The 70,219-nt window shown below is 47.9% G+C and overlaps 1 protein-coding gene across 3 annotated transcripts; it reads left to right on the forward strand.

Annotated features, from left to right (window-relative positions):
• The first annotated feature begins 2,560 nt into the window (after nucleotides 1–2,560).
• On the forward strand, nucleotides 2,561–57,089 carry DPYSL2 (dihydropyrimidinase like 2). Of its 3 annotated transcripts, XM_033081042.1 has the most exons (15): nucleotides 2,561–2,650; nucleotides 2,997–3,360; nucleotides 17,230–17,318; nucleotides 18,547–18,731; nucleotides 36,980–37,144; nucleotides 37,956–38,017; nucleotides 38,938–39,018; nucleotides 39,777–39,845; nucleotides 44,068–44,188; nucleotides 47,292–47,448; nucleotides 47,558–47,699; nucleotides 47,865–48,035; nucleotides 50,870–51,049; nucleotides 54,772–54,937; nucleotides 56,608–57,089. In XM_033081042.1, exons 2-15 carry the CDS (start codon nucleotides 3,010–3,012, stop codon nucleotides 56,697–56,699), a joined length of 2,031 nt encoding a protein of 676 aa, XP_032936933.1. In that variant the 5' UTR covers nucleotides 2,561–2,650; nucleotides 2,997–3,009; the 3' UTR covers nucleotides 56,700–57,089. The 3 variants fall into 3 exon arrangements, with proteins under 3 accessions (XP_032936933.1, XP_032936932.1, XP_032936934.1); XM_033081041.1 differs by lacking the exon at nucleotides 2,561–2,650 and having other exon boundaries at nucleotides 2,733–3,360; XM_033081043.1 differs by lacking the exons at nucleotides 2,561–2,650; nucleotides 2,997–3,360 and adding an exon at nucleotides 13,312–13,740.
• The last annotated feature ends 13,130 nt before the right edge of the window (nucleotides 57,090–70,219 follow it).

Consider the following 70,219-nt stretch of genomic DNA (forward strand, 5'->3'; position numbering starts at 1 on the left):
AGATCTGCACACACAGGTGAGATCTTGGACAGGCTTCCCATGAGCCTGGCTGGAAACACAAACCCAAAAAATTGAAACACTGCTGAGGGTGTCCTTGAGTGCTTTGGATGGATGTTCAGTGTGAGGTTGTCTGTATTTTGTGGGGTTATTTTAAAAGAGTCACATCTGTACAGCAGGAAAACTCAGCCTTTGGCAGTGACCTTTGCCAGCTCAGACGTTTGGAGGGTCAGTCCTGTCTGGATCCAGCTTTCCTGGCACATCCTCCCCAGCCCTGCACAGAGCCTGTGGCCATCTGAGCATCTCCAGGGCTGTGCCAAGGGATATAGGCTGGATTCTGGATTGCAGGCTGTCCCTGAAAGCCACTGCCTCCATCCCATCCCATCCCATTCAGCAAACTGCAGAACGTGTCACCACAACCACTCCGAGGCTTTCCTCGTGCTGGAGCCTCCCCAGCTCTCGTCACAGCTCCTGATCAGCATTGCTGTGACAATTAATATTTATAAACCATCCATAAAGCAGCACTTGTGTGTACCTGAGAGGCCAGCTGGGGCTCCATGCCCAGCCATGCACCTGAGATCAGCCTGGAGCCCGCTGGGGGTGATCCCAGGAGGGGAAGGAGCTGGGGCTGTTTCCCTGGAGAGCCCCAGCTTTGGATCCCTCCCTCCTTCATTAGCTACCAGAGCACATCATCCTCATCCTTCAGGGCCAAGCTGCAGGCTTATTTTTTTTTTCTCCTTTTAGTCTGGAGTCTTTTATCACTGCGCTGTGCATTTATTACCGGGCTTTGCTCAGTTGTGACCTTGGCTTTGGTGGTTTTTCCACCTTATGGATACAAATTTGGGTGTGGCTTGCAGGGAGAGATGGGTTTATTATTTTTTAAATACACCTCAATTTATTTCTTTTATTGCTTTTGGGGTTTTTTTTGTTTTTTGTTTTTTGGTGTTTTTCTTTTTTTTTGAATCCTGAAAAGGTGCTCGGTAGCCATGTGGCCACAGATGCTTCTCAATTAACAATTAATGTATGCATGTGCAAAGATGCCTGTCAATGAATAATGCATGGCAGTAAGTAGCCTGGCCATTGGGTTTGACCAACACAAATATTACATATGGATTATCCTGAGGCCCCCAAATCGCACATGAAAAACTTAATATCAGGTGGAGCCAGCCGAGTTCGACCTATTGTTACCTTTGTGACCAGACTGGCTCTGCTCCCACGTCCCCAGGGTCTCCAGGCTCACAGGGTCTGGTGGACTCTGCCCGGACCATCCCTTTGGGAATGACCCCACCTGGCCGGGCCTGGAGCGGCTCCTTTAGCTACAAACCGCGGGGAATAAATCCCAGGGGATGCCAGGCACGGGTAGAGGAGCTGGGCTGGAGCCCAGCAGCGAAAGGGCAGCGAGAGAGAGGCCGGGAGAGAGTGGTGCTGAAGGGACAGCGCCGGGGCTGAGCCGGGACCGGCTGAGCCGGGACCAGCTGAGCCGGGACCAGCTGAGCCGGGACCAGCTGAGCAGGGACTAGCTGAGCCTGGACCACCCGAGTCCCCCGAGCCGGGACCAGCCGAGTCTGGACTAACAGAGTCTGGACCAGCCGAGACCCCCGAGCCGGGACTAGCTGAGCCTGGACCGGCCGAGCCGGGACCAGCCGAGGCCCCCATCCCTCCCTTGACCTCATCCCCTCTCCCTTGTCCCCATCTTCCCTCTTCCCCATCTCTCCTCGCCCTCCATCTCCGCTCTGCTCCCCACCCTCGCTCTGTCCCCATCTCCTCTCCATCCCCCATTTCCCCTTTGCCCCCAGCTCTCCTTCACCCCCATCTCCCCTTTGCTTTCCATCTCCCCTCTGCCCATCTTCCCATGCCCCGATCTTCTGTCTACCCCATCTCTCCTTTCCTCTTCATCTCCCCTCTGCCCCCATCCACCCTCTGCCCCGTGTCCCCCTCCCTGTCCCCATCTCAGGGTCACTGTCCCCACGGGCAGGAGCGCTCCGTGGTGGGGCTGTTGTGTCTCCTCCTCTCAGGGCTGCCCTCAGCCGTAGCCGCCTTCGGCTGCTCCCCCGATCTCCCGCAGGGAGGCACCGGGGTCTCCTGGCACTGCAGAGCTTCACTGCCTGCAAGGTCACTGATTTCTGCTCCTGGAGGTAAGTCCCTGCCACCAGCCCGTTTTCCTCTTACACCCCTGTGCCTCTCATCCCCATCCTCTCTCCAGCGCCATCCCTCAGCCCCGTTCCCCCCAGCAGGGTCTGCAGCAGCGGAGGAGCTGAGTCAGCGTTCTGCTCTCCATCCCCTCTGCTCTCCATCCCCACTGACCCAGCGCGATCCCAGCTGCTCCGCCCCGGCCCCGCGGCGCTGGCAGTCAGGAACAATGGGATTCCCGGAGCACTGCACCATTGCCGGGCTCGGGGAGGCAGGGGGCAGCCCGGGGGGAGGGAGAGGGGCACGGAGGTTCAGCAGAGCCCCTTTCTACCCTGGGAGCAGCCGGAGGGGAGGAGGAGCCGGGTCCCCATCAGCTCCTGGAGCTGCCAGATCCGCACGCCTGGAAGGGGAGGGGGAGAGGGAGGGTGGGTGTGATGGGGGCTGCTGCTCCAACCTGATCGAGTCCATTTGCCAGTTCACCACTCGCATCACTTCCGGAGCAGTCCTCAGTTTCTGCTGCAGAGTGAGCTTTTTTTTTTTTTTTTTTTCCCTCTCTATCTCTCCTTTTCCCTCCCTCCCCATCTGGCTGCTGGGAACTTGAAGCCTCCTCCCTTTATTGCAGCAGGATCTGCCCCATCCTCGCCTCAACTTTGCGCTGCATCAAAGGCAGAGAGCGAGCCACAGGCTGGTGCCGATGGGGCCGGGGGAGCTGCCGGGCACAGCCCTTTGCTGCTGATGTTGCCGGATCTCTAGGACCCAGATCCGTCTCTTTTCCATCTTTCCTCTCCCCCACCTCTTGTATCCGTGTGTGTAGTGTGTGTGTGTGCAGGATCCTCCTGGTTACCGCTGTTGTTATTCCCCCCGAGCAGGCAGACCCCAACCATGGCTGAGAGGAAGCAGAACGGGCGGCAGGGCGAGGAAGAAGAAGTGCCAGCCTTCTTCAAAAACCTGGGCTCGGGCAGTCCCAAGCCCCGGCAGAAATTCTGTGGCATGTTCTGCCCTGTGGAAGGATCCCTGGAGAACAAGACCATCGACTTCGACTCGCTGTCGGTGGGCCGCGGGTGTAACAAAGTGGTGGCCAAGCAGAAGGATGTTGCCCACCTGGGTCCGGATGCTCCCAACGTCTATTCCAAGCAGAGCGGGAAGGGAGGGGAACCATCTGTTGAATTCGGGAGAAAGGTGGAGATCAGGAGTGCCACGGGCAAGGAGGCGCTGCAGAACCTGAATGACAAGGTGGGTGCATGTATAGAGATGTATTTATATATATATTTATATATATTGTGCGCGGTGAGCTGGAGCACGCGATCCTCTCCACCTGCAGCCTCTGCCTTTTATGTGCCTGCATTCCCCGAGCCTTGCTGGGCTCAGCATCCCCGGCACATCCCCCTCGTTGTCCCTGTGCTCCCTCCAGCCCTGCGAGAGGGGGGCACAAGGAGAAAGAAGAGCCCCCACACCCACAAACACCCCGCCCTGCCCTCCAGCCTGGGCAGAACCAGCGACTTTTTTGTTTGTTGGGCGATTCCCCCGGCTGGGAGGTAGGGAAATGCCCCACCCAGGCAGGGAATGCAGCTCACGGAGCACAAACGTGATGCTGAGCAGAGGAGCAGCAATGAGCCTCCACCTAGGGATCGAATCCCGGCGGGTTCTGCCCCGGGAGATGCATTTCACTGCCCACCTTCAGGGGCAATTTTGGACTCGGGACTTTCACAGGAACGTGGCATCCTCGTAGCAGCCCAGAACTCCTCCCAGGATTTTCAGACTGCTGCAGATACTTCTCATTCTCGGGATTTGTCAGGGTGTGATAAAGCCCATCCCCTTCCAGAGGCAAAACCCACTGCACCCATAGATCTGCCTGACCGTGCCCATCCAATTTCCTCAATAAATCGATTTAAAGCAGCTTTACTCAGCTGTGAGGCAGGAAACAGTGGGTGCACACTCCTGACAATGCTGGCAGAGCAGAAATGAATGAATGGAGCACCCAGCAGCAGCCTGCTGAACTCCTGGCATAGGGCAGGAGTTTCTCTGAGTTAATCTCTGGGTGCAGAGCAGCCCTTTCCTCTGGGAGTTGTTGCTAGGATGTGCTTTCTGGTTTTTAATTCTGATATGGATTGTGTGTGCTGGGCCTGGAATTCAGAATGTGGCCTTGTCCACCACTTTCTTCTGCTTTCAGGAACATGAAGTATAATAGAAAAATAGAAATTAATAAAATGTATTAGATATAAGATATAAACCAGAGACTCATCCACCCCAAGGGCTCCATCCAGCCACCTTTCCACATGAACACTGCTGCTACAAAGGGCTCACAAAGGCAGGCACAGATTTTCAGAATTCCCACACACCAGCCCTAGTGAGGAGGAGCATGTGCTCCACGCTGCTGCAAACCTGGTTTTCCAAACCCAAACAAAAACCTGCCACTACAGCTGCCTGAAGTTTGCCCTGGAGGCTCTGTTAATGGAGTAACTTCCCATGATTAATTAGTCTTGTTGGATGAATCAAGGTGCATTTCGAGAATAAAGGGTTTTTTCATTTTGGGCAGTCAAAGGTTCTGCAATTCATGACATTTTAAGAGCTAATTTTGATGTCCTCTGGGACATAAATATAAGCAGGATATACATTGACTCTGAAAAGATCAATTTTTTTCTGATTAAATGGTACCAGTGTAATAAAAATTTCAGTATGACATTGTGGAAAATCAGAATCCACTGAGAATATTAATAATTTTTAAGTGTGTTTTTTGATTCTATTTTTAAAGATTCTTGATGAAATAATGGGATGGTACAAAACATTTGAGTTGTTTCTCATTAGCTTTGCTTAACACTGATGTCCATGGATGGTGCTGTGGGGGTTGGTGAGCACTGGGTGAGTGCAGTCTCTTGGGATAAATGTCATGCTATGGATTGGGAATTTATTGCAGGAATGTTTTAGCTTTGGAATGGTTAAATGCTCAGCAAGTAAAATTGGCTTTATGGGTTTAAAACTCACTCATCCTTTCTGTCACTTATAGAAAGATCTTGTCTTAATCCCTCTTGAAACAGTTAACAAAACAACATGGACAAGCCATTTTTTATATTTTTCTCTGAGGTCTCAGCTGTCAAGAGGATAAAAAAGGGGATGTAATTATTCCACATTAAATGACAATATATTGTTCTGTGGGGCAAGATAAGGGCAATCCAATCCCCATGTGCCTGTCCTGCCTGGGACATTCTGCAGCCATTTATTATGGATTGCCCTGGGCTGTGCTGCCTCATCATTCAGGGTTAGGATCATCTAGAGGCACCAGGAAGGCTCAGCCTCAGCTCCAGCAGCGTTTGCAGCTCCATCTCTGGTGGCCAAATCAACAGGTCTGCAGCTGAGCTCGGAGCCAAGCTCTGCTGCTGGCAGCTGCCAGCCCTGGGAGAGCTGGCTGTGCTTCTGTTCTCTGTCTGAACTTCCTCATCTCCCCTGTTGGGCTGTTCCTGTTTCTGGAGCTGCTGAACCCCAAGAACATCATCTCCAGATGTGGGGTTCCTTAAATGAGCCCAATCCCCCACCTTGGTCCTTGCTGTGCACCTGCAAGATCATTTTCTGCAGTGGGATTTACCCCCCTGGGCACTTCCAATCCCTGAGCCCCCTTTCCATGGGGAAATTCCTGCTGCTGTCCCCCCTGAGCTCCCCTGGCCCAGCCTGAGGCCGTTCCCTCTGCTCCTGTCCCTGTTCCTGGAGCAGAGCCCGACCTGGGGCTGTCCCCTCCTGGCAGGGACTTGTGCAGAGCCACAAGGTCCCTCCTGAGCCTCCTTTTCTCCAGGCTGAGCCCCTTCCCAGCTCCCTCAGGAATTCTCCAGCCCCTTCCCAGCTCCCTCAGGAATTCTCCAGCCCCTTCCCAGCTCTCCCAGCCCCTCCTGGTTCTCCAGCCCCTTCCCAGCTCTGCTTTCCAGTCAGTGCAGAAGCTGGAAGGTTCTGCAGAATGGCATCCCAGGGCAATATTCCCCTTTTCCTTACATGAGCAGTCTTGAGTGAGGGGCATTAATTTGGGGTTTGAAAAACTTTGGCCGTTGATTGCTTGAGCTGGGTCATTTCTCTCTCTCATTGCTCTTCCTTTTGTCTTTCTCACCTGTTGATAGTTTTGGGACAGAGACTGTTGTGGGGAACATCTACAGAGAAAAGCAAGGTTTAATTGCAAGAGAGATCACAAGGGTTTAATCTGGTTTGCAAGGAGAGCCTGAGCAGCTGCTCAGAGCCTTCAACACCAGGTCAGGAGCTGGGATCCCAGATTTCTCTCCATTTATGATCTTGTTGTTACTCCAGTGGTTCAGGTGTGTCCCCTGTGCATCTCTACATTCCTTTTTTGCCTCCCTCAAAACAGTTCCTGGCCCTTTGGGAAGCACAGAGCACTGTGTGTAAACTGCTGCTCTAAACCAACAAATAACAAATAACAGCAATGAATAAACAGGCAGGAGGAAAATGTTTTTATTTTAGAATTGATAGGAGAGAAGTTGCTTGCAAAACACTGTCATGAAGCTTACAACATGACTGGACTTCTTCCTAAAACCTCAAAGCTCTCAGGATCGTGGTTGTTCATTCCTGGAGAGAAATAATGAATAACAGGATGTTGTTGAGAGCTCAAATAATCACAGACTCTGGAACATTAATGGAACTGTTGTCCAAAACAAAGGAGCTGTTCCAGACAGCTGGAAATGCAGTCCTGAGTTCAATTTGTTGCAATGCCTGCAGTTCTGCTAGCCTTGTTTTGACAATCATTGCTTGCAAAAATAATCATGAGGGAGGATGACTTGCATGTCCTTCCAGTGGGTCAGGATGGTTTGGGGGGAAAAAAACTAATATTTTAAAATTAAAAATGCCAAAGTTCTCTTAACTTCTTTTGAAAGCCATAATTCTGCACCACTGCTGTTCCAAACCTCCTGTGGGTGTCTTGTTGAGTGGTTTGATATGCAGAATTTATAGAACACCACACTTCCATGCAGGAATGAGCAGGAAGTTTTGATGCATTATTTGGGTTAAGATTTGATGGGAAAACTGAAACACTTGGAGCCAGATCTGCCTGCTCAGCTTGGAGCTGATCCAGCTTTTATCCCTGGGGATAAATGCAATTTGTGGCACATGGGAGTGGCAGTTGGGGTGTGCCACCCTCGTGCCACCAGCCTGGGCATCACTGAACAGACCCCATCTGCTTTGAGCAGGTGCTGAGCTGAGGTTTTTTACCTGAGGTTTATTACCTGAAGTTTTTTACCTGAGATTTATAACCTGAGCTTTTTTATCTGTTTTTTTTTTTTTTTTTTTTTTTTTTTTTTTACCTGTCTTGTGGCACATCAAATCTGGGTGTTGTTTTAAAGCTGGGAAATGATGTTGTCAGCCAAGTTCAGGTGAGGTTGGGGGTGTGTGTTCTCATGAACTCTCTGAGCTGATAAAACAGCAGCATCTGGGAGCAGAAACCACCAAACCCCAAATTCCTCTGCCCATCAATGTCCTGTCCTGTCCTCCCCTCCCAGGGAGCAGCAGTGAGTCTCAGGGTGGGAGAACAGAGGACAAAATTCCATTTTTCCCCTGAGTCATGATCACCCTGCAGCTCAGAGGGAGGCAAAGCAGAACAGGCACAGCAGTGGCTCTGCCCTGTAGGATTTTGGGGAAGGAGAAAGAATTTTAATGGTAAAAAAAATGTTCAATCATTAAAACCAACCCCTGCTCGTGGCTCCCATGGGCCTGGAGGTGCCAGAAGGTGACAGGGAGAGGCAGTGACAGCAAGGCCTGAATGTCCCATGCTTCTATTCCAGAAATTCTGCATTTAGCTGTAGTGCAGCTCAGGCAGGATGTGGCTGTGGGAGGTTTGGAGTGAATAGCACTTTTTTTTTTTTTTTCTGACAGAACAATCCCTGTCTAGAACCCTGAAGAGAGCCTGGCTTGTTCCTGGGTGTGTGATGGGGAATTAACTCTGCTGGGATTGTTTAAGGACAATTCACATCATGGTGCTCAGGACATTTCCTCTAAGAAATATGCTCCAACACTAACAGCCTTCTTAAGATGCTATTTTGAAGGGTTCTCTGGATATTAAAAGAAAGAAAATCAATTGGAAGGTTAATTTTAATTTGCAGATCGAATGTACATTTTGATTGATCAGTTTGTGTGGCTAGAAAGTGAATCTTACTCTTATAAAATAGGATAATCTGTATACAAAAAAAAAAAACAAAAAACAAAAAAATTCAGGCTGTTTCTCTGAGAAATTTTATGATCTTTATCTCCTCATAGTAACATGTTTGACCTCCATGGTCATTTCTAACCCATGCATTTTAATCTTAATTTTAGTTTTCTCCTGGAAGATAATAAAACAAGAGATGCCCACTGTCAAGTACAACTTCCCTCAGTAATTTAATTTATAACCATTAATAATGGGCAGTTCTTTCACCATCTTTTGGGAAGGACAGATGTAAGTCCTGCATGTATCAGCCTGGATTTAATCCTCCCTGCACTTCCTAAGTGGTTCCTGGATCTTGGGAGCAGAAACTCCTCCAGAGAGGAAAAATCCTTTAAAATCAATGAGAGTTGGAGCTGATGCAACAATTGGCACTGGCAGGATCATGACAGAATATTAGGGCCTGATGGGTGAACTCCTGAAAGCTCTTTTGGCCCAGCTTATTTAAACCCATCTCTGATCCCTCTTTTCATTCAAGCTTTAAAATGGATATTTCCATTTGCAGGTTTTTAATTTCATGGCAGAATGCCATTGTGGACACACCTTTAAGTGTTCAGTAGGAGTAGAAGCAATTTGGGTGTTGCTGGAATTCTGTGGGCTTTGTTGCCATTACACTAAAATTCCACTAAAATTTTAACACATCTTTTCCCAGCCATCCACTGATCCACAGTGGGAGTAAAATTCTTTTCCAAGCCCTTTATGGTATTTCACAGAATCTGTGAGTTAAGATTCAGAGTTGATGTAAATTGATTTCCACTGTGCTGATTTATTCCAGCATAGATTTATTTTGATGATTTTAACATAGATTATCACTGCACAGAGATTCTCATATTCCCGTGCCATTTTCCCTCTAGATCTTTGCAGGATATAAATTTAAATATAAATTTAGGCATATATATGTTCCTTTAGCATGAATTAAATTTTTGCTGCCAAGAGCCTCACAAGAAGTGTGCAACAGCTGGGCAGGAAGGGCAAGGATGAGCCAATATTGCCCCAAATATCTGAAATGTGAGGATTTGCCAGGGACAATCCTGTCCTTCTTTTCATTAGCATTGATTAGGCAGTGCTCAAGAATGTGACACCTTGAATTTGAGCCCCCTGTGTGCATTAATAGACAAAGTGCATCAGCATTATCCAGAAATGCCAGCACTTCCCACAATGTCTGAGCCCTGCTGGAGCAGCCCTGGCAGGATTTAAGGAGGAAATTCAATTGTTTTAACAAAGGACCCAACTCCTGTCCCTGATGTTTCACAGAGTTACTTTTCTATATTTAACTTGTGAGGGAATTGATGCAGAAACCAGAGATTCACCAGAGGGATTCCTCAGAGAATCATGGAATGGTTTCGGGTTGGAAAAACTTTAAAGCTCACCCATGGGCAGGGACATTTTCCACTGGAGATTGCTCCAAGCTCTACCAGAACCAACCACAAAGAATTCCAGCCTGTTCCCCACTTGTCCTCACCCCAACATTGCCAATTAGCTTTTCTCCTCCCCTCCTATCACCTCCCCTCATGTCAGATCAAGACTAAATAAGTCAGTTTGCCAACTACAGCAATTTTTAAATTACATCTTTTTGACAACCTTTCAGCTCATTACTAAAAGCAAAGAAAATTGGGGCGTACGGGTGTGGTGTAATGGAGCTAAGGGACATGCCTGGGAGATTAATTCTGGTCAAATCACGGAAGTTTTTAAAATTTGGTGCTGCATAGGTGTTGCATCTTCAACAGCTGTGGTTTTCCAGCCCTTTAACCTCTGAATTTATTTCATTCTGTACTACTTAGAAGTAACAAGGTGGTGAGAAAGACAAGCTAAGTGTCACCTGGAGATTGGTTTTGCTTTCTGACCCCAGTCACTGCTGGATCCAACTTATGGAATACATCACTATGGAATACTCAACATTCAAGAACTCCTGCTCTGAATTAAGCCCATGTGCAGTAGGAAGCCTTTTATAAATAATAAAAAAATTGAAATAGGTGTGTTTGGGCAGCTGGGATGGGCTCTAGGTGTGTTGGTGGGTACCAGCTCCCAACCTTGGGCAGTGTGTGATTCCTCTCTGGTACTCTCCTACCTGCAAAAAAAAGGCATGGAACCATTCAGATATGAAACTGAGGAGGGAAACAAGCATCAAAGAGAAAAAAAAAAAAAAAGGGAACAGTTGCACTGTCTAAATTTAGAGAGCTGATGTAGATTCTTGCTGCCATGTTGTGAGCAAAAATATGCTAAGGTTTCAAAACTTCTTCAAGCACATATCAGAGGCTCAGGAGAACCCATTTAGGGTTGTCTATTCTAATCATTAAATCAAAATAAACCCTACAAAGGCAGACAAATTATTATTTTTGTCACTGTCATAATGAACCACTTTTTCATTTATCGCTAATTGGATATTAACTGGTTCATATATCAGCTATTTAAGTGTTATTTTCGATATTAACTGGTTGATATATCAGCTAGGTGTTGTGTTATTTTGGATATCAACTGGTTGATATATCAGCTAAGTGTTGTGTTATTTTGGATATTAACTGGTTGATATATCAGCTAGGTGTTGTGTTATTTTGGATATTAACTGACATATCAGCTCTCTAAGTGTTGTGTTATTTTGGATATTAACTGATTGATCTATCAGTTCTAAGTCTTGTGTTATATTGGATATTAATTGATTTATCAGCTCTCTAAATGTTGTGTTATTTTGAATATTAACTGATTGATATATCAGCTCTCTAAATGTTGTGTTATTTTGGATATTAATTGATATATCAGCTCTCTAGGTGTTGTGTTATTTTACATATTAACTGATTGACATATCAGCTCTCTAGGTTTTGTGTGATATCCCACCTGTAGCCAGGAGAAACTTCACTTTTTTAGAGCTCCCTGTGAAGAAATGAACACAAAAGGTCCTGATATGAGTATATTTGAATAGATGTTGTCTTTATAATGATTTATTGCTCTCCTAGACCAAAGGTTTCATTTCTTGCTGGCTGTGCACGGTGTGTTGGGGTATGTAGAGATCACAATTCAGTGGCAGGCAAAGATGCAGCTTGTGTGGTGTGCAATTCATCATGGGTGAGGGAAGAAGGTAAGTCTTTGCTCATTAATTATCAATTATAACCTTCAAGCAGGAGTGAATTTGTGGCACTGAGTTCTCAAAAAAGTGTATTGTACCTTAAATCCCAGCACAGCTGTCAGAGGGAGCTGCCTGACCATGGATCCCACCTCCCTTCCCTGCCCTGTAAACAATGAGATATTTATGCCATTTAATGCATTTCTTTCCTTGAAGTACCAGCTTTTGGAGTGCAGGGAGTGAGAAATTTGACTCCAAGTGAAACATGGAGCACGGAGTTGGCAGCACTGCTGCAGTAAGGAGTGGCCCGAGGCAGCGGAGAGGATCCCCACGCCCGGGTGCGTAGCTCTGAGCCCACATTTCCCTGCCACTAAAGCCTCAGGTTAGTGACACAGGTGGCTGCGGGGGTTGGGTCCGGGCTGCGATTTCTGGACGAGGTGTGGGACAAGGCAGACTGGGAAAACAAAGGGTCAGGAGCGGTTTCAAATAATTTCCATCCCTAAATTTGCTAATTGGGAGCGTCGGGAAGGGTGGGGTAGGACAAAGAAGATGGAAAGCAGCGAGTTCCACACCGAGAACCCTCCACCCTTGAGGAGGGGGTGTTGGCAGCCCCAGGAGTGAGTGGGGAGGGTCGTTCCTGCTGCTCCAGCGATGGGGTGGGAATGCATGGGGGTGTCTGCACATCTGGGCACATCTGGTGTAGCAGAGATGCATGGGGGTGTCTGCACATCTGGGCACAACAGGGAATGCATGGGGTGTGCACATCTGGACACAGCAGGGAATGTATGGGGGTGTCTGCACATCTGGGTGTAGCAGAGATGCATGGGGGTGCTGCACATCTGGGTATAGAAGGGAATGCATGGGGGTGTCTGCACATCTGGATATAGAAGGGAATGCATGGGGGTGTCTGCACATCTGGGTGTAGAAAGGAGTGCATGGAGATGTCTATACGCCCACACATAGCAGGGAATGCGTGGGGGTGTCTGCACATCTGGGCACAGCAGGGAATGCATGGGGGTGTCCTCACATCTGGGTATAGAAGGGAATGCATGGGGGTGTCCGCACATCTGGGTATAGAAGGGAATGCATGGGAGTGTCTGCACATCTGGCGCAACAGGGAATGCATGGGGGTGTCTGCACATCTGGGCACAGCAGGGAATGCATGGGGGTGTCCTCACATCTGGGTATAGAAGGGAATGCATGGGGGTGTCTGCACATCTGGCGCAACAGGGAATGCATGGGGGTGTCTGCACATCTGGGTGTAGCAGAGATGCATGGGGGCGTCTGCACATCTGGGTATAGCAGTGAATGTATGGGGGTGTCCTCACATCTGGGTATAGAAGGGAATGCATGGGGGTGTCCTCACATCTGAGCACAGCAGGAGATGCATGGGGGTGTCCGCACCCCCAGGGACGGAGGGATCATTCCCTCATCTCCCGGGGATCTCAGGCAGGGAATAAAGCGAGGTGTTGGCATCTCCCGAAGGAATCATTTCGCAGAGCCCCGCCCAGCGCTGCAGCTTCACTAACGCGGGGCTCCCGGGAAGCGTTTCGGTGGGAGCGGGGAGGCCGGGCGGGCGGTGCCTGCAGTGTCCCGATGGATTGCGTTCCGTGTATCCCGATATATCCCGATATATCGCGACATATCCCGGTCTATCCCGATACACCCCGGTCCGCTCCCGCGCCCCTCCCACCGCTCATTTGCATAGCGGCGCGTTCCCCGCTCTTCTATTGGCTGAGCCCACCACTGATTTGCATAGCGGCGCGTTCCCCGCTCTCCCATTGGCTGGAGCTCGCCGCTCATTTGCATCCCGGCGGGCGCTCAGCCAATGGCGCGGCGCGCAGGGAGGGCGGGGCCCGCATGCGCCGCTCCCGCCCCGCCGCCCCCGAGCGCTGGGCCGGGCTTGGCTGGGCTGGGCTGGGCCGGGCTTTGCGGGGCTGGGCCGGGCTTTGCCGGGGCTGGGCCGGGCTGGGCCGGGCTCCGGGCACAGGGAAGAAAGGGAGACGCGCAGAGCTGGGCGCCTCTCCCGTTCCTGCCATTGCGGAGAGCAGCGATCGCCTCCCGCGCCCCCCTCCCCTGCTCCCCTTCCCTGGGATCGCAGTGATTTGGCCTCGGGGGATTTATTATTGTTCTGTTTGTAATTTTTTTTTTAAAGTGGGTTTTAAATATTTTTTTTATCTACACGCTGGTGAAGGGGAGGTTGCGGAGCAGTTGCTGCGCGGGAGACAATAGCGGTGCAGCAGCCGCCGCGCTTCTCTTTAAAAAAAAAATTATATATATATATATATATATAACATTATCGAATAAATACATCGGGGGTTGATTTCCCAAGATGTCTTATCAGGGGAAGAAAAACATTCCGCGGATCACGGTGAGTGGAGCGCAGGGGAATAGCGGGGAGGGGGAGGGGTGCGCGGGGATGGAGCCCTTTGTGTGCCGGAGCGCTGCGGGCTGGGGCAGGATAATGGGATCGGGGATAATGCGGCGCTTCCTGTGCTGCAGCGCCGGGGGGGCCGGGGTCGGGGAGCCCACGGAGCCGGGGGGGCCGGGGTCGGGAGCCCACGGAGCCGGAGGGGCCGGGGTCGGCAGAGCCCACAGAGCCCAGCGGGGCCGAGGGCGGATCGGGCGGCATCGCCCCTGCGCTGGCCCCGGGAGAGCGGCGGGAGCTCCGCCAGGGGGGCTCGGCATCCTCGGGGTGCGCCCGGGGAGGGGTCCCTGTCCCTCGGGTGTGCCTGGGGAGGGGCTCTCCCTGCCCTAGGGGTGCCCTCGGAGGGGGTCCCTCCCCTCCCTGCCCCTCGGAGGGGGCTCTCCCTGCCCTCGGGATGTGCCCCTCGGGGTTCTCCGTGCCCCTCACGGGGTTCTCTCCCCTCGCTGCCCCTCACGGGGCTCTCTCCCTTCCCTGCCCCTCACGGGGTTCTCTCCCTTCCCTGCCCCTCACGGGGTTCTCTCCCTGCCCCTCACGGGGTTCTCTCCCCTCCCTGCCCCTCACCGGGGTCTCTCCCCTCCCTGCCCCTCACGGGATTCTCTCCCCTCCCTGCCCCTCACGGGGGTCTCTCCCTGCCCCTCACGGGGTTCTCTCCCTGCCCTCGGGGGTCTCTCCTGTGCTGGGAGGGGTCGGTGCCTGCCCTCGGGGGCTCCATCCCCGCTCGCCCCATCCCGGCCAAGGGCGGCTCCGGGCGGGGGGGATCCGCTCCAAACCCCGATCCCCCCGCCGGGCTGGCTCTGGAGATTTTCCAGGATCGCCTGATTTATTATATTTTTTCGGTCAGGAAGGTTCTGGCAAGGCGCAGGTTTGGGTGCGACCCTGGGGGAGCAGGGAAGGCGCCGTTATATAAAGCCCTGCCTCGGTCTCCTTGCTGTGGGAGCCGATTTAGGGCAGGTATTGCAGATCCGAGGGTACCAACTTGGGGTTACGTAAGAGATCTTCGGCTAACGGGCTCTTGGAGCCGCTGGTGTTTTTGGACACGGGAGTTTTTAATCCTTGGCAGCGGTTCTTCACCTTCCCCATGGACACACCCTTCCCCGTCCTCCTTCCTCATCCTCGGGGGCAGGAAAAGGAGCTCAGGAGCGGGGCTTTGGCGTGTCTGGATTGTACAATCCCAATGCTTAAGGAAGGCAGGGATTGTGCAAAACGGTTATGGATAAATGGAGCATCCTTTTTTTTCTTTTTTAATTATTTTTTTCTCTGCGGAGGGGAACCAGTTTCCCTCCGAGAGGAATGGTAGAAGAGTTGAAAAAGCTGTGCCTGTGTTTGAAGGGCGCTGGAGGTTCCTGCTGAATCCCTGTCACGGGCCAGCAGCAGCATGACGCATTTTTCTTCTGGCTGAACGCTCTGATTTATGCTCTGTGCACCCAGTCCTCCTGCAAAGGGCTAGGAAAAAATCACATTCTGCTCCTGTTTTGTGCAAACCTGGGATTATCCAGGCTGGGAAAAGGAGGATAATGGATGTGTGTCTGCCCTGATTTTGCTGCTGAGCAGACACAGATCTGGTGGCAGGCCTGGCAGGGATGCGAGCTGCCTGTGCTTTTGTCTCCAGGGTGGTTGAGATGAGCAGGAGGATTCATCCAGATCTCAGAGCCCTCTCAAGAGCCCAGCAGCAGCCCTGGTTACTGCCAGAAGCATCATTAAAACGCTCCAGGCTTTATTTCACATATATTTCTTCCCTTCTTGCCTAATTGATACCCAGTGTGTGAGACTTGAGCTGCTGGTGACATCCGTGGCCAGGCTTTTCCATTTTAATGGCACAAGGAGCCTGCACTGGAGGTGGCCATCAACACTGCAGTGCTTCTAGAAAAGCTAAACAGTTTGTTGGAGAGGCTGGTATTGAAAGACAAGTGGGTTTTTCACACCCCACATTAATTCACTCAGGCTTTTTGGCATTTGCAGCAGCTCCTAAATTTAAATTTTGGGGGTTTCTTTGTATTTGAAGTTGGTGGCGTTATCCAGGGGAACTCTCCATTGCAGCAGGAGGAGGAAAAAATGAGGGAGATGGATTTTACATCTCCTAGCTGTTAAGCAGTGATATAAAAGATGGATATAAGGGTATAAATCAGTATCTGATGTAATTCATGGAGCCCTTTTGGTGTTACAAGAGCCGTGTCACTTGAGAACTGGGTGCTCCAACCCTTCATCTTTATTATGAGGAATTTAGGAAAATGCCTGATTTATCCTTCTGTTCCACCAGTGGAGTTGGAACCTCAGAATCAGGACCTGAGCACCCCTGTCAATGCTTTATATGTATTTTTCTATTATTCCTGAATATGTTTTTCTGTAAGTCCATGGCACCTCTGAGTTAATAGTCCAGCTTTTGATTTCCCCAGCCTTTGGCTGTTCTGGTATTGCTTTGTTCTCTTCCAAAGGTGTTTTTGTGAGGAGGAGAGAAAAGAATCAGAGTAAGTACAAGCCCAGTTCTGAGGCCAAAGGTGTGGTTTAAACCAAAGACTCACAACATGGATGTGCTTTGGTTAAATATTCATCTGCTGCAAAAATGCATCTGGGATGTGGGGAATGAAGGGACCACGTCTATCTGTGCTATCCAGGAGCTCTGCAGTGGATTTCACTCTTGTGAAATAATAAAAAAAGAATCCAATAACCAACATTTGTTTTTGACCTAAAATCCTGCAGAAGCAAGCTGTAACCTGGGCTGGGATAAAATCACACTGCCTGATAACTGCCTTTTTATAATTACCTTCCTGTTCCTGCCAAACTGACTTCTAATTTGAGGAGCCTTTAATAACCATTTTGTGTCTCCTTGCCTTAATTTGCTGCACACATGCACGTTTCCATCTGCTTCTGCAGTGCTGCTCTCGATCCACTGCATCGAAACACCCCTGAATTGGACCAGAGGAGTTTGTTTGTGTTGTGTAACCCCTGGCAACAGACTTTTGGGCCATTTCCCTGACAGCAGTTGACTCACTTTGAGCCAAGCAGTGACTCCATTGTGTGGGTGCATATAGGAAATTTTGTGTACAACCACGGCAGAAAAAAATAAAAAAAAATCGAGAGATGTGGTTCTAACACATCCCTCCAAGTGTTACTTGGTGCTGCTGCTGCAGGTGATGGTGGCAGCTTCAGGTAGGAGTGAAGCTCCAGAGCAGACAACCACTGGATCACACCTCTTTCCTCATCCTGATTTTTTTTTTTTTTTTTGATCATCAATGATGAAAGGCCTCGCGGATGCAATAAAGAATTTTATCTTTGCAGTTGAAAGTGCAGCAGTTGACTGGTGTTTTGATGTGTGCTGGTGAATAATGCAGAGGTTGTTGCTTTTCCCTCCTCTTTCATCTCTGGAGTGACACTGCAGACTGTCAGCTCTCCCACTGAATAATTGTGTCTTGTGTTGTGCTTCTTTTGTTGTAGAGCGATCGTCTTTTGATCAAAGGTGGTAAAATAGTTAATGACGACCAGTCCTTCTATGCAGACATTTACATGGAGGATGGGTTGATAAAGTAAGTGAAGCCTCATGGTGGGATTGGGGATGTACAGAAATGCACTGCACATTGCCTGGAATAGCTTAATCTCACACAGCTCTATTAAATTGCAGTGAAAAAATGAATATTTCCACGTCTGTCCTGGTGTTCAGTGAAGGAGCTTTAAAAGTTGGGTGTTGAATAAATAAACAACTGGGCCCAAACCCTGCTGGCTCCAAGGAGGTACTTACATGTGCTTAATTTTAGCCATGTGAGCAGCCCCATGCTGAGATGACACATGTGTTTGAAGTTATCTGTGCTGTAAAAGTTTCACTGAGTTATGACTTCAGATATTTTGAATCCAGGGTTCAGCGTCCTAACACAGTTAATTCTCTTTTAGGCTTGGAGGCTGGACTTAGGTGACCTCTGGAAATCTCTTGCAGTGCTGACTTCTCTTGGTCTGTGATGCAAGGATCACTCCAGCCCCCCTTCAAGGAAAAAAAAAAGGAGTCTGTAGTGGAAGAGGTTCTGACCTCTTTCTGTGTTTTCAGGCCTGAAACATGTGTTCCTGGCACATTAAATGTGTTACAGATTTCTTTGGAAAATTACTCCTAGGAAAAAATGGACAAGCCAGAGGTTACAAACAAGGAATTTTCCAGTTCTGGCTAAACAGCCAGCACATGTGCTTTTTTAATCAAGGTTAAAAGTTAAAGGAGCCAGCCAGAGACAGCTAATTAATTGCATCCACTACTGCACTGCTCAAAAATAGATCTGTGAAGAGCTGGACTGGAGAGACCTCTGAGGGTCTCACCAGGAATTTGGTAACCAATATCTGCTTGAATTTATGTTTGTGTAGGGACTCTAATACTTACACAAGAGAGGAAGATTTAAAATATAGAAGCAAAAATTTTTCCAGTGCTCCCAAACCAATGGTAACATCGAAATTGCTGTTGGAGAGCTGGAATCAAGTGTTGAGCTGCTGCTTAAAAAACTCCAGCCCCAGTAAAGCTGGGCTTGGTGCAGTGATCATCCATGAGCTGCACAGCCTCTACCAGAGGCTCTTAATTCCTTTAATGTTGCCCCAAAGTCCTGAAGGAATTGCACACTTATTATGGACTGCTTCCATGGGAAGAATAAAACACCCTCCTGATCCTGTGCCCTGCTTTCTATGGAAAAAGCAGCAGCCAGCCTAAGTAGCACAGGGTGTTTGTTTACAGGCTGCTCACCTGGCTGGGCCTGACCTGCTCCTCCAAACCTCTTTCCCCAGGCAAATAGGGGAGAACCTGATCGTGCCAGGGGGAGTGAAAACCATCGAGGCCCACGGCAGGATGGTGATTCCCGGAGGGATTGATGTCCACACCCGCTTCCAGATGCCAGAGCAGGGAATGACATCTGCTGATGATTTCTTCCAAGGGACCAAGGCTGCCTTGGCTGGGGGCACCACCATGATCAGTAAGTGCCTGCTTTCCTCTTTCAGCAAAGCTGGGCTTTTCTCCTCCCCAGATAAGCTGTGGGGGTCACCTTGTTGTGGAGCAGTGAGTGATGTCTGGCCAGGTTGGCAGGGAAAGCTTTTGGGAATAGAGGTGGGAAAGCAGGACCCCAGGATTTGTCACTCATTTCATTTGTCTTCCCTTGCTGCTGGTGTGACTTCAGCAGGTTTTTGGGTTTGCTCCTGTCACTGTGACCTCCACATTCCTGTGCCTTGGTCCCTTGTCTGTGGAGAGATATTTGTTGTATTCCTCACACCCAGGAGTCTCTGAAAACTGGGCCACTTCCTTCAGGATCTGCTGTAGCCACCAGGATTTCTGTTAACATAACTCTGCTTGTGCTCATCTCCTCCTTTGGAGAAAAAGGGGAATTGCAAAGCGAAAATACCTCAAAATAAAACAGACAGACAGACTGACTGCTGTGCTGGCAGCAGGATTAGACACTCTTGGTGTTCCCTTCTGCCTCTGAAATGCCTCAGGAATGAATTGCAGCCTCTCTGTCCCTGCTTATGTTGGCAGGGATCTCAAAACTCCACAAGCAAGTCACAACCTTGTAACCTTGTTTGAGCCAGAGGGAAAAAACCAAAACCAAACCCCTCTGTTGCAGGGCAGCTGATCAGGTATAAAAATGAGGGATAAAGGTGTGAGGTGATGAAAAATCTGAGCATCTCCAGCCTTTGATGTACTCTGAGGTGCTGCCATTGCACAGCAGGAGAGTTCAGGTACAGAGGAATAAAAGAAGCTGGTTCAGAGCAGCTTTGGTGTCTGTTGTCCAGTCCATGAGTAGAAAGAGATCTTAGGCACAGCCAGGAACCAGCTGAACTCTCCTCAGATCAAACCAAGCTCTGCATGGGCTGGAACATCCTCATCTGCCAGAGCTTGGTTGGGAGCAGCCCTTGATCCCTGGCCTGGTGGGTGGACAAGAATTGATTGGCAGGAGGCTGGAAGTAGGTCTTGGTGTGATGCTTCAAAGAAATAATCTTAAAATAAACCAGGAAATTATTTTTCATGACTTTTATCACTTCAGAATGTGAGGTTTGTGTCTGTAGATAACCTCACCCAGCCAGGGGATGTGGATTTGTGCACACTCATACCCAGTTCTCCTTCAAATCTTTGCTGTCAGTTTAAATCAACAGCACTGAAGTGATCTTTTATTTTCAGCCTCAGTTCATTGACTTTGGTTGGTTGGTTGTGCCTTTTTTAGGAGTACACCTGGTTCACACTTGAATTATTGTTTTGTTCTTCCTTGTTAAGTTGAATTAAATCAAAATAACATTCTCTGTGATGTGACCTTTCAGCAGCACTGTTGCCCTCAGTGGCACTTTTTGAAAGTAGAAATTGGTTTGGCAAATTATTTTTGGAGTGGCCCTTCACTTGGGTTGTCTAATTTTACCTCTGCAGAGTCCCCTAAAATCCTTTATGTGTGTAAATCTTTATTACCTTTATGGCTGTAATACCTGAATATCTCACTGATGGTGAAATAACATTTTAGTGAGTTAGGGAGGTGGGAGGAGAATACCCCATTTTACAATTTCTCCTTTCACAGCTGTGAAAATGAACATAATTTGGATTTATGACCAGGGAAAAACCATTTGGATTCAACTTGACCATCCTGAGTATCTCAGATGAAGACACCAAAATACAAAATCATCTCTGAACAACCACAAAAAAATCTGCCTAAGGCTGCAGTGAGGACTAATGGGATTAAATGGGATGATGGAGAGACATTTCTGATGGGTGGCATCAGCAGTGGAAAGCAGGATGAATGATCCAGAGCAGACTTGAAACCTTTTTCTGAGCAAAATTTCAGCATTTGCAAAAGTTTTCTCCTCAGTGAAGCCCTGGTGGGTGGCCCTTGGGCTTCCCCAGAGTTGTCGTGGATCACAGCATTTTTTTTGTGATAGACAGGGCAAATGGCATTTTTATCTCATTGCATGTTCTAAATGCTGGGATTTTGCAAAGGGAATCTGCTCCTTCCATGGACTTGTACCCAGCTCTTTGTTCTTCAGTCTTTTTTAGGAAAAAACACCTCTTTTTGGGTGTGAGATTATGGAAAAAACACCCAGTTTCCTCAGTGCTTTAAGCAAATTCTTTATGATTAGTTTGTGTCTCTGCTTTATGCATAACCCTCACTTTGAGCACACAGCTTCCTCATCTCCATGTCTCAATTTATTTCACATTTTTGTGCAGAAGGGCACTTTAAAGCTGTTTCCTTTACAATGATTTAAGGAAATATTAATTTTGCATGCAGTTTTCAGTGACATTGAACCAAGAACCTTGCCTAGGTTCCCACTGATGGTTGGATTATAAAAATTGTGGGTAAAATTCTGACTTTGAGTTTTGGCAGTGCCAGGAACTCACCTGGAGGATCTGCTTTGGTGAACCTCATGTTCAGCTCAGATCAAATTTGATGTTGCCTCTGTAATTCTGGTGGCAGACACATCCAGGGGAAGCACAAAATGTTGTTTCCAAGCCTTGTCCTCATTTCCTTGTTCCCCTCTAAATTCATCCCTGCAGCCTCAGGGAGGGGGAATCAGATGGGTCCTGGTGGGTATTTTTTGTGGCACCTGATAAATCCAGCTCCAATCCAAGGCTTTGCCCATCTGGGAAAAGGGGCTGGGGGTGAGGATTCAAACCTCCCCTTTTGTCTCTCTGTGCTTTGCTTTCCTGAGCCCTCCCTGGCTTGCTCCACTGAGGAGTTTGGGCTGATTTCTTTTTGTGCTGGCTCCCCTGAGGCCATCTGAGCAGGAATTCCAGCTATGATCCTTCTGTCTCTCCCTTCTGCAGTGCCAGAGGCAAGGCTCCAGCTGACTTTGCTAAGGAAGGAACAAACAGAGTTGCTTTTGCCTGAAATGACGTGTTGTGATGTCTTTGTTTTTCTGCAGTGACAATTTGCACAGTCCTTTTCTCAGTCCCCACCTTAAAATAATATTGGTGTGGGTATGTCAGCTGAGCTGCCCTCCCTGGGGCTTTTAGGATAACACTGCTCCAGGAAAAAAAAACTTGGATTCTCGCCCTTTTGAAATGTCAGAACGCAGTGTTTGGGCATTGAGTGGAAAGGAGAATTCCAGAAGGCTCCACAGAGAATTTTGAAGCAGAGAGGAGTATCAGATATGCTCCAACCTGTTCTGCTTGCTTCCCTAAACTCCCCTGTGTTCCATGGGAACAGAGCAATCCTCCCAGGCTCTGTCTGAAGCTGTCCTTTACAAGAAGCTGAAATTTTGGTGAGCTGAAAATGGGAGGGACCCCCAGGCATGGTCAAAGCCCAGCCCTGGCTCTGCACAAGACACAGCCCCTGTTTTCCTGAGCTGGGTGAGTTCCCCAGGGTAAAACCCAGTGAAGGAAGAATCCCTGCCAGGAGCAGGGTGGCCTCTCAGAGTTTGTGCATGCTTTGGTTGCTGATTAGCTGTGATGGGTGAAATCCCCACCAAAATCAGTGGAAAAACCCCCCTGGTTTGAGCAGGGGCAGGGTTGCCTCTCTGCTGCCAGCCCTGCAGAAGGGATGCAGAAGTTAAGCTCTGTGTATTTACTGGCTCTGTGATCCTGAGCCTGTTTAATGTCCCACTGAGAGCTCCATCCCACACACATTTGAACCCCTCCTCCCAAACTCTGCTCCTTCTCTGCTGTCCTTGGGTGAAATCTCCTGCTGACATTGCCTCTCCTGACTCAGTCAACCACTGTTATAATCATGGAGGGAAATTACAGTGAGAGAAATGATAGCTTTTTCTGGCCTGGTGGCTTGGAAGGCAGCAGCCTTTTGAACTTGAGCAGCAGTTACCCTAATGACACGGGGAGGGAAGGCTGGGGAGGGGAGCCTGTGTATCTTGGGGAGTTCAGGAGATGAAGGGGAGCCTCACATGAGCTGCTGTTGGCTCCCTAATTCCTGCCCCTGGTATTAAAGAGCTCCCAAGGGCAGCAGAGCTGGGTTTGAGCTGCCAGCCAAGCTCCAGGTGAGGTGACACCAGGTCATCCTGCAGATCACCACCTTGCACTCAGGAGTGATTCCTCACCTCTGGGGTTTTGATCTGAGTGTGACACAGAATGGAGCTGCCCCAAAGGAGATCAGACTCTGTGATAGTCTCAGCTTAAAGTGGGGTTTAGGCAGGGTGAGGGTGTGGGGTGGTGTTTAAACCCAGAGTGGAGATTAGATCCTATTCTACCTGACTATGTGCATTTATTTTATATTACCAGGGTTAGTCCTGTGCTGGTCTGGAGTCTGAACAGTGAGAGGAGGAGGAGGGAGGCAGAGACAGAAGGAGGTGACAGCAGTGGTCAGGCAGGGACTTGTGGCTGGGCTGGAATTATAAAACCAAGTGTTCTGCATCCAAGAGCAGCAACCACAGAGCTGCAGTGTCTGCCCAGGTCCTGGCTGTGTGTACACAGCCCTGCATTGTTCCACAGGCACCAGCCCCAGTTTTGTTTCTCTTTGCACCCAGAGATAAAAGAGGAACTGTGCCCTGGGAGCAGCCCTGCCCTGACTCTGCAGCTCCTTTCTCTTTCTGGCAGTGGCTCTTCTGCCCCAAAGAAATGATGAATTCTTTAGAGATGTAGTGAAAATGTTCACACATTATTGGGGATTTCTGGGAGTGGGAATCTTTGCTCTCTGATGAATGATGACATCAGGGGTGCAGAGTCCCTCCTACCCTGTCCCTCCTCTGTCCAGGTCCTTTTTACACCCCCAAAACCACTCTTGGCCCTGATTTACCCTAAATCTCTTTGCTCTTTGTGATGGAGTAATGGTATTGCCACATGGGGGTGCAGAATCTCTCCTGCCCTGTCCCTCCTCTGTCCAGGTCCTTTTTTTACACCCCCAAAATCACTCTTGCCCCTGATTCACCCTAAATCTCCCAGCTTCCTGCTGCTGTGTTTGTGCCTTTCATTCAGGGCAGGTTTAAAATCCTTCCTGAGAAAGTGGGGCTGTGAGCAGAGCTGGGCAGTTCCCTGGTGTAAGCTCCTCCTCCCAAGCTTTTAAACCCCTCTAAGTCCATTAGGCTCAGCCTGCAGCCTCTGTGCTGGGGCTTGCTCTGCTCCCAGCATCCCAGCAGTGCTGGATGGGATCCCTCATTGTTCTGGGGGGATTCCATGGGGATCTGCCAAGCCCTTGATGTCCCTTGCCAGAGAGCTCAGGAGGAAGCACCTGTGCAGGGCTCAGATGTGCTGTGTGTTTTTGTGTGTGCTGGGGGGGTTTAACCCTTTGGGCTGCAGCTGTTTGTCACCTCTCTGTGCTGGGAACAGGCTCTGTGAGGAGCACACAAGGGTGGGAGCTGTGTCTGGGGAGCTGTGGTGTTGGGGGGTGTTCAATGCTGGCTGAGTGCTGAAAGGTGGAATCACTGGCCCTGGTGTTGGGCTGGAGTCCTGTGAAACCTCTGTAGTCCAGCCTGGTTTGTATTTGAGTCAGGAGATTTTTTTCCCTATTTTCCCATATTTTCTTTCCCCAGAGCTGCTGGGGATCCTGTGCCATGTCCCCTGTACCATTCCCTGCGCCTCCTCCTCTCCCATCTTTCCTCCTCCTTCCCCATCCTTTTCCTCCTGGCAGCACTGATTTTTTTCAGGAGCAGGTCAGGGGTCCCTTTGTCTGTTTTTGCCCCTTTCTGCTGCAGCCCCTGTGCAGGAAGGAGGGGATGGAAATGATTCCACACGTGCTGGAGCTTGGCTTAGCTCTGAGTGCTGGAGTGGCAGCAGCTCTGACAGTGCAGATGTGACTGACCTAGATTTCTCCATGCATCCAAAAAGGGATTTCAGGAGAAAATAACCCATTTTAATGCCTCTTATTCCATTTAATGCTGGGGATCAGCAGTGCTGCTTTCCCACTGCGTGGGGAAGAGTTCTTTTGTTCAAGGAGCTGCTTTGAAGTGATTTTCTTACAGAATCACAGAATGGTTTGGGTTGGAAGGGACCTTAAAGATCATCTGGCAGGGCAGGGCACCTTCCTCTATCCCAGGTTGTTCCAAGCCCTGTCCTTAAACACTTCCAGGGATGGAGAACCTGAGCCAGGGCCTCACCACCCTTATAATAAAGAATTTAATCCTAATACCTCCTTTAAACCTGCCCTCCTTCAGCTTTAGGCCACCCCTGTTGTCTTATAACTACATGCCCTTGTTAAAAATCCCCAAAATCCTCAAATTGTTGCTTTCTGTGTCCAGTGCTCTCATCCCCAAGTTCCAGGCCTTAGAGGTGACACAGGAATGAATCTCTGATGTGCTGTGTCTCACCCAGCCACTTCCACCAATGGAAAATGTACATGATGTTTTTCTGGGGGCAGGTGTAAAAGTTGTCTCCTCCAGGTCTGCTGTGGATGAAAAAAAAAAAATCTTAAAAAATAAAATGAAATTATCCACCTCGCTTCATATAACACCATTAGGTGCCTGTGCTGGGTTTTCAGGGCATGTGTGTTAAACCTGCCCAAATAAAGTGTCTTCATCTCCTTCAAGCCTTGACAAAATCTTCAAAGAAGCAGAGGAAGGCCTGTTTTTCTGTCAGGGAGTTTTTGCCTCCCCACCAGTGTCACCCTGTGCCTTGCTGTGAGTTTGACTCAGCAGAAAATGAGGGTGAGCTGTGCAGGTTGGAAATGAGCTCTGGGTGCCGTGGGAGCAAACAGGGGGAGCCTGGAAGAAGCAAAAGCTGTAACCAACTGCAGGACTCCCCACCTGGGCTGGGTTTGGAGTGGGGTTTGATCTCTTTGACCAGCAGAGCCTTTTTTCCCTCTTTCCTTCAGCCCCAGTGCCTGCAGAGTTCATAGATCCCATCTGTTTCTTAGAAACCGGATTTTTTTTTGTTTTAAATCTTTCTGGTGAGAGGGAGAAATGTTTGAGGAATACAAATGAGCCCCTCCTGTCTGGCACACTTTAATCCCACTCAGGAGCTGCCAGTTGTTAGCAGCTTGGGGCTGTGCCTGCAATCTTTTCACAGCCCCATTTAGGAGTTATGGCTTTTGGGAGAACTCTTTTCTTCCCCTGCTGCACTGCAGTTGGTGCTGGGACCCCTCTGTGACAATGGCAGTGTCATTCCATTTCTCCATGCTGGCTATCTGGAATGGGAGGTGGCTTTGTTGTGGCTTTAATTCAAATTGATTAAGCTCACCTAGAGCTTTATCTCATAATAAAAAGGGATTATTTTTGTGAAGAGCTACCTGAGAAGCTGGTGTGGGCAGCCCTGGAAGCAGGGAGATAATCCCTGTCCCTCCCACTTGGCAGCTGCAGATCCAGAGGAAAGTGCTTTTGGCTTCCTGTTTTCAGCAAAAGAAGGAACTTGAGGATTTCACATGCAAATATTAACTGGGGAAATGCCTTGGTTGGTTTTCAGAGCCCACCAAAAAGGGCTCAGCTTTTGGAAGCTTCTCTTTTGGCCACTTGTCTGGGTGTGTTCCCACCACATTGCTTTTGCTCCTAGAAGCAGCTACATATGTGCAGCTGGGTATTTTTGGAATCTGGGGGACTGGTGGTGGTGTTTTACATATGCATGAGATTCCCTGGAAGCCTGCAGGCAGCAGGGAAGGAGTTCCTGGAGAATCCTCCCAAATTATTGCAGCTCAGTTGGTGACAGGAAGTGGGGGAAGCTCCCAAACTACCACACACTGAGGGGTTTGTGCCTCCAAACTGGGGTTCTTCATGGGCCTGGCAGGATTCCAGACTCCTTGAAAAGCCAGGCAGGGCCAGTCCAGCAGCCAGGGGCTGTGCCACAGTGTTCTCTGTCCAAATATTCCAATATTGCTTCCAAAAAAATCTCATTGCAGGGAGGGTGTCAGTTAATGATGCTTCCCAGCAGGCTTTTCTTCACTTCAGATGAGATTTCTCAGCATTAGTGTCCCAAGGGAAGAGTTTGGCTACTGATGGGCTACAAAGGACTTGTCAGCCTGATGGACAGAGTCTCTTTTTCCACTGTGAATGGAAGAAGTTTTGGAAAAGTCTCTTTTGCAGCACAGCTGAGAAAAATGCAGATACAGGGTGTTCTTAGAAGCAGAATTAGGCCATGGAAGGAGGACTGTGGACCAGTCAGTGCAAACACTCTGTAATAAAGCTGGATGGAGCCATCCTGCCCAGATCCAGGGGCAACTCTGGTTATTAATGGAAGCGCAGATGGTTTGGGTTGGAAAATCCATCCAATCCCACTCCCTGCCATGGGGAGAGACAATTCCCACTGTCCCAGGGTGCTCCAAGCCCTGTCCAGCCTGGCCTTGGACAGGGATGGGGCAGCCACAGCTTTTCTGGGCCACCTGTGCCAGCACCTCCCTGCCCTTCTAGTGAAGAATTTCCTTCTAAGACAGGTGTCTGCTAAGAAATGCAGGAACCTTTCTTTGAAATGGAGAATGGAAACCCCCTCCCTCCAAATTATTATCATTTTGAAATCAAGGGGCTTTCAGGCAAAGATATGGGAATAGGACTAACAGTTCTTTCCTAGGGAAATTAAAATAGAAATACAGAATTCCAAAGAACAACCCCAAGCCCTGCCAGAGTCAGAATCCAAGCTGACAGCCGTCAGTCAGGCAGGGTGTTGGCAGCAGTCCCATCCCATGGTGGCTGCATCCTCCTGCAGTGACAGATGTGGCTCAGCTGGAGCAGTGCTCCTGGACAAGGTGCAGTTTCCCTCTGGAGCTCCAGGGATGATGTGGAAGGGTCTGGTTTTCCTCTGGGATCCAGTGGGAAAGGCTGCTCTGATGTTCCAAATCTCAGATTTGATCAGGGTAGGAAATGCTTGGCTCCTCCCCTGGCTGGAGCATCTCCCCATGGGATGATGGAATTTTATCAGTCCCACAGTGGGATTCAATGGCCATGAGCAGAAAATGACTGGCTGGAGGAAGGATGGGTTGTGAAAAGATAAAGAACACTGCCCCAGCTGGTTTATAAACCATGGCCATGAACAGGAGATATCCCATGAGATAAAGAACACTGCCCCAGCTGGTTTATAAACCATGGCCATGAACAGGAGATATCCCATGAGATAAAGAACACTGCCCCAGCTGGTTTCAATGGATGCCCATTAGCAGAATATCTCCCACAGAGATCAGGATCACTGCCCCACCCTCAGCAGATGGTGACAGAACAGAAACCTTTGATCACATCCTGTATTGGAACACAAGACAACAGGAAATGAGGCTGAGGTGTAGAAAGCAGCAGTTGCCCCTGAAGATTTGGTGCATGGAAAAAACCAGAAGTTAGATCTGGTGTGTGGGAGTTCCCCAGAGCAGTTTGCTACAAGCTGACTGTCACTGTGTTTGCATGGTGTTTTGTGCCCCAAACCTTGGGTTCTCCACAGATGCAGGAGGACAGCAGGCAGCTTGTGAGGCCAGGCTGGAGGAGGAGGTTCAGCAGCCACAGGAGGCTCTGGTTAATAATGATCTGGTTAGGGCCAGGTTAATGATTTCAGCAAGCACAGGAGCTGATCTGCAGGAAATGTCAGTGCCCAGAGTGGGAGAAGAGCGGCACAGGGCAGCTGTGCTTAGGACATGGCTGTGAGGAGCAGATGTGCTGCTTGGTCCTGCCCTTGGTCCAGCTGCACATCCCACCGTGTTCCAGGTGAAAATTTGGGTGTGGCTGAGCCCTTCCCTGCAGTTGTGTGTGTGAGCTGTGAGGGATTTGAGTGGGAGCAGGATGGGGACTCCCAGTGCTGGAGCAGAAGTGGTTTGGTGGTGATGGATGGCAGCTTCCTCCTTGGAGCATGATGTCACCTTGTCACAGTCACAGAGGAAGTGTCTGGTCCTCATCCAGCCAGGGGAGATGTTTATTTGGCAAACACAGGGGTTTTCTTTTCCCCATTTCTCTCACAAGCTGCGTTAATAAAAACTGCTTGTACAGCATCAGAGCTCTTCACATTTAGTTTATTTTTGGGGGGGTAAAAAACAACTTTACCCTGCAGTTCCTCTTTATCTCCACCACCCCTGAGACAGCCCTGGGCCATGAAATGAAAGTGAGAATCCAAAACTTGGTGATAACAATGCAAATCCAGAGCTGCTCCAGCTCCCCAGCAGTGGAAAAAGCCTGAGGGGCAGGACACATCTCCAGTGACCTGAGAGGGACACAGCTGCCTCCCCACACGTGATCTTTTGTCCTGTCTCTGATCAGCTCTTGCCCCTTGGATGTGTTGTTAATTCTTGTGTTTTGTCTTGACTTGAAAGCCATGGCAGCAAACTGAGGGTTTTTCTCCATCCCAGTCCCTCAAGGTTTCCAGACCAATTCATATGGAAGCTTTGAAGTCCTGTGTGCTCTTTTCATGGCCTTCAAGTGTGGAGTAATGCCTAAAAGAAAGAATAAATCTTGGAACCACTTAAATGTCTCTTTTGAACTTGGTTCCCTCCCTCTCTGCCATGGTGACCTCCTGAGATACAATAAATGCACAATAAACCTGTACTGGGAAGGGATGGAGCCTTTTTTTTTATCTGACCTTAATCTGCTGCCATTCCAGCTGCTGGGGAGGGTTATTAATTATTATTTGAATTCTTTATGTTTGTGTCCAGCCAGCCTCAGATTGTTAATTGTATTTTGGATGTAATCAGCCAAAAGGGCAAGTGAAATATCTGTATGACATCAGTGAGGGAATAAGGGAGCAGTGCAGTCTGAAAATGTAATCAGTGAGCACAGATATGTCTGAGTCTTCTGAGCCTGCTCCAGCTTCTGATTTCTCTGCATCAGGTCCTATAAACTGGGTCTGAACTGACAGAAAACAACTTGTGATGTCATTTGTGCTGCCTTTGCTGTGGATTTGGACAGGAGAACAGTCCCTGGGTATTTGTATTAGCACCATAAATGCTGCTCTGTGCAGCCTGTCACTCTGCAGAATAATCTCTTTATTCCAGTATCTTTTCTTAGGAGGGGCAGGGGGGAGGGAACAGGAATAAAATCCTCTGGGAATAAATCCCCAGAGCTGAAATCTGATTGCTGGAGCCAGGATGTGAAGAAAATCCTTTGTTTGATTTCTCCTCTGCTGAGGTGCATCAGGTCCATGAGCAGTTTCCTTCAAAGCAATTTTGTCACTGTCCTTCCTTTTCCCAGATCAAACCCATGGCTCAGAGCATGGTTTGAAGGAAGAATTGGGATGCAATCAGAAAAAAAAGGAGGTGTGAGGCTCTTCTGGATTGCTTGATTTGGGATTTTTGAGCTCAGAGAAGGGCTGACATCTCTGGATGGGTGCAGAGATGCTGAGCTGGAAACTGGGGTTTAATATTTAAATCAGAATTTTTGCTGCTGAAAAAAAGCTTTCTGTTACTGGATGAGGCAGCTTTGACACGTGGAAGGGTTGTGATACATAAAGGTGGAAGGATTGGGGTATTTTACCAGCTGAGAATTGGATGAAATAAGGTCTGTGATTATGGGATAATCTTCTGTAGGTCATCAAGGGCCTGACTTCCAGTTCACAGAGATTGATTTTATTCCTCTTGCTCTCACAGAATTACTCCCACTTCCCAGCAGTGCCAGGACAATATTCCTGCAGCTCCAGGAACTTCCAAGTAGGGACCTGTGCATTACCAGGGCTGAATTTAATTACAACCTCTCAATAAAATGGCTTGTGACAGAATGTACAACTCCATAAATCCACCAGATTTCATCCCACACAGTTGCAGTGGGGATTAAGTGGTATTAAGCAGGCAGATGTGTTTATGGTGATCTAGCTGCTATTAAAAGTTTTGGGTAGAGGAGATCTGCCTGCTAACAGTTAAGCTTAAATGTTAAGGATTTTCACCTTATAAACTCCTCTTAAACAATAGGCACATTTAATGCTGGTAGGAGCAGGAAATAATGTGGAAAACTGCAGTCTGTAATAGCAGCTGGAACCCTGAATCCATGGGTTTTTATTACAGACACAATTTTGGTAACATCTGACCCTAATTCATGTTTATATTGTCCATTTCAAACAGTTTTTCTCCTTCCTGGTAGTGGCATTCATGAGCTGAAGCCCCAGAAAAATTTCATGCATGCTTTGGATGACACTTAATTAAAGCAGTTGAGAAAAAAATCCTTTCCAGGGGAAAGCTGGAAGCAAGGGCTATTAATAGAAGCTGCAGGAAGGGGTTGCTTGCAAGCCAAGGCCTGCTCAACTGAGGCAGGATGCAAAAAAGAAAACAAAAATGCACATGCCACAATGCCAGGAAGCTATAAAACCCATTAATCCCCACCCATGAGCACATCCATCCCAAAAAACAGAGTTTTGTTTTCAAGACAAGGCAGGGAGCTGGATCCAGCTCTCCCTCTGAAGCAATAATTTCTCTGGAGCTTAGCAAGGGGTCAAAACCATAAAGGCATTGCTCTTTATTTGCTTTTTTTTTTAAATTTGAGAGAGATACCAAGTGCCAGAAGAAGATCATGTGAGATTTTTCTGGCTGTGCTCAGAGCATCCTGCAGGCTGTTGGTGATTCCTGGATCCCTCAGGATCAGATCCCTGCTCCAGGAAAACTCCTGAGCTTCCCTGAGCTTGGAAAAGGCAGCCAAGATGTGATGCAGCATTTCCTAAAACCACAATTTAAAACTGAGCTTGGCAGTGGGCTGGGGAAGGTTTGAAAGTCTGGGAGCAGCTGGAAGGAGACAAGGAGAGGTTTTAGGCCAGCCCTAAGTGTGGTGAAGCTTTTAGGCTGCCCTTTCTGGGATCAGCTGTTGGATTTGATCTGTGTGGGTCCCTTCCAGCTCAGGGTATTCCATCATTGTGTGAATTGTGTAGAAAAGCAGCAGGAATGATCTGAACTTCAAAATTGTGTATGGGGTTGTGCTGGGATCTGATTTTAGTTCAGCAATAAGAATGATCTGAAATTTGGAATTACTTTCATGTGTGTGGGATTGTTCTGGGATCTGATTTTAGTTCAGCAGAAGGAATGATCTGAAATTTGAAATTACTTGTTGTGTGTATTCTGATTTTAGTTCTGCAATAGGAATGATCTGAACTTCAAAATTAATTGTGTGTGTATGGGATTGTGCTGGAATCTGATTTTAGTTCAGCAATAGGAATGATCTGAACTTCAAAATCACTTTTATGTGTATGGGGTTGTGCTGGAATCTGATTTTAGTTCAGCAGCAGAAATGATCTGAAATTTGAAATTACTTGTGTGTGTATTCTGATTTTAGTTCAGCAATTGGAATGATCTGAACTTCAAAATCACTTTTGTGTGCAAGGGGTTGTGCTGGGATCTGATTTTAGTTCAGCAGCAGGAATGATCTGAACTTTGAAATTCCTTGTGTGTGTATGGGATTGTGCTGAGATCTCATTTTAGTTCAGCAGCAGAAATGATCTGAACTTTGAAATTATTTTTGTGTGTAGGGGATTGTGCTGGGATCTGATTTTAGCTCAGGTTTTATATTAATATATGATAAGAATCTGTTAATTGGTGATGCTTGTGCTCTATAAAGTGCTGCTAGCACTTCTACCCTGTGCAGATTTCTCCATGTTTATGTTAAAATAACTTTATTTTCCTTGTGGAGCACTTAATCCATCCCCCTAAATTTTTGCCTTCTCTTTTCATTTCACACCCAACCATCTCCCCAGCAGCACCCACCCAGTGAGACAGAGAACATTCCAGCATGGCTGGGTGCCAGCCCTGGTGCATGGATCAGCCAGTGGTGTTGTCTCACTGCAGCTCACTGGCTGCTTTAATCCTGAGCTGATTATTGTGCCCAAGGAGGAGCAGGGAGCTCTGAGCTGAGAGGGGCAGAGGGAAAACAGCCCTGGGAAGCAGCAGCAGATGCACCTTGTAAGCCTGTGTGTGATGACAGAGCCAAAGCAGGCATGGGAAGGGTAATTAAGAGCCTGGGTGATTAAGGCTGGAGCATGTGGTGCTCAAATCCAGCCTCAGAGGGAGGGGAGAGCTTGGATTGTCACTTATCCAGGTGCTTTGGAATCCTGTCAGTGTTTAACAAGGAAAAAATTAGATTATTTGTCAGGTATAAAGCAGTTTTTCTCAGTTCCTTTGCTGTTGTAACAGCCTTGTTTGCCCTCAGCCCTGGGTGCTGCTTCTGCAGCTCAAAAGGTTAAAAGATAATTTACAGAAAGCAACATAACCCTGAGCTTGGCTTTGCCCTGTGCCTTGCTGAGAGTTGTGTTAAATAAAGAGAAACACCAGGATTAGGCCTGAATTTCACTCACATTCAGGGAGCCACTACAAGGCCCACAAAGTTATTTAATTCCTCCTTTGAAGATTTCAGCACTGATGAAGTGATGCTTAAATTATCTTTTCCTTTTTGTTCTTTTTCCTCTCCGTTTTGTTTCTGTTTTTGGAACAAGCTTTGAGTTTAAAAATGAGCTGGCAACTTCCTTCTCAGACCTCAAGACCTCAAACTGAATTCATCTGCACAGCTAAAAAAAAAAAAATCCACAACAGGATGAAAACATCTGGGCTGGGGAGCAGAGCAGATCAAGGGAATAAAGGGTGACAGTGTCACCAGAGTTTGTCCTGAGTGTGCCCAGGGGTTGAGTTTTGCTGGTTCCCAAGGTGGTGGGAGGGAAGGTGATGCACTGGGATGGGATTCCCAGGGACAGCGAGCTCTGTGGGGTCAGGACATTGCTTTTCCCCTGGGAATGCTGCAGGGGGGATTTGCTGGGAGCTGGGCTGGTCCTGGGACAGATCATCCCCAGCTCATCCTGGGGCTGTGGGAATGCTGGGCTGCAGCCTCTGTCAGCTGCTTCTGCTGCTCTGCAAGAAAAAGCTTTTTGTTTTACTCTGAGCTGTGCCTGGGGGCTGGAAGAAGCTTCTCTGAGCTGCATGGGGGCAGTTCCTGGCCATCCCAGCAGTTCCAGAGCTCAGTCCTTTCTGAGCAGATGAAGAGTCAGCCTTGACTGCTCTCCTTCCCTGGATCTGGGCTCGTTTTTGCTCATTTGGTGTCCCCAAAACCCCATGGAGGCATGCAGGCTGTCACCTTGCAGTGTGTTTGGCCCCTCCAATTGCACAGAGGAATAAGGAGGTTGCCATTTGTGTATGAATTGCTTCCTGAGCAATTTGGGATTACATCCACCCTCTCCATGCCTTTGGTGCAGCATCCCCTGCTGCTTCCACGCTGCCCCAGGGATGTCCCTGTCACTGTGGCTGTGTCCTGGGCTGCCCTGCTGGCTCCTTCCCTGCCTCTCTTCAGAGCACTTCAGTCCCAGGATGCCCAGGCTGTTCCCTCCCTTGCACTCTCAGGCTCCTTTCCTGCTGAGCTCTTCCACGTGTCAGGAAAATGAATCCACAAACAGCAGAGGTTCAAAAAGGAGCCAGAGGAGCCCTTTTGCTTTATTCCAATAAAGGGAGAGGCCATGGGGCATCCCCTGGGCTCTCTCAGATTTTTGGAGGCTCAGCCTCCTTTTTATCCCAATTTCCCTCTCTCTTTCCCCATTGCTGAGGTGCTTGAGAGGCTCAGACTTCAAATGCACAACCCTCCCTTTGAATTTTTAATTCTTACATAATTCATGGTTTTTCCTCATTGCTTCTTTCATCTTCCAATACCCAGCAAATCTACAGTTTGTTTGTAAAGGCAAATATCTTTTTCCATTCATCAATCAGTGCAATCCATCCCATTGTTTCTTTTCTCTCTCAGTGCTGGTTTTATCCACCCACAGCTTGTTTGGAAAGACAAATCCGACATTCCTCTCACCTGTGCACGTGGGGCAGTGATGTTTGCTGATGTTTGCTGGCAGAGCTGCTGTGGGTATAAAGTGTTCTGTATTTTGGAGGGGCTGGAGGGGGATTTGGCTGTCAGGGAGCTGCCACAGATGTTCCCAACCCCTGGAGCTGATTTCACCCCACTCTTGCAGCATCACCTCCATCCCTGACTGCACCCAGCTGAGTTTGGCTTTGTCAGTGACTGAGCTCCCTCAGCCTGGTCCCACTGCCCCCACAAACTCCATCCTTGTGATAAAAGTGATGCCAGACCCCCCAGTCATTCCTGGGGGCTCCAGAGCCATCCCCAGGGCCTCAGTGCTGGGCTCTGAGAGCTCTGTGTTAACCCCTTGGTGCCCTCAAGCCCCAATTCCCAATGCCCACAAGGCATCCATCATCCTGGGGCTGACAGAGCTCTGAGGGCACCTTTAGTCTCAAGTGGAGATGGATTTATTCCTGGGATGTGTTAGAGATTAAATGGGCTTTTTTTTGGCTTTTTAATTAGATATTAGTCTAAACCTGGGCTTTTTCCATGTCCCATTGGAAAAGCAAAGGGAATGTTATTTTTCTCCTTGTTGTTCATTCCATTTAAGCTAAAGATTAACTTCAGCAGAGCTTCTGAACTAACCAAGAAACAATTCAGGCTGGAAGTTAGCAGAAGGTTTCTGACCACTGGGGAGGAACAGATCATGGATAAGAAATGGGATGATTTTTTAAAAAAGCAGGTCAGTTTATTGTCTGGTTATATTTCCCAGTGAAAAGCACATCCTTGATGTGGTGCCAGACAGGAGGCAAATCTCCAAGTTTTCAGTCCCAGCATGGATTTCTGTGATGGGTGGGGAGGGAGCAGACACAGAGACCACCAGGCACTCCTGGAGTGCTGAGCTGATCAAAGCTGCAGCTGCTGGGGCAGTAAGGATGTGCAGACAAGTGTGATGCTTCCAGGGGAAAAACCTTTTGGAAAAGCACAAATATTCCAAATTATCTCCCTTTGGAAGGGGACAGGGTGGGCAGAGTTGTGATTTGAGCTGGTTTGAGTGCCCAGCTCAGGCTGAGATGTCTCTGCTGACTCCAGGGGCTGCTCAGCAGAGCTGGGCTACCTTTCCCAGTGTGGTTCTGGTTCTTTAGGCAGTGCAAAAGCAGCAGATGTTGGCTGCTGTGTCTGTGTGGGGGTGAAGCACAGCTTTGTTCTGCCCTGAGGGTGAGTGGAACCCACGGGCTCTGTCTCTCATCCCAGCTGTGACTTAGAGCAGCCCTGATCCTCCATAAAGTTAAAAATCACTGCTGGGATTTCTCTGCTGATAACTGAATCATCTTTTTATTTTTTTTCTGTGTATTTTAATGTAGAATCAAGCCTCTCCTCCTCCCCAGCAGTGCTTGCCCAGTTTTGACCCCCAAAATCCCACAGGCTTTTCCCACTCTCTCAGTTCAGTGCTGGATATGCTGGCTTGCTCCTTTTATTTCTCTGTGTCTTTTGAAATCTCAGAGACTCCAGGTGCTCAAATAAAAGCCAGGAACACTGAATCTTCAGCTCCAGGTGTTTTGTGTCACCCTTTGAGGCTGTCCTGCAGCTGCTGCTGGATTTGGTGTGAGGATCAGACTGAGCAGGTGCCAGAGGCAGCAGGACCTTCTCAGGGAGATCAGAGAGATTTTTCCAACCTCAATTTGCTGGTCCTGCTTCCTGCAGTCCCCTGGAGGGTTGGGATGTGCAGCACCAACAGTTGTAGTAAACAGGTTGTAGTAACAACTCCTTTTCCTTCAGCTGCTGCTCCGTAATCAACTGCATTCTCTAGAAACCACTGAGAAATTTAGAACTTGGAAATATTTTAAAGGGAGAGAGGACACCTTGATTTTGCAGCAGCCTCTGCACAGCTGTGTTTACTGTCCTGGGCATGCAGAAAAATGTCCTGGTTTGGAGGACAGGTGTCTGCCAAGAAAGGCAGGAGCCTCTCTTGAACTGGAGAATGGAACCCCCTCCCTCCAAATTATTATCATTTTGAAATCAAGAGACTCTCAGGCAAAGATATGGGAATAGGAATAACAGTTCTGTACTAGGGAAATTAAAATAGAAATACAGAATTCCAAAGAACAACCCCAAGCCCTGCCAGAGTCAGAATCCAAGCTGACAGCCGTCAGTCAGGCAGGGTGTTGGCAGCAGTCCCATCCCATGGTGGCTGCATCCTCCTGCAGTGACAGATGTGGCTCAGCTGGAGCAGTGCTCCTGGACAAGGTGCAGTTTCCCTCTGAAGCTCCAGGGATGATGTGGAAGGGTCTGGTTTTCCTCTGGGATCCAGTGGGAAAGGCTGCTCTGATGTTCCAAATCTCAGATTTGATCAGGGTAGGAAATGCTTGGCTCCTCCCCTGGCTGGAGCATCTCCCCATGGGATGATGGAATTTTATCAGCCATGCCCTGGGACTCAGTGGCCATGGACAGGAGAGATCTCCTGGAGGGAGGATGGGCTGTGGGAAGATAAAGAACACTGCCCCAGCTGGTTTAACAGCTGGCCATGAACAGGAGATATCCCACAGAGATCAGGATCACTGCCACAGCTGGTTTAACAGCTGGGGACAGAATCCAGACCTCTGATCACATCCTGTATTGCAACCTAAGACAAAAAACTTGTGCAGCAGCCATTTACCAGTGCTCTGGTTGTCATTCCCAGTTGACCACGTGGTGCCTGAGCCTGGCACCAGTTTGCTGACGGCGTTCGACCAGTGGCGAGAGTGGGCAGACAGCAAATCCTGCTGTGACTACTCCCTGCATGTGGACATCACTGAGTGGCACAAAGGGGTCCAGGAGGAGATGGAAGCTCTGGTTAAAGATCATGGTAAGCTCTTGCCCCTCCTTGTTTGGGATCCCCATTGTTTAGGGCTGTCTGATCTCAATCTCCTGTGTGCTGTGAGGGTTCATCAGTGCCCTGGTGGTACCTGCAGCCACTGAAGTGCTGTAAATGGGGGAAATGGGAGCCCCAGGAGCACTAAGGGCTGTCTCATGCAGTGTTTTTACATCCCAATAAAGCTGTTTTGGGCCCATTCTTTCTCTCTGAGAAGGTTTGGCCAGCTGGGATTGCCCAGAGCTCAGGGGTTGGGACACACAGATGTACAACACTGATTTTCCAGAGGTGAATCTCCTGAGTGCAGTGTGCCCTGGTGATACCTGCAGCCACTCAAATACTGAAATGAGGTAAATGGGAGCCCCAGGAGCACCAATCCAGCTCTGGCTGCTAAAAGTGAAGAGCTGAGTAAATACCTCATAGTTTTCCCCCTCTTCAATTCCTTGGTGTTTCATCCTCAAGGTGAAGTAATTTTCCATCCTGTTTGTAGTTTTAAACCCCAGCATTTCATGCCCTAATGGGAGCTTCCCACTCATGCTGGGTGAGAATTTTTCCTGGTTCCAGAGGGGAGGGAAAGGCAGCCTAGGAGAGTGGGTCAGTTTGGACACATCACTGCACAGATTTTCATTGTTCTCCCTGCAGGGTGAGGGGGATCAGCCAGGCAGGCCCAGTCTCTGCTTTTGTGTGAGATGCATTTTTACATTTTTATAATTATGGAATTATTGCTGGGGGCTGTTTTGGTTTCTTTTTTTGTTGTTGTTTTTGTATTCCATGCTTTACCTGCACTGTGCTCTCTACCCCCCAGGTGTGAATTCCTTCTTGGTGTACATGGCTTTCAAAGATCGCTTCCAGCTCAGTGATTCTCAGGTAGGAGGGAAGGTTTTGTGTTCCATTTGTCACAAATAAGGGTTTAAATTCAATATCCTGGCATCTGACACTCTCCTGGTCACAGTCTTTATGTGTGTAACAGCACCCACAGCTCTGGGTTGAAGATTCTATTTTTAATTGAAAATAAAACCCAACCAACAGCAAACCCTGAAAGGCTTGGTTGAGGGAAGCAATGGTAAAAAGATGAAAATTTTATTCCAGCTCCTTTGGGGTAGAAGTAGTGGCAGTTCTATGAATTGCTGCCTTATGCTTTGCACAGGGCAGGACAGGGAAATCTCTGGGCTAATTATAATTATTCTGATTAGAAGCTAAACTGATCCAGAGGTGGTTTTTGGTGGTGGGATCACTGAGACTTTAGAAAGAAGTTAATTCCCTCCTGTTTGCTGCTCTGGTGGGCACACTGAACTCTTCAGCTGATGTTTGAAGGTGTGGGAGCAGAGGAATTCCTGGCAGTGTTTGAGTTATCTCTGAGGGCTCTGGAAATATTTTGATGAGGGAGCATTGATGGTGCCATGGGGGTCACTGGAGCCTCTCAGAGTGGCTGCTGGCTGGGAAATCACTGCTCCTACTCCAGGTATTGGAATTCCATGCAGAACTGCCCCCACCTCTCACATATAAGGGATGTTTTTCATGCCAGGCACATGAAAGACATCAACAACTCTGCAAGTCCTTTATAACCATTCAACATCCTTTAAAACCTGCCACTGGAAAATCCTTTTTTACCACCCCAGCAGCACCCAGCTGTGGATTTGGGAAATTCAGTGACAGGCATGAAAATGGTTTGAACCTCACACTGCTTAATGATTCTCTTTCTCTTCTCCCTTCTCCAAAATTGTGTTTTCTGGTGGGATTTTGCCAGCAGGTGTGTTCTGTTGTGATGGGTGTTTATCTGTCCCCAGATTTACGAGGTGCTGAGTGTGATCAGGGACATCGGTGCCACAGCCCAAGTGCACGCTGAGAATGGTGACATCATTGCTGAGGTATGGGCTGTTTGTTCTGCAATTACTGCCTCCAAGGGCTGGCAGGGCTTTAAATTCCTCCTTCTTTGTGAAGTGAGAGCCACACAGGCTTTGGAGGGAATGGCAGGGCTGGATGCAGGGTGTGAGCAGGGCTGCACAGCATATTTTATCCCTTTTCACACTGATAAAACAGGTTTTTGTGGCAGCTTTCAGTTTGGGGTGGATAAGTGAAAAGCTGTGTGCACCCAAATGTTCTGCAGGAAATAGGGAGAGGGGCAGTGGGAAGGGATGGAGCTTCATCCAGCTGCTGTTTGGGGTCTGTTTATCCTAAAACAGCAGCAGGAGAAACATGTTGATCATGTATCCAATTTAATCTTCAGCTAGTTTTGTACACTGTGTCTCAAACAGAGGATTTCTGTGTTCTCTGGCTGGGCAGAAGCCCACCCCAGTCCCTGAGCCCATTTCAGGATGACTTTTTCCATGTGTTATCATTTTGCCACATCTTAGAGATGATTTTAAAGACACCAATGAGTGCTGAAAGTCGAGGGGCTGCAAATCCAAATAAAAGGTTTCCTTGACCTCCTGTGAACAAATCAGCAAAGTTTTGTGAGCTCTGCTTATTCTCAGCAAGGGGAGTTAGGAATCTTTTGCAAAGCCCCATGTGATTATTTTTATGCTCAGGATCTCACCCATGCCCCTTTCCAAAGCTGTGTGTGCTGCAAGAAAAATCCCCTGTTGATTTAAATCTCATCCCTGCTCTTTTTCCTTCTCTGCCTCAGGAGCAGCAAAGGATCCTGGAGCTGGGGATCACAGGCCCTGAAGGGCACGTGCTGAGCAGACCTGAAGAGGTGAGAGCTCCCCTCCCTAATTTACAGCACCTCTGCATTGCCATCAGATACTTCATGTTCATAATTGTGGCTGGAAACAGGAGTTTCCTGCATTTGGGATTGTGTTGGTTGAATTCTGCTCCTGTCCTTTCTAGATCCAGTGCCTTGGGCTTCTCTCTTGGTCATGATTTTATCAGACTTGCAGTCTGATATTATGAATTAGCAGGATTTTTAAATATATGCCTAATTGTTTTAGGTACTTCCATAGCTTCCATTACTGTGATATTTGATATTTGGATGAAGTTTTACCAATGGGGTGGGGTTTTTACAGCAATGGATTAAGTGATTTGCTGAAGGCACAGAAAATGTGTACCAGAGAGGGGAGGTCATGCTCAGCACTTTAAGATAATTACCCTTCATATTCTCCCATGGATTTCTCCAGGGACAAGCACCCCCATCCCTCTAAGCCTTTAAAATAAATCCCAGAAATATGAAAGAGCCTTCAGACTTTGCTTTGAGGTTGGTTCCCATTGCATTCTTCACTCCCAGTTCCCTGTCTCTGAGCCCACCCCAGTGTGACATTCCAGGTTTGAGGGGCTCTGTCCAAGCAGCTCTTTCTGTTCTCCAGCATCCCAGGGCTTTGCTGCCTGCCAGATGTGGCAGCTGGAGCTGGGGCTGTGAGATCATCCACACGTGCCCCTCATGCTCTCTCTTCATTTCCTCCCCTTCCTTCAGACAAGAATTCCAGTAGGAACATAAATCATTCTGTTCCCCAGGGAAAAAAAAAATAATAAAAGTTCCACTTGGACAGTGTGAATCCTCACAGAATGTGTGTGTGGCTCCTGGAGCTGGGTTCTTTTGCTTCCTGAAATTGTGAGCAAACACTTTTCCCTGAGCTTTCCAGTCACCCATCCAATTTGTGTTTTTTCAGCATATTTTTTGGCCTGCATCAGGAGAGTGGGAGCAGATGCTGGTGTGACACTTGAGGGAGTTGAGTTTGTGTTGTTTTCAAAGGAAGGCTGCTCTTACCTTAAAGGGTCTGGACATCAAGGCAGCCAAGTTGTGTCTGGCTGTTTAAGAGCTCATCCCTCATGCAGCAGGAGCTTTGAAGTGTGAGTTGTGTGGTTCCCAGGCATGGCTGGCTTGTTGATGTGTGCAGGATTGGCTGTGGATCAGTGTGGGGAGGAAGAGGCAGCCTGAGGACACGTGGGGCTCAGAGCAGCCTCTCCCTGCTGTCACACGGGCCAGAGTGTGCAGCTGAGCCCAGCTGTGCTCTGCCCAGCCCTGCACAGTGTTGGCTGCAACATTTTTCTCCTTGGAAGTCACAGGAAGCAGAGCAGGAAAGGATGTCACCCTTTCCTCCCCTGTCACCATTTCATCCTCTGTCACCCTTTCATCCTCTGTCACCCCTTCCTCCCCTGTTACCCCTTCCTCCTCTGTCACTCTTTCCTTCTCTGTTATCCCTCCATCCCCTGTCATCCCTTCATCCCTCTCTCCCCTGTCACCCTTTCATCCTCTGTCATCCTTTCCTCCTCTGTTATCCCTCCATCCTCTGTCATCCCTCCCTCCCCTGTCACCCCTTCATCCCTCTCTTCCCTGTCACCTCTTCCTTCCCTGTCACCCTTTTCTGTCCTGTCATCCCTCCCTCCTCTGTCACCCCTCCATCCCTCTCTCCTCTGTCACCCCCCTGTCACCCCTCCATCCCTCCCTCCATCCCTCCTTCCCCTGTCACCCCTCTCTCCTCTGTCACCCCTTGCTACCCTGTCATCCCTCCATCCCTCTCTCCTGTCATCCCTCCCTCCTTCCATCCCTCCATCCCTTCCTCCCCTGTCACCCCTCCCTCCATCCCTCTCTCTCTTGTCATCCCTCCCTCCTTCCATCCCTTCCTCCCCTGTCATCCCTCCATCCCCTGTCATACCTCTATCCCTCCCTCCCTTTCTCCCCTGTCATCCCTCCCTCCCTCCCTCCCTCCCTCCCTCTCTCCCCCCCTCTCTCCCCTGTCCCCTCCCTCCCTCTCTCTGCAGTGGCAGTGTCTCTGTTTTGAACACCTCCCCTCCCCTGTGCTGCAGCTGCCAGCACATCCTAATTCCTGGGCACTCCAGCACAAGTGGGTGTTTGTTGTGTCCCTCTGCTGTTGTCACTAGAATTGGCTTTTCCTGCAGTCCCTGAGGGAGTGCAAAGCCCATCCTAAGGATTGTTGGAGAGCTCCTTAACTCTGACCTCCATCTACAGCAAGCCAGCAGGAGCTGCTGAGCCAGTCTAAAACATTTATTAACTCAAACCTCCTACTCATTTCAGGGAGAATGAAGCATTCAGGGGCTGGCCACGTGCACTTGTGTCTTGGAGTGCTCACAGCTGAATTCCCAGGCTGGCAGGAGGCTCCAGCTGAGCCTTAAATCTCACTGCTGGCTCAGAGGTTTAGCTTTGCTCACCTCTGTCACCTGAAGGTGACACATTATTCCAGCCAGAAAACAGGGCCTGAGTTAAGACAGCACCATCCCACATCAGCCTCACCCATCACTTTCTGGAAAACTCTCCCCCTCCCAGCTCAGTTCATTCTGTGATGACTTTTCAGAATGATCCATCTCTTTTTGTTTTTATTTCAGCCACAAAAACGCTGGAAGCACAAGCAGTCCAAGTGCTCCAGGAAATGTCTGTCTTCTTCTTTTTTTTTTTTTTTTTTTTTTTTTGTTTTGTTTTTTTTCCAAGAGAACTGCTGTGCTAGGGCTTCTGATGCATCCTGGTAATTGCAAACATTCCCCTCTGGACTACTTGTTGGGTTATTGTTATGTGCCTGTCACCATAGCATCTGGGCACAAGGCAGGAATTCAGCAGCCTTGTTCAGAAAATATTCTCCTGCTGCTTCACAGTTGCTCAAATGCCTTCTGCCCAAAAGTCTGAGGGGTTGTGGTGTTTTATCCCTGCTTTGCCTGCAGGGAAACTGAGGCACAGAGTGGGGCTGTGGTTCCTAGGTGCTGCAGAGGCAGAGCTGCTCTGGTGGGGAGTTTGCCAAGGGAGGGAGCTCTGGTCTCCCCTGCTCTCTCAGAAGGGACAGCTGAGCTTTTCTTGGCTCTTCTGTCACCCCTGTGAGTGCTGCTGCCTGGGACACTTTGGGTCTGACATCCTGGAACAAACTCTCCCTCACAGCCTTTCCCATTTACCTGGGGCAGAAAATACCCCCTTGTGAGCATCATCCTGGGGCTGTGACCCTTTGGGACCCCCCTGCTGCCTCTGTGGGGGCTGATTTGCTGTGAAAACCCCTGGCTGTTGTTTTCCTGGCTGCAAACAGGGCATGGGTGCAAGGGGTGGCTTCTCTGCATGAGCAGAGCTGTGCAGGACACTTGGACATCAGCCTGGCCACTAAGCACAGTGCAGAGAGCAGCAGTGACAGAATCCCAGCTGGGTTGGGGTTGGAAGGGCTCTCCAGCCCCTCAGTTCCCACTCCTACCATGGGCAGGGACACCTTCCACAGTTCCAGGATGCTCCAGCCTGGCCCTGGACACTCCTGGGGATGAGGCACAGCCTGTGTGGGCAGTGTGTGCTGGCCCAGGTGATGATGGCTTGTGGCTGTGATCAGTGACTGCAGAGCAGATTTTCACAAGTGCTGAGTGTGTGCCAGCCCCAGCAGAGTCTCTGGGAGAGGATCTGGGAGCCTCTGGGTTTGTTTGCTTGGAAAAAGTCTGTGGGAGATCACCCAGAGCTCACCCTGTGTGTGGATCCTTCCCTTAGGATGTGTGATCCATAAAATCAGAGTGATGCCCATCATCCTGAGGCTGCACTTCCAGCCTGACCCTCACTTTGGCTGAGGTGAATTCTCTGTGCACATGCAAGGAGAAGCAGTTGATTTGTGGGGTGGTGCACACTCTGTCAGATCCCAAGCCAGGGCTTGTAGTGGAGGGTACAATTTAGGAGGCTCAGCAGAGTGTGTGCTGCAGCAGGAGCACTTCTGTTGAGTCAACATTTGGCTGCTTATTTTTGTCTAGGTTAAAGAATGGGTTTAATCACTCTGACCCTGAGCACCTGGAGTGTTGTTTTAGTTCAGGCTCTGAGGCCTGGGAGAAAAGGTGGTAATGAGAGGGGACTGCAGCTGGATGTCATTTAATTGCTGTGACAGCACTGTGCCTTTCCAGCTCAGAGGTGGGAAATGCCTCAGCACTCCCTGTGTTCTGGGAGAGCAGGGTCTGTGATTTCTGAGGGTGCCTGGGGTGCTGTGGGCTGTCCCTGACCTGCCTCTGTTCCCCAGGTGGAGGCAGAGGCTGTGAACCGGGCAATAACCATTGCCAACCAGACCAACTGCCCCCTGTACATCACCAAGGTGATGAGCAAAAGTGCTGCTGATGTCATTGCTCAAGCCAGGAAAAAGGGTAAGTTATTTCCTCCTTAGCTCCTGCCAGCATCAGCTTCATCCCTCCAGGAAAGGTTTCTTTTTCCAGGCTTTTTTTCAAAAGGTCCCAAGCAGCTCCTTGTGCCTCCTGTCCCACAGACAAGGATTCAGATGTTGTGTCAGAGCCAGGAGCTGCTTGTTCTGCTCAGTCCTGACCCTGTCTGTTCACACTCATCCTCCCCCAGGGAGCCCTGTGCCTTCATGGTATCACAGAGTCATTCCATGCTCTCTCCATGAATCCCCCTGGAAACTGCAGCTGGCTCCTCCTTCAGCTGCTGTGCTTTTCCCTTGGTGCTTTCTGCTGGGGTCACCAGTGATTTCTGACAGTTCTTGACTCACAAACCTGGAGTAGGCAGAGACCCACCAGGTCCTGCTGCCTGCTTGTGGAATAGATGCTGTCCATGTGGTGTAAATCACAGCCTGACATCCCTGCAGGGACTGGAATCAGTTAGGTCAGGTTTGGGAGCTGTGCCTGACCCTGCTAACTCTGCTCAGGGAAGTGTGGAAGCAACTCAGACCTAACTGCTGGGTCAGGTTTGGGAGCTGTGCCTGCCTCTGCTGACTCTGCTCAGGGAAGTGTGGAAGCAACTCAGACCTAACTGCTGTTCAGGTTTGGGAGCTGTGCCTGCCTCTGCTGATTCTGCTCAGGGATGCTGCAAGAAGCAAGACTCACCTGCTGTGGATGTTGCTGCCTGTGTCTCTCCCCTCTGAGGCTTTTGAGGGGTGCAGGAGCTTCCCCCAAGGCCTGGCCCTGCTGCCTGGCCCTCCAAGGAGTCAGGATTGCCCACAGAGTGGCTGCTCTGCTGCTCTGTGCTGTGACTTAACCCTTCACTTCTATTTAAGGCTGCTCAGGTTGGCTGAGTAACCAGGAGGGATGATTTCCCCCTTCCTTCCTCACAAGGCTTGGATTTAATTTTCTGCAGCCTAAATAAGCCTGTATGGGTATACAAATGACATCACTTTCCATCTGGGTGTTTGATGCAAGAAGAGCTGATTTCCAGCAGACAGATTGGTGTTGGTGCATCAGCTCAGGAGTATTTTTGTCTCATGATTCCTGTTCAAGGAGGTGGTGAGGAGGGCTGATTTTCAAGGCTGTTTGTGGAAGCAGCTCAAGCCATTTGGAATAAATCTTTCTCTCCCAGCTCCATCAGAAGGAAGATGCATTGAGCCAGCACTGTGGCTGTATGTTACATCCCCCCAGAAAAGAACTTGATGCTGTGGTGCAGCTGTATCCTGAGAGGCAGGGAAGCCTCTCTTCCCTTTTCCAGATAAAACACTGAAGGCATGTGCCCCATGAAGGTGGAACATCCACAGAAACACCTTCTTGCTACACTCAGTGTCCTGAGAGCACCAGCTGCAACTGGAGTGGGGCCTGGGGGTGAGGGACCACCCACTTGGATCACAGAGAGCCATAAAACACAGCTTGGCTGGGGTGGAAGTTGCCCTGCCTGTGGAAGGTGCAGGGATGGTCCCAGCTGAATGATCCCCTGCACTCAGCCTCCTGAGCCAGCCACAACTCACAGTTTGCATTCAAAATGCTTTTTTCTCCTTTTAAGGAGACTCTGGGGTATGAATGGTGCCCCATCCTCTGTTCCTGTGTTCAAATAACTCAAGTTCAGTGCTAACCAAGGAGGGCCACACACACTGGTCCTGCCCTCCCAAACAACAGAGGAAACAGAACCAAGACTATCCAAGGCACAAACGAGCCAGGACTGATTTGCTGAATGGAAAAGAACAGACTCTTTAACTGGTTATTTAAAGCCAGATGTTCCCAGTGCCTGATGTATGGAGGAGATTCCCTGCAGACTGCTGCTGGCAGAGCTGGGACCTGAACACATCACTGCCTGCAGAACAATCCCCCCAATGTGCTGGAGCACAGGGGCCTCCCATCCACAGCCTGGCCTTGTTTGCATTTCACAACCCTATTTATGGGCACTGATGTCAGGGAGCCTCTTCCTCTGCTCCTGGAAACTCTGGCAAAAGCTGTTCCTGCAGCCCCTGTGCCAGCAGGGTGCTGGGAGCAGCCTGGAGCCAGTTTTCATCATTGTCCTGCCTCAGCTGGTGCCTCTTCCCAGCTGTCTGGAGACCCCAGAGACACAACAGAATTAAATAAATATTCTGGTTTTTCACTGCATGGTGAGGTGTGAGACCCTGCTGACCAGCTGTGCCCATCTTCCCTGACAGAAATGTTTAAATTGGCATCTCAGCCACCCACACCTTTGGCAGGCAGTGCCTGGGCTGGGAGGCAGGTGGGTGGCACAGAGCAGATTTTGGAGAGCTTGCATTTGGTGAGCAGATCCCTGGGACTGCCAGCTCGTGCTGCTTTTGAAGTTGCAGCCTGTGCTTGGTGTGCAGATGGTGCTGGTGCATTCCAGCTTGCAGAGTATCCTGGCCTTAAGGATCTGCTGTTCCTTCATGTGGTTCCAAAAATGTTGATGAGGGGGAAGGATAGGCTGGGGTGAGCACACTGGGCAGTCAGGAGATGCAGTTCCATTCCCCAGTTCTGCCTCAGATTTGCTGTGTGCATTAGGGGATCACAGAGCTCCCCTGAGCTGCATTTGTGCACCAGGAATTCTGATTCCCCTGTGATGGGCTTGCTTTGGATGCAGAAAAACTTTCCTGGTGGGAGTTTTCTCCCACCTGCTATGTGCACAGACCCTGCTCCAAGAAACCTGGCCTTGTTAGGAGGTCTTTAATTCATAATAATTACAAAAAACTCTTTTTTTAAAATTGTTTTTCTTCCACATCTCTTCTAGATCAGACTGAATCTCCTCATGCCTTTACAGTTGCCCTCAGCCTCTTCCACAAAGTTTTTTGCCCAGGATAAATAAACATTAAAATGAATACAAACAATAAAATTAATTTTTACATTAGGACAATTTCAAGGACAATTAATGAGTGCCAACCTCATGAGCTGTGTAAAGGACTGTGCACATTTTGCTGCTCCCAGCTCTGCTCAGTAGCAATATCTTTATTTATTGCTTCAGAGGAAGCACCAGGCAGCCCTGCAGAGTGTGAACTTTCCCAGGTGATGCTTTTCTGCACATTCCTTGGTGTTCACAGGGGGTTTGTGTGTCCCACAGGCACTGTGGTGTATGGAGAGCCCATTACAGCCAGCCTGGGCACTGATGGATCCCATTACTGGAGCAAGAACTGGGCAAAGGCAGCAGCTTTTGTCACATCCCCACCACTGAGTCCTGACCCCACCACTCCTGATTTTCTCAACTCACTACTGTCCTGGTGAGTAGAGCTCTCTGTGTTCAGTGAGAAAATGGGTGAGAAAATAAGAGATGTTCCTGCTAGCAAGCAAAGAGCTGATTTACCTTAAATACTTTTGTTTTTCTCCCAGTGGAGACCTCCAAGTGACTGGCAGTGCCCACTGTACCTTCAACACTGCTCAGAAAGCTGTTGGGAAGGACAACTTCACCCTGATCCCTGAAGGAACCAATGGCACTGAGGAGAGGATGTCCATCATCTGGGACAAGGCTGTGGTAGGTCACACAGGGTTTATATTTATATTTCAGCTGGACATTCAGGGGGAGGAGCTGCAGGATTGTGTTATTTTCTTGCCACGATCCTTGCACTTGGTGTTTTTATCCCTCTGGAGATCCTTGGGAATGTGCTCATGCAGTGAGAGCCCTTTGGTGTCCCCTCAGGTGACTGGCAAGATGGATGAGAACCAGTTTGTGGCTGTGACCAGCACAAATGCAGCCAAAATCTTCAACCTGTACCCGCGGAAGGGGCGCATCGCCGTGGGCTCCGACGCCGACCTGGTCATCTGGGATCCTGACAGCGTCAAGACAATCTCTGCCAAGACTCACAACATAGTAAGGATGTTCCTCACCATTCCCTGCTTCTTCTCCCTTTTCTTCCTCAGTGCCAGGCTGCTGTGACAGCTCAGAGCTCGTTTTCCCCATGGCTGAACCCTGTCTGGTCTCTGGAGCTCAGCTGTGTGAGCAGGATGAGTCTGTGTGAAATCATGTGGATTCCCCCCCAGAGCAGGGAGTTTGCTCTTCCTGAATGTTGGATCTGAGCACACAGAAAGCTCTTTAAATCCTTTAAAATAGCCCAAGGCCTCTCAGGACAATGTGTTGTTTATGGCAGTGGTGGGAATGGGAGCTGCCCCTTTTCACTGAAGTGTTAGCAGCTTGTGGACACTTTTTCTGGAAATCTGGCCCAGATCCAGGGGCTGAGTGGATTTACACCCACTGATCTGCCACAGAATCAGGATTTTCCTGGTGGTCATCCCCACATGAATTGGCAAAGGGCAGCACCCAAAGCATCCAGACCTTCCCCTTGGCTCTTCTGCAGCTTTGTGGTGGCACTGCACTCTTGGGGACACTTCTGCTGAGTGCCATGCCTTTCACCTGGCCCCTGCAGTGCCCAAGCTGTCCCAGCCTGTGGGAATCTGCAGGATGGTTCCAGTGCAGGGATCTGGCTGGAGTCTCCCTGTGACATTTGAGCCCTGTCTCAGAGAAAGCAGCCACTGTTTGTGTTTGTTGACTTCTTGTTTCGCTGCTGGCCATGAACCTATGGAATCTTTCCCTGGAAAAAAACTGCTTGTTCCTTTTTTCCTGTGAATGCTTTCATTCACTCTGGAGCTGAAGGAGCAAAATTTTGTTCCACACTTGGATCTGTGGGCACACTCACAAAGAAACTTCCTTTTTTTAAAAGGTTTGGTTGACTTCCCTGTGACTTAACTCTTTGTCAGAACTGGTCACAGATGGCCTGGCTTCATCCTGGCTGTGCTTGGGCTTCTGAGAGGAATTCCAGGAGTTTGCTCACTTCAATCACCTCTGAGGTGCTTCCAGACTCCTTCCAGTCTGGAGAGGAATGACTTAAGCAGAGGGAGCCCAGGGACTCACTGCTTTTAGGTGCCAGATTTCCTGGTCTGAGCTGTGGCTGGTGCTTAGGAATAGCTCAGAGAGCTGGAGGGAGTTTGGGTGGAGTGCTTGGAAATCATTGCTGTTTAGTGGCTGTTGTCTTTGGGAAATGAACTGGGCTCTTCCAGTTTCCTGACACACAACTCAAAGGTTTTCTGTTCTGTGGATGTGCCCCAGTGCAGTCAGGATTTTGCCATGGATGTGGGCAAGCAAAGGAGAACCAGCTCCACTCAGAATTATTTTTGTGTGCTGAGAGCTGCAGATCCCCCAAAACCCTGGCACTGTGTAACCCCAACACCAGGAGCATGGAGAATGAAGGGCTCCATTCCCAAAAGCTGAAAAGCTGAGCAATCCCAGATTTGTTTGCCTGCAGACACATCTCTGAGCTCCTCAAATGTCACACTCTGCCTGCTGTAGCTGGTGTCACACCTGGAGCTACATCAGGAGGAATTTCTCCATGGAAAGGGTGATTAGACATGGGGGGGCTGCCCAGGGAGGTTTGGAGGTGTCCAAGGAAGGTGACCTGGACATGACACTCAGTGACCAGGTGGGAATCAGGCACAGCTTGGACTCAGTGACCTTGGAGTTCTTTTCCAACCTCAATGATCCTGAAATTCTGCATTTTGTGGGTCTCACCCTGCACTATGCCTTGTGTCAGAGGAGAAACTGATGCAAGTGATACCCTTGGAGTCCAGGCATCCTGGTTTGGCCAAGCAGAAAACAAAAGGCCCCTTGAGAGTCAGGCACAGGGACACCCTCTGATTATGTGGCCTTGGATGATTGTTACTTTTTGAAATGTTCAGGCGATTTACGGATATTTTCCAAGAATTCACACTGCTCTTGCTGCTCTCTGGCAAGGAAACCTCAGGAGCTGGAGAGGGAGGTGCTGTTGTTCTTGGAAGCAGCCTAATCCATAAGCTCCTGAGCCAGCCTCCTCTTTTGCCACCACAGTTTTTTTCAGGCTGGACCTGGTTCAGACTCGGTTTTGCTAATTGCAAAGCTGCTCTCAGGCCTGCCCATACTTATAACACACTTCAAGGGCAAACTCCATCATTAACTCAGGAAAAAAGATCTGTATTTGACTCAGAGATGGTCACTAGAGTAACAGTCCCCAAATAATATGGTTGCAGTGCATCTCATTCCAGGATGTTTCACATCTGCAGTGATTTCTTTCAAACTTGCCTTTTTTTAATTTTTTTTTTTTTTTTCTCCATGGTGTGATGTTTCCAATCCTGTTAATTGAGGATGAGCAATCCCATTAGAATAAAACAAGAATGTCCTGGTCCCTGCCCCATCAACCAAAACACTGGTTTGAAATACAGATTTTTCAGAATTACTGTTTTTAGTAGGAAACTCACATAAAGCTTTCTGTGGCTCCTAAATCTGCCCCCACCTCAGCCTAAATGTATTTATTTAAACAGGGAGGTTCTGAGATACTCTCATCTGAAACTGTTTTTTCTCTTGCTCAGTGAAGCTGTGGCTGCTCCATCCCTGGAAATGTGCAGGGCCAGGTTGGAATGGGTTGGATCTGGTGGAAGGGGGTGGAATGGGCTGAACTTTAAGGTTCTGACAATTCTTTATGCACCTTATTTCAATGGAAATTTTGCATTATTAAACCCCTAAACTTGGACTGATATTTAAGAGCAGCCTTTATTAAATCACAGCAAATACAGCTCTGTTGAGTTTGCTTCCATCTGTCCTTGCACTTTTGGCAATTAGTGATTGCTAATTAAAGCAGTATGAACATGTTTGCCTCATGTGTTTTTTTTCCCCTGCAGTCTCTGGAGTACAACATCTTCGAGGGCATGGAGTGCCGTGGCTCCCCCCTGGTGGTGATCAGCCAGGGCAAGATCGTGCTGGAGGATGGGAACCTCCATGTGACAGAGGGCTCAGGGAGGTACATCCCCAGGAAACCCTTCCCTGACTTCGTCTACAAGCGCATCAAGGCCAGGAGCAGGGTGAGTGGCAGTGCCTGGCTGCACATTTGTTCTCTCTGACAGCCCTGGGTTTAAGGGCTGGAAACCAGATGTTGTCCCATGCTGTTCCCTGGGTGGGAACCACATTTGTGAAACACTAATCTTAGAGAAATGAGGATTTTAGTTAAAAGTTAGAAAAAACTGAGCTTGAGATAGTTACCTGAAACTTCAATAATTGATTCCTGTCAATTTATGTTTGCTGAGCTGTGCTTGCAATGGGAAAGGATGAAACTGGTAGGTAGGTCCAAAGAACACAAACAATTGCAACCACAAACTTATTCTTTGAAAAATTAGACTATCCCCAGAAATCATTTGTGTTGTCATTGATAGAAAAGGTCAGGGTGAGGAAGACTCACCTTACTTCCTCCTTCTAAGACCCCTCCCCACAAAAACGAGCCCAGACTTAATTCAAGAAGCCAACCACGCTGCTTAATTGCCATTCCAGCTAATTACCATGGGAAGCAGGGCTGGGAGGGGCTGGTGTTATGAATATGAATTTGTTTGAACCTTTTGTCAATAAACAGACTCTGTGACCAGCTGTGATTGTGCAGTGTGTGTTAGAGGGTTACCTCACACTGCTGCCCAGGGCTGAATAAACATTCACTTTCTAACTTTAAATTATTACAGAGTCTCTTTTCCCCACAGCTGAGTATCAGTATTAGACCAATGCTCTTATTTTGGTAAATCATTTGTCTCATTCCTCTTTCGTTTTTGCTGTTCACCCAAGTCGTTACAGGAATAACTTTGGGTTTTCTGCAAGAAAAACTGTTTTATTTTTCTCTGTCTGAAGCCAGCCCAACAGAAAATGTGTCCAGGAACCCTCCAGTTTGGCCATGAGTCCACCCAGAACCCACCAGGTTTCTCCTGTCACAGAGTCCCAGGAGAAGTTGTCATTAGCATTTTTATATCAAAGCTCTCAGCAGCGATTTGGAATTGTAATTTATTGTTCCAGATCTGTTGTGCTGCTTTCCCTTCTGCCAGATCTGATCAGGTGCTCTTGTCTGGTGACTGGTGAGTCACAGGCACAGCCTACAGACTGCTCAAAAGGGACAATGTTCTATTTTTAAGATGCTAAAATAGTTGGAAAGTGATTCTGTAAAATGCACCCATTCAAAACCGAGCTTGTCTTTTGATATGCCTGAATTTGCCTGACAGGAGAGATGAACTCAGCTGCTGAGAATTGAAGAAGTTTATTTATAGATGAAATCATTTCTGAGGAGAAATTATTTTGCTGTTTGGAGTTGCCCTCTCCTGGACAACTCCTGGGCTGTGCTGGTTCTGCTGGCCACAAGGGATCCTCCCACTCTTTGCAAATCACCTTTCTTTGATTGCTTTTTTTTGAAGAAATTGCAAGTTATCAAAATTACAACGTGGCATAATTTAGCCCCATGGAGAGCAGATCCCTGGTTTCTGCTGTGTCCTCCCACAGAAATACATGTCTGACCTATAAATCCAATTGGGCAGCATCTCAACTGGAATAATTGCATTTATCCCAATCTGCAGCTCCAGGGCTGGCTCCTCTGGGCTGCCCTGCTGCTCCCAGCACTGCTTGGCTTTTTGGGGATGAGTAACAAAGTGCATTTAAGAGCTGTCAGGAGCCTTTAATCCAGGGGCAGGCAGGTTGGGATCATTAAAGGACAGCACCTTTGGGGCAGGGGACAGACTGGCTGGAGCCACAGCACATTCCATGTCACAGAATAATCACAGGCACAAAAATCCAGAGCCAAGAGAGGAATGTGCCCTGTTCCCAGCTCAGAACCCCACAGCAGTGAGGTGTGGGGAGTGCAGAGCAGCCAAATCCATCCTGCAAGGGTGGGAGCACCCATGGGCTCAGAGCCCCTCAGCTCTGGAAGGTGCTGAGCTGCTCAAACACTCCTTTTAACTTGGAGGAAAACTGCAAATTTACCCTGTGTGCTGCAAAAGTGGTTGGGTTGGACAGAGACACTGGCATGTTTTATGTAGATATGGATAGATAGAAATAAGAGAAAAAAATGGAAATAGAAAAAATGGAAATGGATATGGAAATAGGAATAGGAATAGAAATAATAATGGAAATAAATGCAATACAGATACAGATATACATATAGATAACATATAGATATAAAGCAGATATAGATATATAATACAGATACAGAACTAGGTATTAAATAGAAGTAGATATGATATAGATACAGGTATAATACAGATAAAAATGTTATAGATATAGATAGATATAATACAGATATAAAACTAGGTATTAAGTAGAAATAGATATGATATAGATATAGGTATAATACAGATAAAAATGTTATAGATATAGATATATAGATATAGATATAGGTATAGATATATAGATATAATACAGATATAAAACTAGGTATTAAATATAAATAGACATGATATAGATATAGGTATAATACAGATAACAATATTACAGAGCTATAGATAAAGATGTAGATATAGATACATAGATATAGATACAAAAATAATTAGAGACACAGAGCAGCTCCCCAGGGACAGGCACAGAGGAGATGCTGTGTGCTTTCAAATCCTCTTACCAACAGCCAATCCTGAAATGTGTCACTGGCTGAGCCACATCTGGGCAGCTGTTGGGCTCTGTTGTGCCTGTGCTTTAAGGCTGTTGTGGCTGGGTTTTAAAGCTGTGGTTTAAGGTTGTTTTGGCTGTGTTTTAAGGTTGTTGTGGTTGTGTTTTAAGGCTGTTTTAAGGCTGTGTGGCTGTGGTTTAAGGCTGTTGTGGCTGTATTTTAAGGCTGTGTTTTAAGGCAGTGTGGCTGTATTTTAAGGCTGTGTTTTAAAGCTCTACTTTAAGGCTGTTGTGGCTGTATTAAAGCTGTTTTAAGGCTGTTATGGCTGGTTTAAAGCTGTGTTTTAAGGCAGTGTGGCTGTCTTTCAAGGCTGTGTTTTAAGGCTGTGTGGCTGTATTAAAACTGTGTTTTAAGGCAGTGTGGCTGGTTTAAAGCTGTGTTTTGAGGCTGTTGTGGCTGTATTTTAAAGCTGTATTTCAAGGCTGTATTTTAAGGCTGTTGTGGCTGGTTTAAAGCTGTGTTTTAAAGCTGTGTTTTAAGGCTGTTGTGGCTGTATTTCAAGGCTGTGTTTTAAGGCTCTATTTTAAGGCTGTTGTGGCTGTTTTAAAGCTGTGTTTTAAGGCAGTGTGGCTGTATTTTAAAGCTGTGTTTTAAGGCTCTACTTTAAGGCTGTTGTGGCTGTATTAAAGCTGTGTTTTAAGTCTGTTGTGGCTGTATTTCAAGCCTGTGTTTTAAGGCTGTGTGGCTGTATTTCAAGCCTGTGTTTTAAAGCTCTGTTTTAAGGCTGTTGTGCCTGGTTTAAAGCTGTGTTTTAAGGCTGTTGTGGCTGTTTAAAGCTGTGTTTTAAAACTGTGTTTTAAGGCTGTTGTGACTGTTTTAAAGCTCTGTTTTAAGGCTGTTGTGGCTGTATTTTAAAACTGTGTTTTAAGGTTGTTGTGGCTGTATTAAGGCTCTGTTTTAAGGCTGTTGTGCCTGGTTTAAAGCTGTGTTTTAAAACTGTATTTTAAGGCTGTTGTGGCTGTTTTAAAGCTGTGTTTTAAGTCTGTTGTGGCTGTATTTCAAGCCTGTGTTTTAAGGCTGTGTGGCTGTATTTTAAAGCTGTGTTTTAAAGCTCTGTTTTAAGGCTGTGTGGCTGGTTTAAAGCTGTGTTTTAAGGCTGTGTTCCCTCTCTCCCTGCAGCTGGCTGAGCTGAGGGGGGTGCCCCGAGGTCTCTACGACGGCCCCGTGTGCGAGGTGTCGGTGACACCCAAAACTGTCACACCAGCATCCTCAGCCAAGACCTCTCCTGCCAAACAGCAGGCACCCCCTGTGAGGAACCTGCACCAGTCTGGGTTCAGCTTGTCTGGTAGGTGGTTTTGGGGATGATTTATTGCACTGAAATTGTGGCTGGTTTGTGCTCCCATGCTCTGATTTTGTTCTGCTGGGGTAGGGGGGGATTGAGAGGCTCTGGGGGATTTTTAGCTGGGAGGTTTTCCCTTTAGGGAGGAAGAAGAGCTGTCCTAAATTCCTGTTTCTTCTCACAATGTCACAGGAATGCTGAGCACTCCAGTGTGTTCTGGGCTCAGTCTTCAGCTGGGTGTCTGAGGAGGGCAGATCATGGAATTTTGGAATAGTTTGGGTGGGAAGAGACATTAAATCCCAACAGTGCCACCCCTGCCATGGCAGGGACACCTCCCACTGTCCCAGGGTGCTCCAACCTGGCCTTGGGCACTGCCAGGGATGGAGCAGCCACAGCAAATCTGGGAATTCCATCCCAGCCCCTCCCCACCCTCCCAGGGAGGAATTTCCCCCCAATATCTCATCTAACCCTGCCTTCCTTCAGCTTAAGACCATTCCAAATGTGTTTAGAAGTGGGAATTTTCTGGTTTTAAGAGGCTATAGCAAGAAACCCCTTTTTATTTTTGAGACAGCACAAACTTCAGGAGAACTTTGCCAAGCTGAGACCAGCTGTGGGTGTGGGATGTGGAAGATTTGATTTCTCAGTTGGTGTTCCAGTGCAAGAAGGGCAGAGTATAGAAAAGGATGGGAAGGCTGGCTAAGGGATGATCATTCATCCAGCTCTTACCTGTGCAGGGCTGGGTGCTTCAAGTGCTCAGGGCAGAAATATTGTTAATGCAGAACATATTTCAGCAGCATTAATGAGGCAGTGGGGGCCAGCAAAGGCTTTCCCTCTAAATACAGAATCACAGAATGGTTTAGGCTGGAAAAGCCCTCTAGGAGCAAATCCAACCAAAGTGCCACAGTGTCCTGGTTTGGAGCACAGGTGTCTGCTGAGAAAGGCAGGAGCCTCTCTTTGAAATGGAGAATGGAAACCCCCTCCCTCCAAATTATTATCATTTTGAAATCAAGGGGCTCTCAGGCAAAGATATGGGAATAGGAATAACAGTTCTGTTCTAGGGAAATTAAAATAGAAATACAGAGTTCCAAAGAACAACCCCAAGCCCTGCCAGAGTCAGAATCCAAGCTGACAGCCGTCAGTCAGGCAGGGTGTTGGCAGCAGTCCCATCCCATGGTGGCTGCATCCTCCTGCAGTGACAGATGTGGCTCAGCTGGAGCAGTGCTCCTGGACAAGGTGCAGTTTCCCTCTGGAGCTCCAGGGATGATGTGGAAGGGTCTGGTTTTCCTCTGGGATCCAGTGGGAAAGGCTGCTCTGATGTTCCAAATCTCAGATTTGATCAGGGTAGGAAATGCTTGGCTCCTCCCCTGGCTGGAGCATCTCCCCATGGGATGATGGAATTTTATCAGCCATGCCCTGGGACTCAGTGGCCATGGACAGGAGAGATCTCCTGGAGGGAGGATGGGCTGTGGGAAGATACAGAACACTGCCCCAGCTGGTTTATAAACCATGGCCATGAACAGGAGATATCCCACAGAGATCAGGATCACTGCCACAGCTGGGTTAACAGCTGGGGACAGAATCCAGACCTCTGATCACATCCTGTAGTGCAACCTAAGACACATCCCCCTGGATTTGAAGCCTGGCCCAGTTGGTGACTGCTGCTGTCTCTCCCCCAGGGGCACAGATCGATGACAACATCCCACGCCGCACGACCCAGCGCATCGTGGCCCCGCCTGGAGGCCGTGCCAACATCACCAGCTTGGGCTAAGGAACGAGCCTGCCGTGCCCACAGGGTACACCTGGGGGGACTGGGGCACCTGGAGACCCTTCTGGATTCTTTTAGAGCCTGTGACAGTTACTGCGGGCACCCATTGTCGGGGAGGGGGCTGAAGTCAAAGCGCCTCTTTCAGTCCCCTCAGGTTCCCTCCTCATCTTCACCAACCCCTCGCACTTCCCCCCCCTCAGCCCCTTCCACATTTAAAGAAATAAACCCTGTTTTGACACCTCTGACATGAAAGAGTAAATGTAAAGAGGGTGTTTGAGATATGCGGTCTCTGTCCTATTCAGCATCTTTCTTTTAATAAAGGAAGGATAAAGTGAATTTCCCGGGAGCTGCCTTTAAGACACACACACACACAAAAAAAAAAAAAGAAAGAAAGAAAAATAAAAGTATAAAAAAAGCTTTTTTGTTAAATGTCAAGCAGAAGAGTAGTTCAAGGGTTTTAAACTGGATATTCTGTAGGGTTCTGTGTTGCAGCAGAATTAGCTAGGCAAGCACGGAGGGACAGGAGTCCCAGCCTGCCCGTGGCCATTCTCCACCACCAGCTCTTAGGTCTTAGATGCTGCCAGGAGAGAGAAACAGGACCCAGCAGTAGGAATGGCAGAGAACATCACCCCAGCCACTGGGGGAGCCACACTCCTTGGGGACTTCCATTCTGCTGAGTTGGTTTTTCCTTGGTTTCTTTTTTCTTCTGTGTTTTGCTGCAAATTAGGTCCTTGAGGAAACTTTTTTTTTTTTTTGGTTTGTTTTTAAATGTTTGTGTGTCTGTTTTTAATATGTTTGTATCATTGTGTTTACAAAGCCTTATCTGAGAACTGGGAATCTCTCCCTGTTCTTCCTAAACCTCATCCAAGTCACAGCCTCCCACCAGTGTCACTGCCACTGCCACCCTGGTACTTCCCAGCATTTCCCAGCATTTCTTGGCATGTAGCTGCAGTAAGGGCATGGAGCAGGTCCATGGCATCTTCAGTCCATCAGGTGCAAACAGAGGAGCTGCTGGCATGGAGTATCTGCAAGAGTTTGTAGCAGTTAGTTTTAATTCTGCCCTTGAAGGTGGGTATGGACAGGGAGGGAGCTTTGGGCAAAGGGCAACACTTTGCTTGAAAGGTTTCTGTAGCAGAAACTCCCTCTCTGGCCATCCAGGAGAGGTTATTTAAAGCTTTGAGGGCTTAAAGGGCAGTCAGGGAGTGTGTGCTGAGCACCTGTGGCAATTCCAGTGCAGGCCCAGCTGCTTTAATGGGAGCTGGCTGGGTCCCCAGCAGCTGAGAATCTCTTGGACAGAATGTCACAGCTGCAGGAATTCCCTGCAGGAATCCTGCACACAGCCAGGGCTGCTCCCCAGCCTGGGGTTTGAGACACCCTCAGTGCTTCTTAAAGGAACTGAGCCCCAGCCCTGGGTGCTGAACCATCCTCTGGGAGTGAAGTTCTGCTGGCTCTGGGCTGGAGGATTTTTGTTTTTGGAGTTAAACCCAGCCAGCTGTGGTGGGGCTCAGCAGTCCCAAGGATTTGCCTTAGCACAGAGAGCTTTGATCACCGTGGCATTGCCCCCACTGCCTGCCCTGCACTTGGCTGCATCTTCTGCTCCCTCTTCTCTTTGTGCTTTGCCACCTCCATCCTTGTTTTTCCATGGTTGTGTTTTCTTAAAAGGTGTTTACAGGTTCTTTTAGGAAAAAAAACCCCATATATATATATATACATATATATATATGAAGGCTTTCATGAAACAAGTACCAAATCTGTTGTTATGAAGAATCAATGCTGGTATTTAAGTGTCTGGAAGCTACTTAGCAACCCAAACCCTCCCAGCTGCAGCACCTAAATTCTTTAGGCCCCTTTGAACACAAAAATTAACAAAACCTTTGCCATATTCCTCCACACATTTTGCATTTAGGTTCAACTCCTGGGTCTTTTAGTTTTGCATAAAAAGTTTGCACTTTGTTTGTTAAGTAATCCGTGAACTTAATATATATATTGCAGCTATTTTCATTTTTTAGTTTTTTTAAATTTTTTTTTTCTTTGTCACCTGTATGTTAAAATCAATTTGAACGAGTTGGGGAGAAAAAAAAAAAGAATTGTGGATCCGTTTCAATTCTGCGAAACACTTGCGGCTCTTCAGTATTCACTTAAGTCTTCCTTTTTTTTTTCCTTCACTGACTCATGATAACTTGTTAAGTTTTAATTTGTTCTTTAAAAGGAAAGGAAAAAAAAAATCACAAAAAAAAAAAAAAGATTTTTGCAGGCTATGTAAGCATGTTTTTTCTGTGAGAGCTCGTCCGCTTTGTGTCTGTTTAATGAATGTCATATGTAAATGCTTAAAAAAGAAAAAAAAAAAAAAAAAGACTTGATGACTTAATTAATTAATTAACCGCAGTGACTTGAAGCTCTAAAAATAATAAAAGAAAAAGTAGGATTTAATACTAGCTGGATTTAACCCTTGGATTTGTGATTGTGAACCATGAGTGGAGGAGCTGTAAGTGCTAAAGCTGATCATGTGTGTAGACAAAGAGGAGTACTGGTATTTGACCATTGTCTCAATGGCAAAAACACCCCCCCATCCCACCCCCAAGTCTTGTGTTTTATTCCTTAAGACCTCTGTGTTATATTACCATGGGAACTCCTAATAAAGACAAGATGTTGTTGTTTCAGTGGGTGCACCTGTGTCTCGAGGCGCTGCGTGTTGTGTGTCACCGTGTTGTGGGACGAACAAAAATCCAGCCTGAAACCCTGAAATTCAGCCTGAACCCCTCAAATCCAGCCTGAAACCCTCAGTCTGAAACCCTGAAATTCATTCTGAAACCCTGAAATCCAGCCTGAAACCTTCAAATTCAGTCTGAAACCCTCAAATCCTACCTGAAACCCTGAAATTCAGTCTGAAACCCTTAAAAATCCAGCCTGAAACCCTCAAATCCAGCCTAAAACCCTGAAATTCAGTCTGAAACCCTCAAATCCAGCCTGAAACCCTGAAATCCAGCCTGAAATTCAGTCTGAAACCCTCAAATCCAGCCTGAAAACCTCAAATCCAGCCTGAAACCCTCAAATTCAGTCTGAAATCGTCAAATCCAGCCTGAAACCCTCAGAGCCAGCCTGAAACCCTGAAATCCAGCCTGAAACCCTCAAATCCAGCCTGAACTTCAGTCTGAAACCCTCAAATCCAGCCTGGAACCCTGAAATTCAGTCTGAAACCCTGAAATTCAGTCTGAAATTCAGTCTGAAACCCTCAAATCCAGCCTGGAACCCTGAAATTCTGCCTGAAACCCTGAAATTCAGTCTGAAACCCTCAAATTCAGTCTGAAATTCAGTCTGAAACCCTGAAATTCAGCCTGAAACCCTCAAATCCAGCCTGAAATTCAGTCTGAAACCCTCAAATCCAGCCTGAAACCCTGAAATTCAGCCTGAAATTCAGTCTGAAACCCTCAAACCCAGCCTGAAATCCTCAAATCCAGCCCGGGGTGGGTGAGGTGTGCAGGGCACAGCTGGAGAGGAATCCTGTGGGGTGGCAAAGAGGAATTGATTGTTACAGAGACATTTCCTCTGGATAAAATCAAGCTGTGACTGAGGGCACTTGGTTTAAAAGAGCATTTGGCAAAGCAGGGAGAATTGCCTGAAAAATCCTGGCTGTGCATTGGGTCACTGAGGGAATGTGAGCAAAAGCCCTAAAAGTGTTGGCACAGCTCTCAGCCCCCAGGGTGGAGCCTCTGCCTGCCGAGGAATGGGGAAAAAAAAAAAATTGTTAATAGGAACTACAGCAGCAGCTGATGGGAGAGCTGGAGCTGGCTGGGACAGCTCCAGTGGGACTTGGGGTGATGAAATTTGGGTTTTACAGGAAAAAAAAACAGTGGAACTTGGGGTGATGTTTGGGATTTACAGGAAAAACAGCAGTGGAATTTGGGGTAGTGATATTTTGGATTTACAGGGAAAATTCCAGTGGAATTTGGGGTGGTAATATTTGGGATTTACATTAAAACAGCAGTGGAACTTGGGGTGATATTTGGGGTTTACAGAAAAAACAGCAGTGGAACTTGGGGTGATATTTGGGGTTTACAGAAAAAACAGCAGTGGAACTTGGGGTGATATTTGGGGTTTACAGAAAAAACAGCAGTGGAACTTGGGGTGATATTTGGGATTTACAGGAAAAGCACCAGTGGAACTTGGGGTGATGGTGTTTGAGTTTTACATTAAATCACCAGTAGAACTTGGGGTGATATTTGGGATTTAAATTAAAACACCAGTGGAACTTGGGGTGATGATATTGGGGATTTACAGGGAAAATTCCAGTGCAGCTTAGGGTGGTGTTTGGGTTTTACATTAAAATACCAGTGGAGCTTTGTGTGGTGATATTTGGGATTTACAGGAAAAACAGCAGTGGAACTTGGGGTGATATTTGGGATTTAAATTAAAACACCAGTGGAACTTTGGGTGGTAATATTTGGGATTTACAGGGAAAACTCCTGTGGAACCTGGGGTGGTGTTTGGGATTTACATTAAACACCAATGGAGCTTGGGGTGGTGATATTTGAGTTTTACATTAAATCACCAGTGGAACTTGGGGTGATGATATTTGGGATTTACATTAAACACCAGTAGAACTTGGAGTGGTGTTTGGGATTTACATTTAAACACCAGTGGAACTTGGGGTGATATTTGGGATTTACATGAGAAACACCAGTGGAACTTGGGATGGTGATATTTGGATTTTACATGAGAAACACCAGTGGAACTTGGGGTGATGGTGTTTGAGTTTTACATTAAATCACCAGCTGAACTTGGGGTGATATTTAGGATTTACATTAAACACCAGTGGAGCTTGGGGTGATATTTGGGATTTACATTAAACACCAGTGGAGCTTGGGGTGATATTTAGGACTTAAATTAAAACACCAGTGGAGCTTGGGGAGGTGTTTGGGTTTCACTGTCACAGGGCCAAGCACCCCTGTCACCTGCACACCCCTGCACCCACCAGCTCAGCCCTCTGGGGGATCTTCCCCCAAATCCAAGCACAGCTGGAGTTTGTGCCTGACTTTGTGAGGAGTTTTAGCTCTTGTTGCTCTTCTGAACACCCCCAAATGTTGAAATGCATTGAGCTTTAAACCTAGCACAGAGTGGGAAGTGTTCAGAGGATTTTTCCTGCTCTGCTGAGAAGGGGTCAGTGGTCATCCCCTGGTGCAGAGATCTCTGCTCAGAGTGAGGATCCTGCCTCTGGCACCAGGGATGTGCAGTTATTTGGTTACTGACAGCTTGAATTAAACATTATCATCTATCTGTGCACTCAGGTGCCTGGAGCAGGGCTGGTGGGTGGCTGTGATAAGATTTATCAGCTAATCCCAACAATAATATCCCAGTGAAATGCATTCAGCCTGAAGCACAGCTACTCAGTTAACACACATCTGCAGAATCTCCATTTGGTTTTATTCCATCATTATTTTTTTTCCTCCAGCACCTGAATTAGAATGAGAGAAACCTCTTCCCGAGGAAATGAATGTCAGGGACTCAAGGAAGCTGCTGGAACTGGCAGAGTGGAGAAGGTTTTGAGGGCAGGAAGAATTGCCAACAGCCAGCTCTAAAGCTGGCATGTGCTGAGGGACAGGCAGGGAGAAAGCTCAGCAGGATATTGGGGTCAGTGGGGCAGCACAGGAGCACGAGGGTTGTGTTTGGTCAGCCCCTTAATCCAGCAATTCCTCATCTGGCAGCCCACAGCTCATTAATAGGTGCTAAATTAGCCCCAAATTGGATTTAATCTGATTTTACCATCGGTGGAGTATTCTGTGGCTGAAAGGAGAATGAAGTCGGTGATGAATGTGGCTCTGACCTGGAACAGGAGCTGTCAGCTCTGAGGAGAGGGGGTTAGCAGAGATGGGGACAGAGCAGCCTGATTGATCCTTGGTGGCAGAACAAGAAATGTCACTGTGCTATAGAAGCTTTAAAATCCCTTTTTGTCCTTTTTTTCAGCCCCAAGTTTTGCTGAGTGCCATCAGGTGGCAGCAGGACATGGGGAAATGTCAAAGCCCAACTCCCTGGAGGCACATGGATCATCTCAGGAATGATTTAGGGTGTAATAAATGAGAGCATGCACAGGGCTCATGATGTGCCACACACCCCTCCTGTTTGTTATATTGATATATTGGAGGGTATTTCAATGTTAAAGAGAAATCAATCACCTGGGTTTGTTCTCCTTGTTAAAGCCTGACATGACACTTTTCTCAAACCAGATACAGAACAAGTTACAAACTTTACCCATCAATTTATTACATCACAGAATCCCCAGACTTTCAAGAGAGCTGGAGAAGAACTTTTGCCAGGCCTGGAGTGCCAGGAAAAGGGGGAATGGCTCCCCACTGCCAGAGGGCAGGGTCAGATGGGATTTTGGGAAGAAATTCCTCCCTGTGAGGGTGAGCAGAGGCTGGGATGGAATTCCCAGAGGAGCTGTGGCTGCCCCAGCCCTGGAAGTGTCCAAGGAGCAGCCTGGGATAAGGGCAGATGTCCCTGCTCATGGCAGGGGGTGGGATGAAGTTCCCTTCATTACAGAGATAAAGTTAGCAATTAGAGGAAATTAGTTTTTCTCTTCTATAACCAGGCCAGAGGAGGTGCCCTCTGCTAATTCCTGGAAACTGTGACTGACTTCCAGCTCTGGCACGTCAGCTGTGCATTTACCACTTGGTGCTTGGATGTGTTGTTCTTTCCACAAGCATTTTTTTGGGCCATTAACCACTAAAACTTGGCAAGAGCCTTCCAGCGTTGACTTGAGAAGCCTCAAATGGTAGGAAATTTATTTGGTAATTTATTCCACAGATTAATCATCTTCATGGTTCATTTTCCTCCCTGCTTCTGATCTGAACCGGCCTGCCTTGCATCTCTCACCGTCAGCTCTCATTCCCACAATAAAAGGAGGATCCCCCTGGGATGTGTGGGGCTGTTTTCTGGGATTTGTTGGGGCTCAGCTCTGGAGTCATCCTTCCCCCAGCTCCTGGGGCTGGAATGATGAGAACAGCAGAGCTGCAGCTGACACCAGGGGAGCCTGCAATGGTTTGGGTTGGAAGGAACCTCAGAACCCCTCCAATCCCAGCCCTGCCATGGCAGGGACACCTCCCTCTGTCCCAGATTATCCCAGCCTGGCCTTGGGCACTGCCAGGGATCCAGGGGCAGCCACAGCAAATCTGGGAATTCCATCCCAGCCAGGAATTCCTCCCCAAAATCCCATCCAAGCAGCACATGGAGCCCTGGAATGATTTGGGTTGGAGGGGATCCCAAAGTTCATTTGGTCCCACCGTGGGTCCCACAGCTCCCACTGTCCCAGGGGGCTCCAGCCTGGCCTTGGACATTCCAGGGATCCAGGGGCAGCCCCAGCAAATCTGGGAATTCCATCCCAGCCCCTCCCCACCCTCATTCCATCCCAAATCCCATTTCAATCTCCCCTTTCCCATGGGAAGCCATTCCCTGGGTCCTGTCCCTCCATCCCTCGTCCCCAGCCCCTCCCCAGCTCTCCTGGATCCCTTTGGGCTCTGAGCTCTCCCTGGATTCCTCCCTTTTCCAGGTGAGCACCCCCAGCTCTCCCAGCCTGGCCCAGAGCAGAGGATGGGATTTGCTCCTCTCATTTCCACAGGAGGGCACCACACTCCCGTGTTTAAATCCAGTTTTTATTCCTTTCCTGAGGCTCCCTTCTCTCTCCTGCTCACATCACTTCCTCCCCAGAGCACACAGGCCTTGGCGTTTTTGTACGATGCTTTTCAACACCAAAACAAGCCAAATAATAACCAAAAATAATTTCACATTATCCTGGATTAGATAAATGTTGGTTCATGCACATCTGAAATAACCTCTCCCTCAACTCTCCCTCCCAATTAAATTTGGCTGCAAGTATAATAGGGAATATATATTGTATTTAAATATATAATGGTTAAATATATTATAGATGAATCGATTACATTTAAATATATATCTAAATATTTTAAATACTCTGTATAGCACATAAAATAAATATTAGAAATTAATATAATATGAATAATGTGAAATTTTAAAAAATCATGGGCAAAAAAGAAACTGAAAATGAAAAGCTCCATTTTCACCTCCCCTCTCACAACCAGTGGTGATTTCAACAACACAGACTGTGTCTTCTTTCACCAGAGTTAAAAAATCAAGGAATAGAGAAGCTTTCTTCACCCTGGCCAGCAAAGCCAGGAGGAACCCAGCTCCTCCCCAGACCTTTTGTGCTTTTTGGGATCTCCAGTCCCTATCAGACATTTCTATTGGGGTGCTGCAGAGTTGTGTTGGGCTGATGAACAACAGAGAACTCATCAGTGCAGCCCTGAAAAATCCCCCACTTTGTGCAGCTGAACAGGTCGGAATCTGGGAACAACAGAGGGGAAAAATAGGGGGAAAAATAGGAAAAAATAAAATTCTTGCCCTTTTTGCACTGGGGGAGCTCCTCCAGTGCTACCAGACACATCCTCAGCCACTGCAGGCTCACCTTGTCAGCACTCAGAGGATGACTGAAGGGATTTTTTTCCTAATCCAGCTCTAAAGCAGTTTTTCCTGAAATTGATTTTGCAACAGCCACCAGAGGGCAAGAGTCCTTCATCCCTGGGCATCCATCCTGGACTGAAACACACTCACCCAAACTACTTAAATCAATGAGAGGATTCCCATCCATTTCAGCACTCTTTGGATTGGGTCCTAGAGTTCTTTAAAAACCACCAAGCAAAGCCAGCAAGATGTTTTATATAAACTTAGAAACAAGGTTTTATAAACTGCAAAAAGCCCCTGGCATTTATATGCTTTGGGTTTTGCTGTAACCTGTCACTTGGCTATTAAATGGGCCTTTTTATTTATAATAAGTTTATTTTCTAAATACCCCTGTTATGAACCAACCACGGCAACAGAGAAGACATAATCCAAACCCCTGCAATTTTTGTTTTAAATCTTCTTTGAAGAGCTGTGTCAGCCTGGTGCAGTAATGGGGCTGGCAGAGCTCATTAATGCTCCCATCCAAAGGCAGGAGAGTTTTAGGGCATAATTTAGTGGAATGTGTTGGCCTGGGCTGGGTTTTAGGCATGGCAGCAGCTCCCTGCCTGCAGAGGGAAAGGATGGAGCCTGAGGGTTGAAATCCCACAGGAAAAGACCCAGTCCTGATCACAGAATCATGGAATGGTTTGTGTTGGAAAGGACTTTAAAACTCATCCCTGCCATGGACAGAGACATCCTCCACTAGACCAGGGTCTAAGTCCATCCAGTTTTCCTCTGAAGCTCCAGGGATGATGTGGAAGGGTCTGGTTTTCCTCTGGGATCCAGTGGGAAAGGCTGCTCTGATGTTCCAAATCTCAGATTTGATCAGGGTAGGAAATGCTTGGCTCCTCCCCTGGCTGGAGCATCTCCCCATGGGATGATGGAATTTTATCAGCCATGCCCTGGGACTCAGTGGCCATGGACAGGAGAGATCTCCTGGAGGGAGGATGGGCTGTGGGAAGATAAAGAACACTGCCCCAGCTGGTTTAACAGCTGGCCATGAACAGGAGATATCCCACAGAGATCAGGATCACTGCCCCAGCTGGTTTATAAACCATGGCCATGAACAGGAGATATCCCATGAGATAAAGAACACTGCCCCAGCTGGTTTATAAACCATGGCCATGAACAGGAGATATCCCATGAGATAAAGAACACTGCCCCAGCTGGTTTATAAACCATGGCCATGAACAGGAGATATCCCATGAGATAAAGAACACTGCCCCAGCTGGTTTATAAACCATGGCCATGAACAGGAGATATCCCATGAGATAAAGAACACTGCCCCAGCTGGTTTATAAACCATGGCCATGAACAGGAGATATCCCATGAGATAAAGAACACTGCCCCAGCTGGTTTATAAACCATGGCCATGAACAGGAGATATCCCATGAGATAAAGAACACTGCCCCAGCTGGTTTCAATGGATGCCCATTAGCAGAATATCTCCCACAGAGATCAGGATCACTGCCCCACCCTCAGCAGATGGTGACAGAACAGAAACCTTTGATCACACCCTGTATTGTAACACAAGGCACTGCCTCTTCTCTGGCATCTCCCAAGCTGCTGTGGCCTCTTTGCAGAGCAACCACTCCATGTTCATGTGTGGGATGAGCCCATGGGCACCTGGAGCAGCCTGCACACCCTGGAGCAGCAGGAAGGGAGATTTTCCTCCTTGGATATTACTGTTGCTCAGCAGCAGTGGGATCAGAAATAAAATCCTCAAAGTTCACCAGCAGGCCTAAATTGGTTGTGGGGCAACATCTTGGTGTAAAGTGGAACTGGTTTAAATGGGGAGGGCAAACTGGTGAGGGAAATTCCCTCCTTCCCTGATTTCTTCTCTATTTTCCTCAGTTCCTGTAGCTCCAATTTCTCCTCCCACATCCTCTTGCCCCACTTTTGCTTCCTGACCACCACGAGATGGAAAATCTGCTCAGGACATTCCAGCATAGGTGGACTGGCCTATTTGCTGTTTGCCCCCTGCCTGCACACACCCCAAATTGTGTTTTTTATACCAAAATAAACGTCCAGAGCGAGGTGCACAGGGATTCTGGGGCAGGTGGTTCTCAGGAGTCCTCAGAAGCTTTGAAACATGCCCAGATCCATATGGAAATATTGTTTGGGATGAGATTTCTATTCATTTATTTCCTGGGGAGACACTGCAGGCGTGGCACAAATGAAACAACAACCCAAGCAAGCCTTGTAATTTAATTTAATCTTTGGGGTATGTGTCATGCATGCAGAATCAGGCAGCTGAATTCCCAATCAAACGTTCTTTGGATATAACAACAAAGTGTAAGGCATAGAAGTGCCTGAAAATAGCTGCTAACAACCCCATGGAACCTGTGCTTTTGGCAAAAGGAGGAGGCAATTTATGGGTCTGGGCTCAGTGCTCACAAATAAGCTCCTGCTCCCTTTCCTCTGCATTGGCAGGGGGCTGGCTGCTCACATTCTCTGGGATTTCTCACACACACCATAAATTCTCATACAGCTCCTCAGGCAGTCGCTGGGAATGCACAGACTTTTTGGGAATGTGGATTTCTCCTGTTTGAGCTGGCATGAGTTCTCTGTGTGTACCTTGTGAGGAAATTCTTCCTATTCCAAATCCACTTTTGCTTCACCCCCTGAGCCCAGACAAGCTGCTTGTTTTACTGAACCTGCTTGGAATATTGTTTTTTGTAAAGGGAACAGCAACAAACAAAATTTTAGTTTTTCTCCTTCATATTTTGTGATATCTGGTTGCAACAAAAGGTTTTTTTAAAGTAGATAAACAGCAATGGAGTAATTGGAGTAGATAAATAGTCTGGAGTGGAGGAAAAATGGGAAAAATAGCAGAAACACTTTGAGTTTGGTGGTTAAATTCAATTGCCTCAGTGCAGGCCACCAGGCAGCAGTGCCTGAGCTAAACACTAAAAAAAAAACAGACTGAAAAAATCTTTTTCTCTGTGATTATTCTGTGATGGGGCTCTGACAGAATAACACTGAAAGCAGAAAAAAAACCAGTTTCTTAGGAGGATAAAGAAATGTAAGGATGAGGGAATAGGAATAATAATAATAATAGAGATAATGATCACAGAATTACAGAATGGTTCATGTTGGGAGAGGTCACTGTATTGTCACAATAGTAATAATAATAATAATAATAATAATAATAATAATCACTAAATAGACCCCATCCATCTCTGAAATGGATCTCAGGATTTTTGAGAAAATTATGTTTCTTGCAGGTCAGCTGACACACTGCATAATGAAAAAACAGGTTTTTATAAAAAATCCACCATAATTTTATTCTCACTGGATAATAAGACATAAAAGGAAAAAACAGGTTTTTATAAAAAATCCACCACATGGTAAAAAGTCCACGATGAGTGTGAGAACTTCAAAACTTGAATGCAAACAAAACCTTGGGGGTTTGTGAGTATTTTAGGGAGACACTGCTCATGGCTCTGTTCTCCCTGCATACCTGGGTATCTCTTTCAGAAAAACCTGTTCTCAAAAGGGGAGTAGCTCCCCCTGAGATCCCTTTCACACAATCCCATTGGAATTCAGGGATGGGACACTGCTGGACTGGACGTCCTCAAACTCTAAAAATCCAGTGCAATAAATTATCTTTTCCAAAATAGACAATTTTCTCTAGTTTTTTAGAATTAAAATTAAATTTAAAAAATATTAGCAGGGGTTGGATGTCTTTTGCTTTTGAGGGGGTTAATTAGTGATCTCAGGCTTTAACAAAAATTAAGTTTATCCTCCATTTTCCAAGTGCTCAAGGAAAGAAATGCTTTTAAACCCTGGCAGTGCTCCTCCCCCATGCCCCCTCCTGCACCACAGCTCCGGATATAGCACCATTAGTTTGAGATTTTTATGGCTCTCAGGGGAAACTCAGAACATTCCAAAACCTGAAGTAGCATTTTGGAGTCCCTGAGCTGGAGTTCAGCCTCTTTCAAGGATAAATCATGGGAGCTGCCAACAGAGGGGATAGCTGTTTTAAGAGGCAGAGGGAAAATAAACACTGATACTGTTCCTTGAGTCACTAATAAATACAGAATGTTTCACCCCCAAGTAGCTCAGAGTGATTTCCAGCAGGGAGCTGATGATAAAGAAGCATCACAAACTGAAGGGAGGGAGTGGTGGCAAAGAATTCACTTGTCAGGAAAGTTTTGCTTGCTTCCATCTGCCTCCATCTCTGCAGCTGGAATGGGGGAAAAAAGGCCAGGGAAGGAGCAGCAGCAGCTCTTGAGCTTTGTGTCAACAGCAAACATCACACTGCAATTGTGGTTGGTAGTTGTCCTGCTTGGGTCTCAGGCAAAGATATGGGAATAGGAATAACAGTTCTGTACTAGGGAAATTAAAATAGAAATACAGAATTCCAAAGAACAACCCCAAGCCCTGCCAGAGTCAGAATCCAAGCTGACAGCCGTCAGTCAGGCAGGGTGTTGGCAGCAGTCCCATCCCATGGTGGCTGCATCCTCCTGCAGTGACAGATGTGGCTCAGTTGGAGCAGTGCTCCTGGACAAGGTGCAGTTTCCCTCTGGAGCTCCAGTGGTGATGTGGAGCAATCCCGTTTCCCTCTGGAGTCCAGTGGAGAAAGGGCTCCCTTAGTGTCCCAAAACCTCTGTTTTTATCTTGGTAAGAAATGTTGGGCTCTTCCCCCTGGCTGGAGCAACTCCCAATGGGATGCAGTAATTTTATCAGTGCCACAGTGGGACTCAATGGCCATGAGCAGAAAATGACTGGCTGGAGGAAGGATGGGTTGTGAAAAGATAAAGAACACTGCCCCAGCTGGTTTATAAACCATGGCCATGAACAGGAGATATCCCATGAGATAAAGAACACTGCCCCAGCTGGTTTATAAACCATGGCCATGAACAGGAGATATCCCATGAGATAAAGAACACTGCCCCAGCTGGTTTATAAACCATGGCCATGAACAGGAGATATCCCATGAGATAAAGAACACTGCCCCAGCTGGTTTATAAACCATGGCCATGAACAGGAGATATCCCATGAGATAA

The sequence above is a fragment of the Catharus ustulatus genome, chromosome 27, assembly GCF_009819885.2.
Source record: "Catharus ustulatus isolate bCatUst1 chromosome 27, bCatUst1.pri.v2, whole genome shotgun sequence".
Taxonomy (NCBI): Eukaryota; Metazoa; Chordata; class Aves; order Passeriformes; family Turdidae; genus Catharus; species Catharus ustulatus.

Bases quoted from the DNA above. Each gene is read 5' to 3' on its own strand.
- DPYSL2 (XM_033081042.1), top strand. From the start codon at position 3,010: ATGGCTGAGAGGAAGCAGAACGGGCGGCAGGGCGAGGAAGAAGAAGTG. The intron at 48,036-50,869 runs GTAAGGATGTTC...TTTCCCCTGCAG, and splicing joins CTGCCAAGACTCACAACATA to TCTCTGGAGTACAACATCTT. The intron at 51,050-54,771 runs GTGAGTGGCAGT...CTCTCCCTGCAG, and splicing joins GCATCAAGGCCAGGAGCAGG to CTGGCTGAGCTGAGGGGGGT.